This window comes from Herpailurus yagouaroundi, unplaced genomic scaffold, assembly GCF_014898765.1.
Source record: "Herpailurus yagouaroundi ecotype Mexico unplaced genomic scaffold, PumYag 100, whole genome shotgun sequence".
NCBI classification, from domain to species: Eukaryota; Metazoa; Chordata; class Mammalia; order Carnivora; family Felidae; genus Herpailurus; species Herpailurus yagouaroundi.
The window spans coordinates 81,962,769-82,032,772 of record NW_024412391.1 but is presented as its reverse complement, the minus strand read 5'-3'; the positions used below and the strand labels follow the sequence as shown (position 1 = coordinate 82,032,772).

General features: G+C 43.7%; 3 protein-coding genes, 1 long non-coding RNA gene and 1 other non-coding gene across 22 annotated transcripts in view; 4 read left to right on the top strand and 1 right to left on the bottom strand.

The window, feature by feature from the left end:
• Positions 1-11,114, top strand: part of ATXN7L1 (ataxin 7 like 1) — a 254,775-nt gene extending 243,661 nt beyond the window's left edge. For 10 of the 13 annotated variants that reach the window (XM_040472901.1, XM_040472899.1, XM_040472911.1 and 7 more), the window contains 4 exons: positions 1-94; positions 2,634-3,573; positions 6,781-6,855; positions 8,432-11,114. The exon at positions 1-94 is cut by the window's left edge and continues 212 nt beyond it. In XM_040472901.1, coding sequence (XP_040328835.1) covers positions 1-94; positions 2,634-3,573; positions 6,781-6,855; positions 8,432-8,473 — 1,151 coding nt within the window. In that variant the 3' untranslated portion in view covers positions 8,474-11,114. The remainder of the gene's footprint in view (positions 95-2,633; positions 3,574-6,780; positions 6,856-8,431) is intronic. The other 3 variants (XM_040472900.1, XM_040472903.1, XM_040472902.1) reach the window with 3 other exon arrangements.
• An 11,170-nt stretch (positions 11,115-22,284) lies between these two features.
• Positions 22,285-22,390, top strand: LOC121029062 (U6 spliceosomal RNA). Its single transcript, XR_005789568.1, has one exon. It is a non-coding gene; the product is annotated as a U6 spliceosomal RNA (small nuclear RNA).
• Positions 22,391-27,138: 4,748 nt separating this feature from the next.
• On the top strand, positions 27,139-40,525 carry EFCAB10 (EF-hand calcium binding domain 10). 3 transcript variants are annotated; one of them, XM_040472895.1, is made up of 4 exons: positions 27,139-27,296; positions 36,349-36,513; positions 36,626-36,713; positions 39,759-40,525. In XM_040472895.1, exons 1-4 carry the CDS (start codon positions 27,188-27,190, stop codon positions 39,796-39,798), a joined length of 402 nt encoding a protein of 133 aa, XP_040328829.1. In that variant the 5' UTR covers positions 27,139-27,187; the 3' UTR covers positions 39,799-40,525. The 3 variants fall into 3 exon arrangements, with proteins under 3 accessions (XP_040328829.1, XP_040328832.1, XP_040328831.1); XM_040472897.1 differs by lacking the exon at positions 39,759-40,525 and adding an exon at positions 38,532-38,611 and having other exon boundaries at positions 27,148-27,296; XM_040472898.1 differs by lacking the exons at positions 36,349-36,513; positions 39,759-40,525 and adding an exon at positions 38,532-38,611 and having other exon boundaries at positions 27,142-27,296.
• RINT1 (RAD50 interactor 1) lies at positions 38,325-68,794 on the bottom strand. 3 transcript variants are annotated; one of them, XM_040472894.1, is made up of 15 exons: positions 68,616-68,794; positions 68,122-68,167; positions 63,717-63,901; positions 59,354-59,595; positions 55,992-56,165; positions 55,743-55,892; positions 55,005-55,161; positions 52,336-52,446; positions 52,011-52,236; positions 51,349-51,486; positions 49,098-49,297; positions 43,956-44,170; positions 40,034-40,214; positions 39,841-39,959; positions 38,325-38,906 (listed from the first exon to the last, which is right to left on the bottom strand). In XM_040472894.1, exons 1-15 carry the CDS (start codon positions 68,655-68,657, stop codon positions 38,714-38,716), a joined length of 2,379 nt encoding a protein of 792 aa, XP_040328828.1. In that variant the 5' UTR covers positions 68,658-68,794; the 3' UTR covers positions 38,325-38,713. The 3 variants fall into 3 exon arrangements, with proteins under 3 accessions (XP_040328828.1, XP_040328826.1, XP_040328827.1); XM_040472892.1 differs by lacking the exon at positions 39,841-39,959 and having other exon boundaries at positions 39,992-40,214; positions 68,616-68,783; XM_040472893.1 differs by lacking the exons at positions 38,325-38,906; positions 39,841-39,959; positions 40,034-40,214 and adding an exon at positions 43,692-43,870 and having other exon boundaries at positions 68,616-68,783.
• LOC121028866 (uncharacterized) lies at positions 52,155-69,376 on the top strand. 2 transcript variants are annotated; one of them, XR_005789470.1, is made up of 4 exons: positions 52,155-52,260; positions 65,169-65,257; positions 67,589-67,662; positions 69,241-69,376. It is a non-coding gene; the product is annotated as an uncharacterized LOC121028866 (long non-coding RNA). The 2 variants fall into 2 exon arrangements; XR_005789471.1 differs by lacking the exons at positions 52,155-52,260; positions 65,169-65,257; positions 67,589-67,662 and adding an exon at positions 68,870-69,002 and having other exon boundaries at positions 69,194-69,327.
• Positions 69,377-70,004: the final 628 nt, after the last annotated feature.

Genomic DNA, 70,004 nt, shown 5'->3' with positions numbered 1-70,004 from the left:
TTAGGAAGAAAAGGAACGGCCAAGACTCTTTTTTCTTTAACAAGCATTTAACTCTGCATCAGGAGACGCCAACACAGTATTCTCTTTCAGCCAGGTCAGCATCTGGATCTCCATGCCAGCTGGCAGGGGAGGATGGGCACTGTCAGTAATTTATGCGCATCTGTGGGCTTTTGTACGGGACTTCCCTAGGCCGGCGTGCAAAGTTTAAACCAGGGCACAGTCCGCAAAGCTGAAATCCGCTGCCATTTGGCACCTAGAAAAACATATAAACTATTTAGCACGGGATGGGGGGGGGGGGGGGTGGGGCCCCCCGGGACAGTGAGCCTCCACATGCCCCTCACTCCCCTGCCCTCTCTCCCCTCTGCCTCTGCTATCCACTTATGATTAGTGCGGGAAAAGAAGGAAAGGGATAGAGAGTAGGCTAAAAAGTAGCATCCATCCCAGTCCTGAGTGCCAGCTGGGCAAGACTGGGGACTTCAGCCCTGCTTGTCCACACAAGTTGAAGCACACATTTATACTATTGAATGGGAAAGTTACAAATTGGGACGTTCAGAGTAGATCCCACTGAAGGGCACTGATTGGGGTCCTCTCTAAATGAGCCATCTGGTATTCAGAAAATAACATTTATTACAAGTAACTGCAAACCTCTGCCCACGTGTATTTCTATCCACATTTTAGCTAGTAAGAAACTTGAGTCAGGGAAAGATGGAGTGGATTGCCTGTGGCACCACAGCCAGGAACAGAGACAGCAGGGAGAGTGTGCTCATGCCACACGTTGCAAGGAATCGCCCCTAAAGCATCAGGAAGGGGTTGTGCAGTGCCAGACAGTTTTAAGGGCGTGTCTAGACCTTTCCGGTCTGATATCATGGGAGTCCTTGCCCAGCATGCTTAGTTATGTTGCTGCTGAGAATTCACCTGCCCACCCATCCAGCCACCCACCCACCTACCCACCCATCCATCCATCCATCCATCCATCCATTCACTCATTAGTTCATTGCAACAAGAACTAACGTAGCACTGATTTAGTGTGGACAGGATCTTTTACGTTCTTTAGGCCTAAGAAAAAGTAGATTTTCGAACGTCATCGTGGCCACAGTGGATTTGGCAACATTTTTCTCTTATATTTGATCTGTTTGATCTGATGTTTTCAAGGACACTGTGCTTCTGTATTCAAGGACTCCTCTGGATTCCACCCTAAAGATGGAAACCATAGGCTCCACCACATTGCAGGCAGGACACTGAATCTTCAGGGCAGCGCTAGGAGAGGCATTTCCTTCACAGTGGGGCCTCATCCTGCTGCTGCAGCCAAGAGAGTGGCCTCCAAGGACAGAAGGGCTTTCGAGAGGCCTCGTCTCACGTCTTGCTCGAAGCTATGGGGGTGCAGGCCCCAAGCCTGCCCACCTTGAAGTACCACTTTCAAAGAAAGAGAGCTAGTTCCTAACTGCTGGGGTGGGGGGCTCAGCTACACTGAAAATGATTTCCAGGCAAAAGCGGGGGGTGGGGGGCGGGCAGCAAGGGGAGAACTAGGAAAGAGCCCGTTTGAAAATACTCACCTGGCTCCTGAGGTCAGTATCCCTTCCTGCAGAATAAAATGAGGAACGAACGGTGACCCCCAAAGCCCCTATGCTCCTCCTCCTGGTTCCCAGAGTAGCAGCAATATTGACCCAGGCCATGGTTTGGACATGGGAGTCAAAAGACAGGGTTTATAGGCAGGCCCCAAGAGTGACCCGCCACTGGGTGCTGCCCTTGGTTCCACAGAGTACAGGAGACAGGGAGTTTGCTCCCAGGGACCCCCAACCTCCTGGAAGACCCTCCTCCCCCCGACCTTGTGTTCTCCTGTGCCCACATCCTGCATCTGTCTTCAGAACAAAGTGGAAAGTCCCGATCCCCTTGTCTGGATACATGCGGGTCCCTATCTTCTCACCTCACCCTGACACAGAGATGGGGAGGCCTGTGGGAGGGCAGCCACACCCCCACTGTAGCTCCCCAGAGTGAGAGCCAAGGTTGGGTGATGTGAATAGAAATAAATCGGCAACAGCAGCCCCAGGCCCACGTGGACACGCCTCTCTGGAGTAAACCGGAGCCTGCAGGCAGCAAAGGCCCGAGAATGCTGGCCTGGGAGCAGGGGGGGAGGCAGGGCACAGGAGGGGCTGGGAAGCCCTGAGCGGCAGTGTGCAGGGGTGACCCCGGGGTGCCGGTGGCAAAGCCCTGTCCTCACACCTCTTACTTCAAGCCAGGACCTAACTGTGAAATGACTACTGCTCATTAAAAACCACCTTCATCACTGCCAGAAAAAAAAAAAAAAAGAGCGAGAACACTGTTGGGGAAACTTCTATTCTAAATAACATTCGCCTTTATTCACGAAGCCAAATCAGCCATTATCCAGTAGCCAAGCGTGGAGACAAGGATGTGAAAACCTGAAAGCATTCAATATAGGTTGCTGGATGTTGCAATGGGGGGAGCCACAGGGAAGGGCCATAATTCAGAGTCCGCCATCCTCCAAGGCTTCATCCTCCATAGTCTGGTTCTACTGGGGTTCCTCTGTAGCCCTGAGGCTCATGCTTACTCGAGCCTCTGGAGCAGTGCCAAGCCTGTTTCTCACGGTTTCTCTCTCACTCTTCTCTCATGTTTAGGAAGATCCCTCCTGCGGCAGATAGCCCCATGCCCTCGCCAGCAGCCCACACCTCCACCCCCGTTCCAGCATCCGTTTTACAGCCTTTCAGCAACCCCAGTGCTGTGTATCTTCCTTCAGCCCCCATCAGCTCGAGACTCACCTCTTCTTACATAATGACATCAGCCATGCTCTCAAACGCAGCTTTTGTGGCGTCGCCGGACCCGAGCGCCCTCATGTCACACACCACAGCTTTCCCCCATGTGGCTGCAACCCTCAGCATCATGGACTCAACCTTCAAGGCCCCATCCGCCGTGTCCCCGATACCAGCCGCCATCCCTTCCCCATCCCACAAGCCATCCAAAACCAAAACCAGCAAATCCTCAAAAGTCAAAGACCTGTCCGCCCGTAGCGACGAGTCTCCAAGTAACAAAAAGAGGAAGCCGCAGCCTTCGACTTCCTCCTCCTCCTCCTCATTATCCTTGCAGACATCCCTCTCGTCTCCATTATCAGGGCCCCACAAAAAGAACTGTGTGTTGAATGCCAGTTCAGCTTTGAACTCCTATCAGGCGGCCCCTCCCTATAACAGTCTGTCTGTGCACAACTCCAACAATGGGGTGAGCCCACTCAGTGCCAAACTGGAGCCCTCAGGACGGACCTCGCTGCCCAGTGGCCCCGCGGACATAGTGAGACACGTGGGCTCGGTGGGCGGCAGCAGTGACTCCTGTCCCCTCTCTGTGCCCTCCCTTGCAGGGGACCTCTCTCTGGCCTCACACAATGCCGTGTCTTCGCTGCCCCTCTCTTTTGACAAATCAGAAGGAAAAAAGCGTAAGAACTCGAGTTCTAGTAGCAAAGCCTGTAAAATCACTAAAATGCCTGGTATGAATAGCGTTCACAAAAAGAACCCACCCGGCCTTCTCGCACCGGTGCCCGATCCCGTTAACAGCACCTCCTCTCGGCAGGTAAGGGACCCGTGTTTCCAGGGGCCTCCCGGCGCTGCCTTCACGGGCTCTGGGGGGGCAGAGGGAGCTGGGCAGCGCCCCTGCTCAGCCAGGTAGCTCAGGTAACAGAGCAGCCTCCGTTCCGAGAACCGAGTAGTTGAGTACTTTGCCGCTGCGTGCTAAGTAAGCTGTCGCGAGCGAGCGCTGCGCGCATGTCACTTACTTTAAACCTCACCACCCAGCGCAGTCGGTGCAGTTGTCAGCACCACTCTACAGATGGGGACGCTGAGGCACAGGGAGAGTCTGAGCTCCCCCTCCTCTTCTGTCGCTTTTGGATCTTGAGTTTTGAGCACAATTTCATTACATCTGGTCTATGGGAATCCCCTCCGTGAGAGCCCGAGGCCCAGGCAGGTCCAGTGATGACCCGGGCCACCTGGGCTATGGTAGGCGGTGCTACTGCCTCCCGGGGTGACTGACTGTCCCCACTCTTCCAGGCAACCTCGGCCCCACCTCCTCCTATGATAAAACTGCATCTCACACCTATAGGCACAGAAGGGTCCGATGCCACCTGCAAATAGGGTGTGTTGTGAGGAAGTCTGGGAAAGTGGGGCGTGGTCTGAGAAGAGCCCAAGACCAGCCGTCCTCAAATCTGATCTTTTCCCCCAGGCGGGGGAGCTACTTAGCAAATGCCCACCCCCTCCAGACTCTGCTAGGAGAGGGCAGAGGTGGTGGGAGGGCCCATCCCTAGCCTGAGCCCCACCGGGGCAGCAGGGCGAACAGGGGGCTACAGCTGCCCACGTTTAGAATGAAGTGGGCCGGACCCTAAGGCCAGCCCTGTCTAGGGAAGAGGACTATGGAGGGATGAGAGGCAGTTAAACAGATGTTTTAATTTTTATGTCATCTTTATATGAGACTTGTTACAACCTCACAAAGAGAACATCTGGGGGGGTTCACAAATCACAGGTAAACACCTGAGAAACCGCACGTTTGGCTCTCGGGGGCCAGACAGGCTGCACACTGAGGCCAAGGGGAGACAAGGGGAGATGTAGGTCCTCCCACTAGAGCCCTGTGGCTGCAGCAGATGCGCCACCATCTGATCCCCCCCGCCCCCAATTCCAGGGGTGCAGAGGAAAGGGGCTGGCACCCACAGACTAAGCTGCTGGTCCGGGCCACCTCCAGGCCTCAGGATGAAGGGTAGAACCAGGACTTTCTAAACTTGAACTTGCACAGGCAGCCCCTGGGGGTCTTATGAACCTGCAGACTCTTTGTCAACAGGTCTGGGGTGCCACTCTCTGGCTTACAGGCCACACCCTGAGCAACAAGGCTATAGTGTCACCCATTTTATTTTTAAAAGTTTTTATTTATTTATATATTTATTTTGAAAGAGAGAGAGAGCCGGGGAGGGTCAGTGAGAGAGGAAGAGAGAATCCCAAGGAGGCTCCGTGCTGTCAGCGCAACACCCAGTGTGGGACTCAAACTCATGAACCGTGAGATCACGACCCGAGCCAAAATCAAAAGTCAGGCACTTAACCGACTGAGCCACCCAGGTGCACCTAGTGTCACCCACTTTATATAAAGTTCTAGCCGCTAACACTTACTTCTGGGATGGGCTCCGTTCCAAGCACTTCAGATATATTAATTCCTTTCATTGTTACCTGTTATTACCCCCATTTTACAAATGAGTAAACCGAGGCACAGGAAGGTTAAACAATGTGCCCAAAGTCACACAGCAAGGAAATAGTAGGGCTGAGATTTAAACCTAGGCAATTTGACTCTGGAGTCTAGACGCTTAACCCCCATGCCTCTGTGTTAATGTTGCCCTGTTTGTTCTTGGGTCAGCAGGACTCTATGAAATATTTAGTAAACACAATGAATTAGTCAAAAATGAATGAATGAAAAAGTTTAGTAAACACAATGCATTAGTCCTGAAAGGAGCAGACGAGCCTCCAGCAGAGTATTTATCAGGAGGGAAATCAAAAAAGCAGATTACTTGAACAGCTGCCTTGGTCTAGCCAGCACTGGCTCCCTAATGCAGGCAATACTTGCCTGGGTGCTTGTCACCAGGCCATTAAGAAAAGGCTTTGTCCAGGGGCACCTGGGTGGCTCAGTCGATTAAGCATCTGACTTCAGCTCAGGTCATGATCCCACGTTTTGTGAGTTGAAGCCCCGCATCGGGCTCTGTCCTGACAGCTCAGAGCCTGGAGCCTGCTTCAAATTCTGTGTCTCCCTCTCTCTCTGCCCCTCCCCTGCTCATGGTTTGTCTCTCTGTCTCTCAAAATAAATAAATGTTAAAAAAAAAAAAATTTTTTTTTTTAAAGAAAGAAAGAAAAGGCTTTGTCCAGGGTCACCACTGGTGATTTCCAAGTGTTGGGGAAAGGCCTTTGCAATCGGTGTTGATCCCGTTAGGAGACTGGAGAAGCATAACATAGGTTGAGAAATTCAAGGTATGGGCTTTGGGAACCAAATAGGGCTCTCTTAAATTGTGTCTGGGAAGCATAAGACCAGAATTGCCACAGAGATATTAAATTGAACCAAAACCAGACTGCCAATGTAAGGCAAACATCTTTATGCAAAGGTGAGTTAACGTAGAGGACGATGCTCTCTATAGGTCTCTATAGGCTCCAGGAGGAGCTGCCTGCTAGAAGGGTAATCACCTGAGGAACCAGCTCCCCAGGTGCCCAGGACGGTCACAGAGAAAGGGAAGGAGCCCCATAGCCACACCCACCTGCCCCCAGCGCCGTTTGCCTTGTTTTCTGAAGAATAGCAAGGTGTCGGCTATGTCTTCTGGCCAAGAAAACTGACCCAGAAAAAGATGCAGGCTTTTATCCTGAGCTAGTCCAAGGGAATCTGAGCCGGAAACCAGATGGGTCTGGGACTGCTCTGCGAGGTCAGGGATGGAAAAGCTGGGGCCTCTGCAGGGTTAAATGCCCCCCCAGGAGGGGCCGGGCCTCTTGCCAGATGCCTTTATCCTCACCCCCTGAAACCCACGGTCTACATCTGGGAAGCAGAATGAAGAGTTCCCCTCCATTCTGCGTTCTCTCTGGGACGGGAAGGGTGTCAGCAAGATGCCCCCCAAGGCATTTTCATCTCCTCTGCCATCTGAGATGGAAACACTAGCCATGCACCGCTCGGAGGGAGGGATGGCGCTCTTGTACCCCGGGCGGCGCAGGGTCCCGGGGGTCTTTCACAGGCTGGCGGATCTGAGTGGGCCTCGCTGGTGTCTTTCAGGTTGGGAAAAATAGCAGCCTACCTTTGTCACAGTCCAGTCCTTCAAGCATATCCAGCCCAGGACACAGCCGACAGGTAAGGTACTGAGGGGGACGTGCACAGGGTCACCAACGCAGAGGCATGGGCAGTGGGGCAGACCCTAGCTCGAATCTCTGCTCCAGCTAAGAACAAAGCTTCCTGGCTTCCAAAGCTAGGCCTTCTGGTTAGTAGCTGTGTGCCCTTGGTCGAGTTACTTAACTTCTCTGTGCTTTAGTTTCCTCACCCATAAGGGGATCATAATGGCCCCCACCTCCTGTGGTTTTTGTGAAGATTAATCTATTCACCTAAAGCCTCTAGAAAATGCCTAACACATAGCACACTAGTATGAGCCCTGATTTTTATTAGCAGCTGTGTGATATTAGGTAGAGTAACTTCTCTGGGTCTCAGTGTTTCCATCTGTTAAATAGCAAAGGTGATGCCTACCTCCTAACGTTGTTGAGAAAATTAATGGTTTTGACTGCAGGGCCTCGCTAGGGACACCCATCAGTCAGTCCTGTCTCAAGGCCTCTGGTGAGCTGTAGCTACTGTTCAAGATGTGGTTTCCTGGTGGGAACATCCAGGGTAGATGCAGCAGTTTTTACAAATTCGAGGTGTGAGAGTAGTCAGTGTACAAATGATTTGCTACGAGGGACTGTGCGTGCCCCTGGGGGAAGCCAGGGTGGGTAGGGGATGGGGGTTTGTAGGTTACATGTGACTGTAAAAAATAAACGTATGGTGGTGTTATGTTGTCTTCAACGGGCTACAGGTTTTGTAGAGAACAAATTGCAATGTGTTTGTCTGCATTTCGGCCTTTGAGGTCTCCCCACAGATGTCAGGGTGGTGTGTGGGTGAAGATTATAGGAAAACCGTTTTTGTATCCCTAGATCAAGGAGCGCGTCTCCATCATTTTGGGTCACTTTGTGCCTGAGCACCTGAAGCCTATCCTCTGTGGGGGGGTAGGTGGGGGCAGGGGTCTGGGCCCTGGCAACCTGCCTCTGATCTTGACAAGCCTCCTGCACGGGTTGCTGGGTCCACCCAGAGGCCACACGGTCACCCTTAACAAATGTAATAATAATCAAATAGCCACATTTGTGGTGGCTTTTTCTGCAGGTGCCACGCTGAGCCCTTTACATATATATAGACCTGTTAGCAACCCTGTGAAGGACCAGTGATGAGCCTCATGTTACAGATTGGAGATACCCAGGGGAAGAGGCTAAGTAACTTGAACCCAAAGCCTCTATGTTAATCCAACACTACACTTCTTCCTTAGATAATTCTCCGTGTGGTGCACAGGTTAGATAGGAAAAGGTAAATGAACAGAGGCCAAAAAAAAAAAAAAAAAAAAGACTGGTTAATTATTGCACTTCTCTCTCTGGGAAGGGAACCACACCCCCACCCCACCATATGCATGTCCACGGGGTTTGCCCCTGTGTTTTCCCCCAAGCTAGGATCTTTGTGGCCACCTCACATGCCCCTCCTTTGCTCATTTGCCTCGTTTCTTTGCCCAAGGCAAGAGGTGGGACGGTTGCCTTAAGGGTCACGCCAGACGGAGAAAGCGGAGGCTCCGTTCTTGAGTTCTTGCGGGTAATCCCCAGTGTGTGGTTTCTACACAAGCTTTTCTTTTCTTTCCTAGAAGACCACCAACAGAACGGGCAGGATCAGGACTCTTCCGTAACAAGACTGTGAAGCCACTTCCAAACCAATGCCTGGCCACCCGGGGCTGAGGCGGGAGGAGGAGGGAGGGGTGTGCGCAGCCGGGGAGAGTTGTTTCCTGTGCCGGCGGGTGGCTCTGGCCTTTCTTCTTCCTTTTTTAATTGACCGGTTTTGAGTTCCGAAGAGAAAGCAAAAGGCAAAAGAACGTGAATTTAAGATTCACAGAAAACAGTACCAGTGTTTTGTGTCGGTTCCTTCATTTGCCACGTGTACGCGTTCTTCCAAGTTCGGGGTCGGCCCTCTATAGCTGCCGATGCTGCTGCCGCACCATCCTTTTGCTCCAGCCAGGAGAGCAGACGCTGCAAGTGTCAGTTCCTGGTTGGCGTTGTCTGAAACTCTTGAACTTGAGCACACGCCGTGCTCCTTCCGTCGACCTCTCCCACCTGTCCCTTTCATCCCCTCCCACCTGCCGCTCACGGGGTCCCCACTGGCCTTCGGGAAGGGGCTGGCTCTCACGAGCTCCCCTCTGGACAGCGTGCTGGGGGAGGGGCTTTGCTGGGAAACAGCCTGTGTCTCTGCCGAGAGCGGAGAGCTGCGGGGCCGGGCTGAGCGCCCCCAGCAGGTTCCTGCGCTGCACCAGCACCGTAGGAGCCCGACGCTGTGGGCAAGTTGGAGAAAAGTGGCCACTGAACTATGTCGTTTACCCAATACCACTGTCCAGCTGTGCAGCTCAGAGAGGATATACTGGGTCAGGAACAGGGGCTGGAATGGGCCTGGAAGGTGACAGGAAGCAGAGCGTAGGGGTAGGGGAAGATATCCCTCAAAAGACCGAGGAAACTGGGTGACTGATCATCGGAGCTTGTTAGGAATCCACGCTGCCAAATCCCTTCCCGGGTGCCGTGCACAAGGGCCCCAAAGCTGGGTGAGCCAGAGAGGGAGGAATCCCAGGGAAAAGGCACGAGACCCCAGTGCCCACAGCGATGGAGGTTCCTAAGCTGCCCTCCGGGGCCAGGCAAGAGGAGAAAACGCAAGGGTGGGGGTGCAGGAAGGGTCTGAGGGAAAGCTTCCGTGGAGGGTTAAGTATCCAACGCCTGGTGAGAATAAATACTAGCACTGCCCGCGCCCCTCCGTGCCCTGGGCCCCAGGGTCCCGTGCAATCAGCATTCCCATAGATCAGCTTATACTAGGTTATCACAAGCCCCGACTCACAGCACCCCCACCCCCAGAAAGGCATAGTAAGCCCAGCCACCGCCTAATGAGGAAGAGCCATTTGGAAGAGAGGGAAGAAAGAAGCCAGAGCCCTGCAGCTACAAAACTGTTCACACTGGAGTTTTGAAAGAAGTAGCAATACGATTAGCTCTAAGAGGGAATCATAATCAGGAATTCACAATATGACATAGGCATCCTGCGCTATTAATCATGAAACTTTGCGGACGAGATAATAGCAAGAGATCCTAGGAAGTTTTGCTTCATCCCTAAATCAGAAATGAATGCCAGTTTTACAGCTGGGCCCAAACCCTCATCCCGGCCCTCAAGTTCCCCTTTTCTGCCCCATCCCCTCAACCCAAAGATCAGACTACTGTTAAGTTTCACCACATTAGATTTTGGGAAGACGGGAAGCAAACGGAGTGATTTGTATCAATGGAATTGCACTGACAGTGTTTCTTATAGGATTCCTAAAATTTTTAATATAAAATGAAGATTTTTTTAAAAATCAGGAGTTGACATTAGGTACCAGGACATTAGTTCAGACGATTTCATTTTTATTTCTACAGTGTTAAAAGTGCACTTATATGCTGGTTTATTTACGTCTTGGGAAAAAGAGACTGCAAATTGAAGGAAGATGGTTACTCTTTCTTTTTAAAAAAAAAAAAAAGTTAAGGCAGATTTTAAGACTTATAAATGTTTAAGAAATTATAAACAGGTTAGACCCTTTGGAAAAAAGTTTAGAAGATATTCTTAAAGTAAATTTTTATAGTGTTAATTTTGTAATAATTTATGTTTTACTATATTACAGAGCTAACTGACCAGAATAGTTTCAGAAACAATATGAAACGTAGGAAAGTTTAAGCAATGTTTATATTTTTAAAATGTTCTTTGAATTATGTTTTTATTGTACATTTATTCCAACTGAAAAGTATGTACATATCTTTGTTATTTTTGCACAACTTTTGTCTTGTTCGGTTTTAAGAAGTCTGTTGGTTTTTTTTTGTTTTGTTTATAATTTATTTTAAGTTGTAAAAACTTGCAGGAGTAACAAAAAACAAAAAAAAAAATCTCAGCAACAAAATAACCCTCTGAGTTATAAACTCTTACACTCGAAGAGGGAAAACAAAGGTTGAGAGATTAAGTGGCTGCTTCTGAGAAATAATGTCTTGACAGGGACTAACGGAGCAATTCAATAGGTTTCCATGTGTGAGCTGTCTCCATCTGGAATTGCAAGCTGGAATAAAGAGGCCCCCCACCGATGCTGCTTACTTGGTGAAAGACTGGCTCTGACCAAGGTGAGGACATTGCTGGAAAACGGAGCAAAAAAGGGAAAACCCACGGTGTTTCTTCCTTCACAATCAACCACAGGTTTACTTTATAACGATGTATTAAAAACTCACAGCTTGAAAAGTGGAATGCAAATAAAAGGTTTTCTTTGGGTTTGTTTTAATGGAGTTCAACTGGACCAGCCTATTAAGCATTATTAGGGTGATCTCCTTTGGGTACTTCTGTTCATCCCCCCCAACCCCTCCCTTCCCAGCCCCTTGACTGCACACACACACACACACACACACACACATCACCACCACCTCCACCCCACCCCCCATCTACCTGAAGATCTCGTGACTTGTCGCCAGCCATAGAGGCTCGAAAGCTCTGGTTGTTAAGCATAACACAATGCATAGACCTGTCAGCCATAAAAAAAAAGCGACTTGGATAACTTGTATGCCTTCTTTTGTATCAATGTACCAATTGTAAATAATGCTGATCAACCTTTGTAGAGAATAGTTTCTACAGCATATTCTATTATTGCTGATTCTCAGTGAACTCTTGTTTTCAAAAAGGAAAAAAAGAAATTTTCTATTTACACCTTATATTTTGTTATGCCGTCGGCCCATGGCACTTTAACAAAACTCTGTGGGTTTCACGTAGCTGGTCAGTCATGGGGTATATTCAATAACTGTTGTTGCACAGACAAGGATTTGCACCTGCTCATTTGTCCTTTCCTACTACCGATTTTTAGAACCTTTTCCAGAAGAATTTTGGAGAAAGCATGTCCAAACATTCTAAACAAATGCCACACTTGTGGAGTGGGTTTCTTTTCTACGATCCATATTTTGTAACACTAAGTATTTTCCTTCTTTGTCCCATACCTTTACATATTAGCACTACCAGATAGAATTCATTCCATGCCTGTGATATTGTAAGCAGAATAAATGTCTAAAGTAGGTGTAAATAGTAAATTCTATGGCTTACAGTTTTAAAAGGAAAGAACAAACACGTATCTATTGATACTGCCATGGTTTCAGCACCAGGCCTGGAGACATTCTCCAGTGAGCGATTGTAATTTTTTTTTTTTTTGCTTTTTTTTTTTTTTGTAACATGGCTTTGTAAATAAAATAATTTATATGTTTGTAAAACAAAGTCTTCGGGTTTTCATAAAATTTAGATGTTTGTCATTTCTTTTTTCTTTTGGATGAAAGTGCTCCCACCTGATGAGCGTTCCTGCTAAAATACACATTTGCTAGAAGAGAGGGAATTCATTCAACACATGTTTATGGAGCATCTTGTCGTGGCTGCCCCTGAGCTAGGCGCTCTGTGTTCAGCGAAGAGAAACAGACACAGTCCCAGCTGCTTTCTGGAAGCAACCCAGTGGGGAAGACAGTAAATAAATAAACACATGATCAAATGTGTAATTACAGATTGTGGCAAATGCCATGGTGGAAAAGATCGAGTTCTGTGAGAGAAAAGAACAGGAGAAGCCAATGTAAAATTGGGGGGGGGGGGGGGTTGCTATCAGGGAGTCCTCCCTGAGGAAGTGAGCTGAAGGCACAGAGTGTGGGGGACAGAATCCCAGGCAGAGATGGTCCAAGGTTAGGAAAAACTTGCAAGTTCTTGAGGAATCTTAAGGAGCCTAAGGAAGATCCACTGTGGATGGAGCAGAGGGAGAAAGATGGACAGAAGGCAGGGCAAGGTCACACACAGTCTGGATTTCATGCTCAGTTCAATGGGAATCCTTTGAAGGACTTTAAGTAGAGGCACAGCAGAATCTGCTACGAGTACTGGCTGCTGTATGGAGAATCACTCAGAAGCTATTTCAAGAGACCAGGTAGATATGTCGTGTGGTCTCAGGATGGTGACTGTAGAGATAAAGAGAAGTGAATGGAATCGAGATATAGCTTGCATATTAAATTGACAAGATTTGCTTAGGAACTGGATCTGAGAGTAGGGAAAAATGACTCCCAGGTTGGTGGTAGAGCAATCGTGTTGGGTGGAGAGGGCTGCCATTTCTTCAGATGTGGAAACCAGAGGAGTTTTCTAGAGGGCAGGCAGGAGGAGTGTTTGGTGAAGCTCAGAAGTCCTGTTTTGTGCATGTGTGTTGGCTCATAAATGGTGTCACCGGAACACTGAGGCTGCTGTGTCAAGGAGGCATGGGATACACATGACTGAAACTCTCAGCAGCTCCACATTGGAGGCACCAGTTCGAGAACCTTCAGTATGTGGAGGATATTTAGAGCCACAGGTGTGAGTGGGATTTACTTGAGAGAATATAGAGCAGGGAGAGTACACATTTAGAGGTTAAGTGGAAGCAGAAAACTAGCAAAGAACCCTGAGATAAAGCATTCACAAAGAGAAGAGAGAACCCAACAAGAAGTGGTTCTCTGGAAGCCAGGACCATAAGATGCTCCAAGAAGGAACAGTCAGCTGAGTCAAATACTGCTGCAAAATGGAAGATGGAGATGGTATGGTGTTTGGAATTCTGCAACATGGAGTTCATTGGTCATTAGTTTCCTAGGGCCCCCATTACAAATTACCACCATGTGGTGGTTTAAGGCAGCATAAATTTATTCTCAGAGTTCTGGAGACCGGAAGTCCCAAATCAAGCAAAGGTGCCCTTCCTTTGAAAGCTCTAGAGGGGAATCTTTCCAGGCTTCTTCCAGATTCTGTTGACTGCTAGTAGTCTGTGGCATTCCTTGGCTTATAAACGCATCACTCTCCTCTCCACCTCCATTTTCACACGGCCTTATCTCCTAGGTCTCTCCCATGTCCCAAATCTCCCCCTGCCTTTCTCTTGTAAGGGCGTTTGTCATTGGACTTGGGGCCCACCCTAAGTCCTGGATGATCTCATCTCCAGATCTTAATTACATCTTTTTCCAAATAGGTTCACATTCACAGTTTCAGGGGTTAGGACTCAAATATCTTTTGGGGGGTTACCATTCAACCCAGTACAGTGACCTTAGCAAAGCAAGTGTGATGGGGGGGGTAGGGGCCACAGCCAGCCTGGAGTGGTTTGAAGGAAATTCAGATATGTAGGCAAATCTTAAGGAGATTTAGAAGGCTCAACAGAGTGTTTGGATTGTGTTTCTTTTTGTTCGTTTTGATTTTTAAAGGAGAAAAGACATGATTCATATGCTGGTAAGACTGGGACAGTAGGGGAGGGGAAAAGCTGAAGAAACAGGGGGTGATTAAAAAAGAGAGCAGGAGCACCTGGGTGGCTCAGACGGTTAATCATTTGACTCTTGACTTTGACTCAGATAATGATCTCAGGGTCATGAGATCGAGCCTAGCATTGGGCCCTATGCTGACATCGGGGAGCATGCTTGGGATTCTCTCTCTCTCTCTCTCTCTCTCTCTCTCTTCCTCCCCCTCTCCCCCTTCCTCCCCCTCTCCCCCACTTGTGTTCACACTCTCTCTCTCAAAATAAATAAACTTTAAAAAAATAAGTGGGGGTGGGAGATGCCTGGGAAGCTCAGTCATTTGAGCGGCTTAGGTCATGATCTCCGGTTTGTGAGTAGAAGCCCCACATCGGGCTCTCTCCTGTCAGTGCAAAGCCCACTTCAGATGCTCTTTCTCTCTCTCTGCCCCTCCCCCACTCTCTCGCTGTCTCAAAAATAAACATTTTTTTTAAGGGGGGGAAGCTTTGAGAAGGCAAGAGGGAAGTGAACCCAACACATGTGTTTGTAGTGTTAAAAGAGAAACTGAGACCTATTTAAAAACTTTAAGGGTTTAGGGGCACCTGGGTGGCTCAGTCTGTTAAGCATCCAACTTCGGCTCAGGTCATGGTCTCACAGTCTATGGGTTCGAGCCCTGCAGCAGGCTCTGTGCTGACAGCTCAGAGCCTGGAGCCTGCTTCAGATTCTGTGTCTCCCTCTTTCTGTGTCTGTCTCTGTCTCTCTCTCTCAAAAAAAAATGAATCAACATTAAGAAAAAAATTTTTTTTTAACTTGAAGAGTTTATATGAGCAAAAATGGATTTGAATGAGGCAGCACCAGACAGAAAGGAGCTGGGAGCACTCCACCAACAGGAGCTCAAGAAGAGACTTAACAGGGAAAAGGTGGAAGGGAAGGAAGTTTTGTGATTGGTTGTCCTTAGTGGCATTTACAGGCCCATATTTTGGGTTGCTTACTACCTAGGCCGCCAGGGCCTTAGAGCCACCTCAGTCTAATTGTTTAATTAACAGAACGTTAGGTAGAGGGGCACTCCCTCCAGGGCAGTAGGGAAGAAGTCACCTTGTAGATTGGCTGTTGGGAAGACAGGAAACATCTAATGGCTTCCATTTTCTCAGTGACCATGGGGCAAGGTGAGTGTGTCTGAGAGCTTGGGACACGTGTGAAGAAAGAATTAAGTAATGACTAGTGAAAGCAGAATGCCCCAGTGTTGAGAGCACATTTGAGATTCATTATCAAAGCAGAGTCCTGGCCTGGAGAAGACAGTCTTGGAGAGTGGTTTGAGCACACTAAGGGCAGGGCAGGGCCATTGGAGCTCCAAAGCAAACTAAGGCAAATTTCTTAGGATTCTGCCTCAGGCCCAAGTGAATGTTTTCACTGTTGTGCAGAGAAGAAAGCCAGGGAAGCAGATTTGAAACTTGGCACATAGTAAGCACCTTGCAAATCAATGTTTGTACAATTCGATTATCCACAGTTATAAAACCTCAGTGTGTGGCTTCACTAAGGACATCATATCTCCATTTGTTCTGAGCTCTGCCCATGACTGGCCACCCATCAATACATTGGCCTGGGTGACTTTTAATTCCTTTTTTTTTTTTCTTTAAGATTTTATTTTTAAGCCATCTCCACACCCAACATGGGGCTCTCAAACTCACAACCCCAAGATCAAGAGCCGCACGCTCCACTGATTGAGCCAGCCAAGTGCCCCTTTAACAACTCCATTTTGAAATGAGCCTATACATTCTGTGTTTTCCAAACCCAGACTTTTGAGAAGACTGCTTCAATACTAGTCACAGGCCTGGAGAATCAATATGGAAGCCAGAAGTGATCTTAAAGACCCTCTTCTACAGGTGAGGAATTGAGACACAGAGAGGTCAAAGGAGGTACAAAAACCACACAGCTGGTTGATGGGTAAGCCTGTTCTTTCTGCCTACTGTTCTTTCCATGGTATCTCACTGCTTCCTATAGAAATAAACCCCACGTACAGACTTTTCCAGAATGGTGTTTTAAAATTCTGTGTATCTCTTCATTGGCTTATTCAGGTCTCTGGAATTTATTTCACTAAAATATTTTCCTCCTTTTTGATTTTTCCCATTAGGCAATAACTACTTGCCCGATGGATTATTTCTTGTTTTCTGATCGGGTTGGGATTAGTCCCCAGCAGCAGGCTTTATATATTCATTACACATTCATGTTTCTGAGCGAAGTTCCCAGAAATGTATTTTAATAAGTGTGTTTTCTATTCATTACATCCTCATAAGCCATTCACCTAGAAAAGTAAATGGAGAAAGCACAAAGAAGCCGAATGCCTCAAAAACTAAATCAGTCCCACAAAAGTCTGAGTCAGTACGGAATCACTTGGGAAGCTTGCCAACAGCTCGGCAGTGTTGCATTTATTGTGACATTTCAAAACACAGATCTGATCTAAGGTCATTAATATAGGAAAAATTCTCTCAATTTAAGAAATTTTTGGAACTTTTCTGGAATTTACTTTCACCTTCAAATATTTCAGTAAATGTCTAATCCAAACAAACATCATCACAAAAGCATTTGCTTCCTCTGAGACCTGAGCAGGCACTGTGGAAGCTGCTAGAAAAATAGGAGCTTGTGCAGCCTGTATTAGGATTTTCAGCTTCTCTCAACTCCCTTCACTTCCTTATCTGATTTCCTAGCTGGTCTTATCACTCACCCCCCCCCCCCCACATACACATCTCCCCACTTGCCTGAATAATCCAGACCCCGAGTTGGGGGCTGACAGGGAGAAGATAGCAATTCTGGTACATTATTGGAATGGGGTAAAGGCAGAGCCCATACAGTGAAGGGAAGTAAATGGAAAGGAAACCATGATTCTGGAGCTTTTCTTTTGGAAAAAAATCAGATGCATGTTTTTGGGTTTACAATTTTTGCAAGTCTGTCCAACTCAATAAATCGAGAAAAATTTGACATGGGCTAGATGCACATTGAGTACAGAGAGGATGCCTCCAGAGGCACTCACCTTCAAGCACTTAGAGGATGTTCCCGCCAGGTCTACGCTGAGCCCAGCACTGTTCAACATTTTAATTAATGAATTGGCATTCAAAGTAACCTTGGTGAATTAAAGCCATGAATACCAACAGACGGATTTATAGAATAGCTGTTACCTTTGGGGGGCACAAGGGAGGTTTCCGGTGCAGGAAATGTTCTATATCTTGACCTGGGAACTTGTTAAATGAATATAATCATTGGCGAAATATTTATCAGGTTGTATGCTTAAGATTTGTTCATTTCACTGGGCACTTTGAAGTTTAAAAGTTTACACACAGACAAAAAAGTAAATGGCAGACTTGGAGGGATAATTGTGTCAGCAGAAAGAAGAAAGTTACAAAGTGATTTAAGGAGAATACTAATGAGAAGCCCATTTTCTCCCCAAATCCCCCAGGCCAGTAGGAGCCATAGAGGAGAGGGTGCAGCTATGGGGTGAAAATGGCAAAAAGGGTTTGAAGATCTCACAGGAGATTGCTGGGCTCCTGGAGCCCCCCTCACCTTCCAAATGCCACCAAGTGACTGCTCTTTCTCTGCCCCCCAACTGGAAACTGAAAGGTTATATTCTAGGAAAATGGAATGGGATACTGAGATTTGGGAATCAGGGTTACCAGGCTCAGCAGAGAAAGTTAGCTCGGGGTGGAATCGGGGCCAGGACAAAGCATGAGATCCTCTCTTCTCATCCTTAACTGTAGAATTTTAATTTGTTACATTTTGCCTGCATTGCTGTGCTGTGTGGTGTTGTTGTTGTTGTTGTTGTTTTATAAAGTTCATTTATTTTGAGAGAGCTGGCACAAGTGGGGATGGGGCAGAGAAGGAGGGCAAGAGAGAGAATCCGAAGCAGGCTCGAACCCATGAACCGTGCGATCATGACCTGAGCCAAAATCAAGAGTGGGACGCTTGACCGACCGAGCCACCCAGATGCCCCTGCTTTGCTATTTTTAAAATTTAGGTAAGTATAATATCAGAGACCTAAGCAATGATGAAATATATGGAAGCCATTAGGCAATCTCACATTTGTGTTGACCAGAGTGTGGTGTTTGGCTGTGGGCTTGGAAGCTTAAAAAGTCTGGAAATAGGACAAGCGAGAAACTAAAAGTGAGCATATATAATTAATTACGACTCCACTTTCTGGAGGTGGTTAAAAACGGAATGCTTGGGGTGGTTTTAAAGGCAATCCTCCCTCATAGGGGACTTCCCCATGGAGATTTTGTGTTGGTAATGCATGTGGGGTGCACCGGCACTCTGGGGCTTCTTCTTTCAAACCATGTAGGTTTCATGTTTGCTTGGACTTCAAGTTTACCTTAAGGGATCCCCTTACAGTCCCAAGGAGCTGTCTTGTTCAATGCCACATGGTTCCTAAAATAATGACAGGCATACAATAGATGTTGTATTAAAAAATTAAGCAGTCAAAGGGCGCCTGGGCGGCTCAGTCGGTTAAGTATCCAACATCTGCTCAGGTCATGATCCCACAGTTCACGAGTTCAAGCCCCAAGTCGGGCTCTGTGCTGACAGCTCAGATCGTGGAGCCTGCTTCAGGTTCTGTGTCTCCCTCTCTCTGCCCCTCCCCCTCCCGAAAATAAATGAAAACATTTTTTTTAATTTTAATAAAAAAATGAATTAAAAAAAAACTGCATGGGGTAAAATGGGTATCTCAATTTCAAAAATAACATACAAAGCAATTCTCTATCTTTGTTGTAAAAGCTAGCCCCAGTCTATGGGCTGTGCTCCAAATGCTTCATTCGGAACCTAAAAAATTCTTCCATTTAAATGTAATATCAAGGGTGAATAGGTTGCAGGACAACCTACAAAAGCCCATAGATCCACAGATGTACTTGAAGCCTGACATCAGTGCGGTAGGATTATTTGGGGAAATGCTCTCGCAGTTTCAGCCAGGGAAGACAGGACTGTAGGCCACCTGAGCCTGTCGCAGCCATGAGAGACCACACCCTTTGTTTGACCCCACTAGCTACCAGCTGCCAGGAGAGTAAAGACTTTCAGCCTGCACCCGAGCAGACTCCCAGCTCTAGGCCATACCTCTGTCACTCTAGCAAAAAGAAAGTGGCTAAAAGAACAGGGATGCCCAGGGTGCCTGGGTGGCTCAGTTGGTTAAGCATCTGACCCTTGGTTTCGGCTCAGGTCACAATCTCACAGTTTCATGGGTTTGAGCCCCACATCAGGCTCTGTGCTGGCAGCATGGGGCCTGCTTGGGATTCTCTCTCTCCCTCTCTCTGCCTCAAAAAAATAAATTAATTAACTTAAAAAAATTTTTTTTTTTAAATTTTTTTTTCAACGTTTTTATTTATTTTTGGGACAGAGAGAGACAGAGCATGAACGGGGGAGGGGCAGAGAGAGAGGGAGACACAGAATCGGAAACAGGCTCCAGGCTCTGAGCCATCAGCCCAGAGCCCGACACGGGGCTCGAACTCACAGACCACGAGATCGTGACCTGGCTGAAGTCGGACACTTAACCAACTGCGCCACCCAGGCGCCCCCAAAAAATTTTTTTAATATAAAAGAACAGGGATCCCCCTGGTGGTGGTAGCAATGACCCTGGTGGTGATGGTGGTAGTAATAGGCGTAAACTATAACATGATTATCTGTTTCCCATCTTTTCTCATTTCATCTTTGTGATAATCCTATCAGATAGGTGAGATTATTCCCCCCATTTTACAGATGAGGAAACCAAACTTTATGGAGGTCAAGAAATTTGGCGAAGATCACACAGCCAGTGAGCAGGCAGCCTTTGAGAGTTTCTACACTTGCATGTTTTGTAAAATCGATTTAAATATGTGCTGGAAAAATGTTTTCAAACATTCCTTAGCATTTTAGCTTTTTTAGGTCAATGAAGAGTGAGGAAGGGCTGGATATGGCCTCTGAGTAGATGGAGCACTGTCTCAGATGACTGAATGTCACCATTTGACAAAGACTGACCTGTAACTTCTGAGACCTGAGCTCCACAGCACCCCGTGTCCCTGCTAAATGACAGGTGCACAGTTAAAACGGGCTCCCGGGCTAGCCCTCCCTAACACAAAGACTAATACGGTGTCACTTTTAGACTGTGTTCTGTTTTTAAAAAAAAAAAAAAAATCGAAGGGCAGCTGGGTGGCTCAGTTAAGCACCCACATTTTGATTTCGGCTCAGGTCATGATCTCATGGTTAGTGAGTTCAAAGCCTGCATCAGTCTCTGTGCTGACAGTGAGGAGCCTGCTTTTGGAGTCTCTCTCTCTCCCTCTCTCTCTTCCCCTCACCTGCTCATACTCTCTCTCTCTCTCACTCGAAATAAACTTAAAAAAAAAACCCTCTTAAGATGCATCATCTCACCAGTGAAACAACCTGGTGAAAATAAACTCATCAGGTTCCAAAACTTACATCTGTCTTAGGATTTGCACAAGAACTTTAAGTGTATAGTAAATACACTTTTAGCTCCTCCTACCTTGCCACACAGAACCAAGAGGCTATAGTTTCTTAAAGCTGCAATACAAAATCTGAAATGTTACCCCAAAAAATCCTCCAATAGGAAACTAGGAGGACAGCCGGGGGACATACGTTATGGGACTACTGTGCTTGGTCAAGATTTCCCCCTTCTTCTTTTTTTTCTTAATTTTTAAATATTTATTTTTGAGAGAGAGAGAGAGCATGAGAGAGGGAGGGGCTGAGAGAGTGAGAGAGAGAGAGAGGATCTGAAGGAGGCTCCTCACTAACAGCAGAGAGCACAATGTGCAGCTCGAACCCACAAACCATAAGATCATGACCTGAGCCGAAGTCATACACTTAACCGACTAAGCCACCCAGGCGCCCCATAATTTCCCTTTCTCGTTTTAAAAAGGCTGTTAAGATAATAATAGTAAATACTTATGTAGCACTTAGTACATACCATGTTTAGTACAGGCACCACGTTTTTATTTTATTTTTTTAATTTTAGAGAGAAAGAGGGGCACCTGGGTGGCTCAGTCGGTTTAAGAGACCGACTTCGGCTCAGGTCATGATCTCACGGTTTGTGAGTTCAAGCCCCGCGTCAGACTCTGTGCTGACAGCTCAGAGCCTGGAGCCTGCTTTGGATTCTGTGTCCCCTAATCTCTCTGCCCCTCCCCTGCTCACACTCTGTCTGTCAGTACTGAATAAAAGTCAATAAATTTTTTTTTAGAGAGAGAAAGAAAGCATGATCAGGGGAGGGGGGGGAGAGAGAGAGAGAGAGAGAGAGAGAGAGAGAGAGAGAGAATCCCAAGCAGGCTCCACAGTCAGCCGAGAGCCTGAACCCAGGCTCAATCTCATGACCCTGGGATGATGACCTGAGCCGAAGTCGCTCAACCGACTGAGCCACCCAGGTGTCCCCAGGCACCACTTTTTATTTTATTTTATTTAAAAAAAAAATTTTTTTTAACATTTATTTATTTTTGAGAGACAGAGTGAGACAAAGTGAGAATGGGGGAGAGGCAGAGAGGGAGGGAGACACAGGATCGGAAGCAGGCTCCAGGCTCTGAGCTGTCAGCACAGAGCCTGACGCGGAGCTCGAACCCACAGACCATGAGATCATGACCTGAGTCGAAGTCGGACGCTCAACTGACTGAGCCACCCAGGCGCCCCCAGGCACCACTTTTTAAAATAGCTTTACATAAGTGACTCATTTGGTCCTCAAGACTTCCCCTGTAAGATAGATTAATTATCCCCATTATATCCATGAAAGAAGCTGAGGCAGAGAATTTAGGTGTTTTGCCCAAGATCACGTAGTTATTAATGGTCAGTGGTAACAATGGATTTTAAAGAGAGGTGGTCTGGCTGTAGAGGCCATTACAGTACACTGCCTCACCTATATTTTCTCAGAACAATTACGCTTTATATATTTCCCCCTCTTTTTAACAGCAAGCAAAACTTCCAGCTGAGGCATCTCTGACTTATCCCTGTCTGAAACAGAAAACAGAGAGGGTACCACCCCACAGTCTCTTCTGGCCACTCCTGTCCCCTCCACTTCCCTTTTATACATGCTTCCCAAACATGCACACTACCCTGAGCTATGAATCCCGGGGGGACAGGAGGACTGGGGAGTCTGACGCCAAAGCAGGGCTCCTTATGCTAGCGGTCCACAAATAGGGTGACCAAGTGTTAAGCTGACCTGGGACTTTCCTAGTTTTAGCATTGAAAGTTTCCTAGAATTGTGCTCCCTTCGGCAGCACATCTACTTAAATTGGAAGGATACAGAAAGGTTAGGATGGCCCCTGCGCAAGGATGACATACAAATTCATGAAGCTTCCCATATTGGAGGGGGAGGGGGAGGAGGAGGAGGAAGGGGAGGGAGAGGAGGGGGAGGAGGAGGGGGAAAAAGAGGGGGAGGGGGAGAAGGAGTGGGGAAAGGAGGAGAAGGAGAAAGCTTCCCAGAACTGGATCCCTAGCAGTCCTGGGCAAACAAGGAAAGTTGGTCACTCTGAGCTCTAGAACCACCCAGGAAGCTGTTAAAAAGTTGTGCTGCCCTCGACCTCCCTCCACCCCGCCCCATCCCCAGAGCAATTATATCAGACTTCCTGTGGGTAAAAGGACCAACACTGTGTTTGTAAAAGGCTCTCCAGGAGATTCCAGTGTGTGTCCTGGGTTGAGTGTTGTGGAACCGTACCAAACAGGAGCTGGGAGCTCCAAGACTCTCGGGCCTCCTGAACAACGTTTCTCAGACTTTCAGCTCCAGCCTCACAGGCTGCCCTAAGGCAGGGTCTCAGTCCTGGCTGTCCACCAGGATCACCTGGGAGGCCTTTAACAGCTACCCATTCAGGAATGTAAAATGGTACAGCCACTTTGGAAAAGAGTTTGGCAGTTTCTCCAAAAATTGCACTTACCGTATGATACAGACAATTCCACGGCCCTCGCTATTTACCTAAGAGAAATGAAATCACATGTCCACCCAGAGATCTATACCCCAGTGTTCACAGCAGTTCTATTTGCAATAGCTCCAACCTGATAATAACCCAAATGTCTTTCCACGGGTGAATGGATAAACAAATTGGGGTACATCCATCCTCGGAATCTTTCTCAGCATTTCATTACCTAGCAAGGAATGAAATATTGATGATGGTGATTAATTAAGCCCAAAACGGTCTGAGATGGCATCAGCAGAGAATAGCTGACTCCACTAGGTGGCATCTGGACACTTCTCTTTAGCATGACTTCCGCAGGAATTGTAGATCCCAGGCCTTGGCTGCCAGAGGTGTGTTGTGAGAGGGAGCATGGTGCCCATAAAGGTAGTCAGGCTTGTTGGCACAGAAAACAATCAGTGAGACCGGAAGACGTCAGCGCGGTCCCATGAGCTCCCAGCCTGACGCCATAGGCAACTGGGAATCAGATCGCTGCATTTCAATGTCAAGGTGCTGGTATCATCTGAGGTTCAAAGAGCAGAGCTAGTTATTCAGGGACTGAGTAACCTGTGGAAAGTAAATGAAGTTCCTAAGGAGAAGACCAAATGTCTGGAGCTTAGAGCAATAAGCAGAAATCACGGTCTCCAGTGGACCACCACACAATCTTCTCTCCCTCCATTAAGGAACGTTAATGGAGGCCCCTCCCCGCAACGGGGCCTTTGGCCAGTCAGTCAAAAGATACCATGACCAGCCCCCTCTGTCTTCTGCTTTCCATAACCCTTATCCCCTCCCACAGGAGACCCTCTCTGTTTTAGTCCCCAGCCATTGTCTGGCCTCTGTTGTTCTGAGCCAGAGTCACTCTCTTAAGTGACCACACATCTTTTGGTCAACCCTGAAGGGTCAAGCACTTAGGTGGTCATTATTTTGGGGGGGGGTGCATAAATTGGGCTTTGCCATTTGTGCCTCACTGTCACCTCCAACAAGGAACATAAAGCAAGTCCCCAAAGGAAGGATCAAAACGTACTGAAGAATAAGAGAGACCACATCAGTAGTTTCTTTTTTTTTTTTTTTTAACGTTTATTTATTTTTTTTTGGGACAGAGAGAGACAGAGCATGAACGGGGGAGGGGCAGAGAGAGAGGGAGACACAGAATCAGAAACAGGCTCCAGGCTCTGAGCCATCAGCCCAGAGCCCAACGCGGGGCTCGAACTCACGGACCGTGAGATCGTGACCTGGCTGAAGTCGGACGCTTAACCGACTGCGCCACCCAGGCGCCCCACATCAGTAGTTTCAAATTCTCCCCAGAATCCATCAAGAACCAGGGGTCCCAGGCAGCCCTCGGGTCCACAGGCTCCAGAGTAATGCATCTGCTCTGTCAGCTTAGTTCTGTAAGGGCTCCCCAGGCTCCAGTGCATTCCGCCACCGGGATCACTCAGGCTGCCAGCCATGTCTCTGTGAGAAAAATACAACTAAGGGAGCTTAGATAATGGAGCCCTGTCATGTGTGTGAATCCCAATGTGGTGCTCGCCTGAATCTGTTCTACATGTGGGGATTCCACGCACGATGTCTTCAAAGGATTCTGCTGCTAAAGAGTTAGAAAAGCACTCGCCTACATCATCCTGAAATATTCTCCTTCTTAGAGACCAAAGCTGTGTTGCAGATTAGGGCACACAGTTTTCAAGCCATTTCAGAGAAATGACTCCTCCTCCTTCTTGGAACTCCTCCTCCAGACCTTGAAGACAAAGAGCATTGTCCTTCCACTTTGCTCAAGGTTGTGCCAATCTCCCAACCACTGGCTATAAAGTCTCTTTCCCTAGTCCTCCCAGATGCTCAGGGCACAGAATTCTCAAGGTAGGCCCGACCTCGGAAGATTCAATCTCCCACATCCCCAGCACCTTGGCTACCTTCTGTTTCAGACTTGGTTCAGTCTCCTGGCATTGACTTTCTGGTTCCTTGTTCTACTCTCTGTTTTTCAACTGCTTAAAAATTATTGTTATTAAATGCTGATTTAAAATTTTTTGATGTTTATTATTTTTGAGAGAGAGAGGCAGAATGAAAGCAGGGGAGGGGCAGAGAAGGAGGGAGACAGAATCCAAAGCAGGTTCCAGGCTCTGAGCTGTCAGCACAGAGACTGATGCAGGGCTCAAACCCACAAACCATGAGATCATGACCTGAGCTGAAGTCAGACGCTTAACCGACTGAGCCACCCAGGAGCCCCTAAATGCTGAGTAGATTTTATAACCTATAAAATACATATTAAGTATAAAGAAGCTTAGTCCATTCAGGCAAAGAAAAATCACTTTACCATTACCCCTGAAATCCCCAGGATATTCCTCCAAAAACCCATTCCCTTTCCTCTCCCCTCCAAGTCAAACACTATGCTGAATTTTGTGTACAATTCCCTTGCATTTCTTAATAGATTTCCTACATATGTTATAACCTGTAAACAATGTATTGTTTAGTTCTGTATGCTTTTTTAACTTTATATAAATTGATTTTTATACTACATATTCTGAGACAGTAGACAATAAGACACTTTTGAGATCCACCCATATGTTTGCAAGTAGCTACAATGCATTGTTGCAATGCTTTATAGCATTCCATTGTGTAATATACCACAGCTTTTTTAAATCCCATTGTATTCTCTTTTTTTAATGTTTATTTATTTTGTAGAAAGAGAAAGAGAGAGATCATGAGCGAGGAAGGTGCAGAGAAGGGGATAGAGGATCTGAAGCAGGCTCTGCTCTGACAGCAGAGAGCCTAATGCAGGTCTTGAACTTCTCGAACCATGGGATCATGACCTGAGCAGAAGTTACCTCCTCAACCAACTGAGCCAGCCAGGCGACAAAATCAGTTGTATTGTTGGTGAACTTTGGGGCTGCTCTCAGTGCTTGCTATTATGAACAGTGCTATGAACATTCTTGTACATATATCCTGATATACCTGGACAAGAGTTGCTCTTGGAGTGGAATTTCTAGGTCATAGTGCAGAAACATGTCTCTATTACCAAGGTAATTGCAAATCATTTTTCCAACATGGATGTTCCAATTTACGCTCCCATCATCACTGTTTTGTGGTACTGTATCCTTGCCAGCCCTCGATATGGTCCAACTTCCTAATTTTTACTAGTCTGGTAAATGTAAATGGCATTTTCTTGTAGTTTGAATTTGTTTACAGGATTGCTGAAGAGGCTAAGAGCATTTTCATACGTTTATTGGCCATTTGTCTTTTCTCTCCTTGAAGTACCTGCAATGGGCTCTCTGTTGAAGGGTAAGGGCACAGGCTTCAGAGCCCGGCCCTCAAGGACCAATGTCCCAGCCTAGAGTTCAGTTTCGAAGGTACAGTGATGATTGAGTTGAGGACCTCCTAGGTACCTGCATCCCATCTTACTCAGTGACCCTCCCTCAAAACTAGTCAGATGGTCTCAGATAAGACCAACTCCACGCAGCCTAGTTAAGCAGCAAAGATGTTGGAGCTCAGGATCCCAGCATGTGTCCTGACCGACGATCCAGTGGAGAAAATGGACTACCTTCCTGCCCCATTGCCAACGCTGTGCTACAAGCTGCTCACACCAAAGATGGTACTTAGAACTCTCCACGGGTGGGGGGCGGGTGCGCTTCGTGGGGTTCAGTGGGTTAAGCCTCAGACTGTCAGACTTGGGCTCATCGAGATCTCCCTGTTTGTGAGTTCTGGCTGCTGGAGGAGCTCTACGCTGGTCGTGTGGTGGTGCGGAGCCTGCTTGGGATTCTCGATCATTCTCTCTCTGCCCCTCCCCCACTTGCATGCACTGTCTCAAAATAATAAACTTAAAAAAAACAAACAAACAACTCCACCGTAGCCTCCAGAATCGCACAAGTTCCTTCCGTTATTAGTTCATCCTCTGTTAATTACCACGTGAGGTCTCATTCATTGGATCAACAAGTACTGAGCATCAGACAAAAACAGGAAAAGACAGTCAGGCCCGCCCTCAGCCCCGGGGGAGGGAGGGGTGGGAGAAGCGGACCATCGGCCCGCAAGGGGCTGTGCACGGGTCACCCTCAGCCTCCGCATAGGCCCCACCCCATCGGTGCCCCCAGCTTCCTCCTGGTGGTGAAGTGTAGAACTCCCTGTCCAGGTCGCCTTCAAGAGAGGCGCGTCACGTGACCGCGTCGGGCGCAGGGGGCGGGGCCGAACGGCCAGGCGCTGCCGGGTCGCCTAGCAACGGCGCCACGCAGAGCCATGCAGGCCCGCGGCAACAGAGAGCAGGAGGCCAGGGATTATTTGGAAAAACATCGGATTATGGAGTTGCTGAACTATCTCACCAGCACCTTGCTCTTTTTCCGGCCAGGTAAGAGTCTTTCCCACCGCTCGGCTTTCTGTCCCACCGCCTCCGCCTCCCGGCGCGGAGCGGTTGCCAGAAATTCCCAGTATAGCCATCCCTCCGCGCCCGCGCGGCCGCCGGCCGGCTCCCCTCTCCAGTACCCCCACCTCCACGCGCACACTCTCCCCTATATCTCGGCGACTTGAGCCGTTCTGCCAACTAACGCTGTGGTCCTCAAACAAGTACTTTCTGAACGGCTTCTGTGTGCCCACCACTAGCCAGGTGCGCGGGGCTCACACAGGTGGAGGCTCGTGGCCGGTGGGAGAGAGGCTTCAAGGAGGGGCCTGTTTAGTACTACATGCGTGTGGGCGCAAGCCTGCCCTTGAGTCTCTTCTTCTGGAAAATGGGAATAATATTACCCATCTTATGGACACGTGGGGGAGATTAAATGAGTAGTATACAAATTAGCCCTATGCCTGGCAACCAACAGATGTTTCATTTTGGTTTTTATAAAAGTATACGTATGGGGTTTAAAAATCAAAAGCCACTCCAAGGCTTATCATGAATAACGGCATTTCCCTCCATGTCCCAGATTCCCACTCTACAGACGAAATGATTTCCCATTCGTTTAGCTATTTACCTTGATATTTCTAACTCACAGACTTGCACTGCTACTTACTAGTGCCCCCCGCACCCTAGGTTTAGGCTTAGCTTTATACTATGGAAGATGAAACTTTTTTTTTTAATTTTTTTTCAACGTTTATTTATTTTGGGACAGAGAGAGACAGAGCATGAACGGGGGAGGGGCAGAGAGAGAGGGAGACACAGAATCGGAAACAGGCTCCAGGCTCCGAGCCATCAGCCCAGAGCCTGATGCGGGGCTCGAACTCACGGACCGCGAGATCGTGGCCTGGCTGAAGTCGGACGCTTAACCGACTGCGCCACCCAGGCGCCCCTGAAGATGAAACTTTTAACTCTCTTACACACCTGCACCCACGTGTGCACGCTCGCGCGCACACACACGCACTCACACCTGTTCCCACTCATCTCCAATTTCCCAAGAAAGTTAGAATTCAATTTTGGTGTGACCAGTATCACATTATCAGGCAAATATCCACAGCTAATCCACGTAGTATGCTATGATTGTATTTCCTTTGTTCTCCCTGATATTAATAATACTACATTTTAAATGTTTACTTAAATTTTCTTTGCAATTGTCGCCAATTCATCGATATCCCCCTGCTGTCACAAGCATAGATGTCCTCCCAGTACATTTACTTTCATCCAGCAGTCCACACCCCCAGGGCCTCCCCCAGCTCTCTGCCTGCTCTAGTCTGGATGATCGCTCAACTGCCCTGCAGTTCAGCTGTGATTCAGGGTTGTCCCTCACTCTGATCCTAATCCACTTCACCTGTCTCCTGCACTTAAAGCCCGCTTTCTTTCTTTTTTTTTTTTATTTAAAAAAATATATTTTTTTTTATTTTTGAGAGAGAGCGAGCGCCAGCAGGGGAGGGGCAGAGAGAGAGAAGGAGACACAGAATCCAAAGCAGGCGTCAGGCTCTGAGCTGTCAGAACAGAGCCCACATGGGGCTCTAACCCATGAACTGTGAGATCATGACGTGAGCCAAAGTCTGATGCTTAGTCGACTGAGCCACCCAGGTGCCCCTAAAGGCTGTTTTGTGGTGCTTGGGCCTCCTCCTTTTTTTTTTTTTTTTTTTGCTTTTTTCCCCTTTCTCTAGGGGAACATCCTCTAGTGAGCGGCTCCCTGAGAGGCTGTGCGTTGTTGGAGCATATATGAAAATGTCTCATCCTATTCTCAAACATGATGATAACCAGGGTGGATACGATTCTTGGTTAGAAAATACTGCCCTCAGAACTTGGAGGGCGTTGTTCCATTGTCTTCTAATTGCCACTGTTGCTCTGAAGAGTCTGATATCATGATGTCATCAGATTCTTGATCTCTTTAATATAAGGCATGTTTTCTTCATCTGGAAGTCTTTAGGTTTGTCTTTTTACTTTATCCCTGGTGTTCTAAATGTTTATATGCCTTAAAGGGGGGTTGTTTTCAGTGTTTATTTATTTTTGGGACAGAGAGAGACAGAGCATGAACGGGGGAGGGGCAGAGAGAGAGGGAGACACAGAATCGGAAACAGGCTCCAGGCTCCGAGCCATCAGCCCAGAGCCTGACGCGGGGCTCAAACTCACAGACCGCGAGATCGTGACCTGGCTGAAGTCGGACGCTTAACCGACTGCGCCACCCAGGCGCCCCAAGGGGGGTTGTTTTGTTTGTTTGTTTCTAATTCACTGTACTAGGTGCTTTGTGGTCTTTTTTAATTTGTAGATTTTTTCTGTCTTCTCCTTCTTTCCTGTCCTTTTTCTCTCTAGCTCTTTATTGTGTCAACCAGTAGAGTATCTCAAGGATTGATTTTTCTCCTTTAATTTAAAAGGCTTTGAACCCATCTGGCAAAAACAGAATTCTGTGGAAGGCAGGGTGGGGGGAAGAGAATCTCAGATAAAGACAAATTCTCTTAGCAGCAGAGGATAAGGAAGGGGGAGTCTGGGAGTAGTTACACATTAATACCATAATCCCCATTACAATCACAATTTAAATTTTTTTAATGTTTATTTATTTATTAGAGACAGAGAAAGAGCGTGAGCTGGGGAGCGGAGAGGAAGAGGGGGACACAGAATCTGAAGCAGGCTCCAGGCTCTGAGCTGTCAGCACAGAGCTCGATGTGGGCCTGGAACCCACGGACTGAGAGATCATGACCTTAGTCGAAGTCAGACGCTTAAACCGACTGAGCCACTCAGGTGCCCCATATAATCATAATTTAAATAATGATCAGTGAAAGAAACTGAGATGCTGTTATCCACTGTAACAATATGAACTTCTTGAAACATCTCTACAAATGCCAAAGGGGGTGAGGCAGGGCGGAGAAAAGGACAGGTGAAGAAACACTGAGGAAAAGCTAAGGAGGGTTTGGCTGGCGTTCAGAATGCATATCAGTGCCCTTCAAAGTTCCCTGCGCAAGGCCCCCTAATGGCAGAGGAGAGGGGACTTGTACCTTTGGTGTCTGAGACCTTAGCCTGATGCTGAATAACACATTTCTTTGGAGTCAGTTGTTTTACCCTAAAAATGTCCAAGTTTCATTTTTCTACAGATATATTTGTTTCTTTTTATTATTATTATTTTTTTTTTTTAATGTTTATTTTTGAGAGACAGGGAGAGACTGTGAGTGGGGGAGGGGCAGAGAGAGAGAGAGAGAGAGAGAGAGAAAGACACAGAATCTGAAAAGGCCCCAGGCTCTGAGCTGTCAGCACAGAGCCCGACCGTGGGGCTTGAACTCACAAGCGGTGAGATCATGACCTGAGCTGAAGTCAGATGCCCAGCCGACTGAGCCACCCAGGTGCCCCAAGACATATCTGTTTCTTAATGTAAATATTTCATATTATCAGAGTAGGATTGATTCTCAGGAAGAAATACTGTATTTGTCTCGGGTCCTTATGAAGCCTCTGGCACAATGACCGGTATCCCAGTGTCAAAACCCTGGATTGTAAGGGATTTATGGAAAATAAGACTAGACAGTTTGATTGGGTTGTTATATCGAGGGAGCAGGTCCACAATCCCACATCCTCAACTCCAAAATTCTAAAAGCCCTGGAAACCTGCAGATTTTCATAACTCATTTAACGCCAAAACCTAGCATAACCTGAAGTCATGTGGTAGGAAAACGTGGCCTCACCTAGACTGTAATGGGAAACAGAGCCCCTGGCTGCACAGCCACTTTGCAGTGACCATTCTGTACTATGGAAGGAGCGAGTATACGTGCTTAGGGGGTGCCTTTAATAAAATTAGAATTTCATTTTTAGAGAGGAGGCAGTTGTAGTAACCCAGATGAGAGATGCTGCTGTGGAATCGTAAGTGAGGATAAGATATATCTGAGAGTGATGGAGAAGAAAAGTTCAGTAGAAACCGTCATGGTGGACTTGGTTTGGGCGTTCCAGATGCTTCGTATATTTAAGTCAGTGGAGCGCGGTAAAGCCCACAGCTTTGGGAGGCACATTGCCTGGATTCATCCTAGCTCTGGGCCTTGGCAAGGGACTGTTATGAGGAACACTAGGCACGTAGAGAGGGCTCGATAAACGTTAGCTGCGATTATTAAGATGTGGAACTTGAGGTTTGTCCCCCTTGAAGAACTGATTGTTATTATCAGCTGACATTGATGTAACTTAGGTGGTTAGTAACCTTTGGATCTTCCCTTCATGTTTTAAAGTTATTTCTTTAGGGCCGCCTGCCTGGCTGAGTTGGTGGAGCCTGTGACACTTGATCTTGGGGGTGTGAGTTCAAGCCCCATGTTGGGTGGAGAGATTACTTAAAAATAAAATCTTTAGGGGTGCTTTGGGTGGCTCAGTTGGTTAAGCATCCGAGTCTTGATTTGGGCTCAGGTCATGATTTTATGGTTCGTGGGGTCAAAACCCCTTGTCAGGCTCTGTACTGACAGTGCCGAGACTGCTTGGGATTCTTTCTGCCCGCCCCGCCCCCTGCCCCTCCCCTGATTGTGCATGAGCTCGCTCTCTCAAAATAAATAAATAAACCATTTAAAAAATAAAAATAATAAAAATCTTTTAAAAAGTTATATCTATTATTTCTGTTGCAAGCACTTTCAAACATTTTTTTTTAATTTTTAGAAAATATTTATTTTTGAGAGAGAGAGAGAGAGAGAGAGAGAGAGAAAGACACAGTGCTAGCAGGGGAGGAACAGAGAGGGAGGGAGACACAGAATCCAGAGCAGGCTCCGGGCTCCAAGCTTCCAGCACAGAGCCTGACACAGGGCTCGAACCCACAAACCGCGAGATCATGACCTGAGCCACCCAGGCGACCCCAAAACATTTGTAGAAGCAGGCAGAGTATAAATTATAGACTCCAGACCTGAACATTATAGCATCTTGTGGAGTCTAAGGGATATACGGTAATAACACACCTAGTTCCCTTAGAATTATTTACTTAACTCTATCCTTAGAAAGAAATGCAGTGAATTGAAATTTGAAATTGGCCTTTTTTTCTCTTTCTGAATTTGATAGACAGCTGAGGGAGAAGCAACCAAAGACTACATACATGATGTGATTGCCTTTAGTGACCCATTTGTTTCTGTAGTCTACTAAAATTTGTACGAAAAGGCACAAGAGAGATTTAAAAACATAATCACAATATGTGAATACTATTTGAATAAAAGTGTTTTTACTTTTACTTAAAAAAAATTTTTTTTTGTTTAACGTTTATTTATTTTTGAGACACAGAGAGACAGAGCATGAACAGGGGAGGGGCAGAGAGAGAGGGAGACACAGAATCTGAAACAGGCTCCAGGCTCTGAGTGGTCAGCACAGAGCCCGACGCGGGGCTCGAACTCACGGACCGCGAGATCGTGACCTGAGCCGAAGTCGGACGCTTAACCGACCAAGCCACCCAGGCACCCCTACTTTTACTTTTTAAAATGTTTTAAAAGATTTATTTATTTATTTATTTATTTATTTATTTATTTATTTATTCATGTATTTTGAGAGAGAGAGCATGTGCAGGGGAGGGGCAGAGAGAGAGAGAGAGAGAATCCCAAGCAGGCTCTACACTGTTAGTGCAGAGCCTGATGCAGGCTTGATCCCGGAACCATGAGATCATGACCTGAGCTGAGATCAAGAGTTGGAGGCTTAACCAAATGAGCCAGTGCTATTTTTTTTTTTTTTTTAAGAAGTGTTCACAATTCGGGGTGCCTGGGTGGCGCAGTCGGTTGAGCGTCCGACTTCAGCCAGGTCACGATCTCGCGGTCCGTGAGTTCGAGCCCCGCGTCAGGCTCTGGGCTGATGGCTCGGAGCCTGGAGCCTGTTTCCGATTCTGTGTCTCCCTCTCTCTCTGCCCCTCCCCCGTTCATGCTCTGTCTCTCTCTGTCCCAAAAATAAATAAAAAACGTTGAAAAACAAAAATTAAAAAAAAAAAAAAGAAGTGTTCACAATTCATAAAATTTGTGAGACTACTGGAAATATTACTGCCTGGCTATATGGAGGTATTAAAAAATTTTTTTTAATGTATGGATGGTATTGTGGTAATGGCATTACGGTAATGGAAAAAGAAAAAAGTTCCCTCTTCAACAAAGGATATTGGGAAAACTGGGTAACCACATGCAGAAAAATAAAATTGGATCCCTATCTTATACCACCCACAAAAACGAACTCAAAATGGATCAAAGACTTAAACATAAAACCTGATACCGTAAAACTCCTAGAAGAAAACCTAGGGAGAAGCTCCTTGACACAAGTCTTGGCAATTATTTTTTGGATATGACAGCAAAAGCACAAACAGCAAGATGAAAAATCAACAACTGGGACCACATCAAACTTACAAGCTTCTGCACCACAAAGAAAGAATCAACAAAATGAAAACGCAGCCTACAGAATGGGAGAAAGTATTTGCAAACTATGTGTCAGATAATATCTGAAATATAGAAAGAACTCCTACAACTCAATAACAAAGAAAAATCTTATTTAAAAATGGGCAGTGGGAGCTGCCTGGCTCAGTCAGAAAAGCATCCTGCTCCTGATCTCAGGGTTATGAGTTTGAGCCCCACATTGGGTGTAGCCATTACTAAAATAAATAAATAAACGTTTTTAACAATGGGCAGAGGAACTAGACATTTTCCCAAGGAAGACACACAAAAGGCCAGCAGGTACATAAAATGATGCTTAACATCACTAATCATCAGGGAAATGCAAATAAATATCACCTCACACCTGTTAGAATGGCTATTATCCAAGAGGCAAAGATAACAAGTGAGAATGTGGAGAAAAAGGAACTCTTGTGCACTGTTGCTAGGAATATAAATTGGTATAGCTACTGTGGAAAACATGGGGGTTCCTCAAAAAAAATGAAAACAGAACTACCATATGCTCCAGCAATTCCACTTCTGGGTATATATCCAAAGACAATGAAAACAGGATCTCAAAGAGATACCTGCACTCTCATGTTTATGTAGCATTATTCACAGGAGCCAAGATATGGAAACAGCCTAAGTATCTGTCTACAGATGGATGGATGATGAAGATGTGCTATGTTTATACAATGGAGTATTATTCAGCCGTGAGAAAGAAAGAAATCCTGCCATGTGCAACATGGACGGCCCTTGAGGATATGCTAAGTGAGCTAAGTCAGACAAACACTGCATGCTATCACTTGTATGTGGAATCTGAAAAAGCCAAAGTTGTAAAAACAGAGTAGAACAATGAGTGGGGGTGGGAGTAGGAGAGATGTTGTGGAAGGGTACAGACTTGCAGCTGTAAAGAAGTCTTGGAAACCTAATGCACAGCATAGTGCTGACAGACAATATTACTGTATCATAAATATCAAACTTGCCAAGAGACTCTATCTTAATTATTCCCACCCCTAAAAAGAAATAATAATTATGTGATGTGATGAAGGTGTTAGCTAATGCTGCAATGGCAATCATATTACGAAATATAAATGTATCAAATCAACATGTTATATAAACTTACACAATGTTACATGTCAGTTGTATCTCAAAAGAAGTCCTTCTCTTTCAGAGATGTACGCTCAAATATTTATTAATGAAATATGATCACTGTGATTTACTGCAGAATAATACAGGAAAAGGGGACCTGGATGAGATGATGGTGAAATAAGACTGGCCACAATTTTTTAAAATTTATTTTAAGTTTGTTTATTTTGTGAGAGAGAGAGAGACAAGGAGGGTCAGAGAGAGAGGGAGAGAGAGAATCCCAAGCAGGCTCCACACTGTCCGTGCAGAGCCAAATGCAGGGCTCCAACTCCTGAACCGCGAGATCATGACCTGAGCTGAAATCAAGAGTCTGACACTCAACTGACTGAGCCACCCAGGTGCCCCTAGACTGGCCACAAATTTTAACAGTTAAAAGTTGGTGACAGGTTCATTTTACTTTCCTGCTTTTGTATATTTATGAAATTCTCAATGAGAAAAACAAATTTAAAGAATTTTGTATGTACACACGTTTATATATGTACAAACATACATATACACACACTACTGTGTGTGTGGTGTGTGTGCATAGTGTGTGTAGTGAGTGGCACTCACCTAAGCTGCTGCACCTTCTTTTGGCTTCTTTTCATCATAACTGACCTCCATTATTTCTGTAAAGTGGATCTTCATTTTTTTATCTTTCATATTGCTTAAATGAAAGATGGCCTGCTAATCCAAAATACTGCTTTTATGTTAGAAATGAACATTCATGGGTGCCTGGCTGGCTCAGCCGGTTAAGCATCTGACTTCACCTTGGGTCATGATCTCACGGTTCGTGAGTTCAAGTCCTGTTTTGGGTGAGCCACTTCTGTGCGCCTCTCTCTCTCTCGCGCTCTCTCTCTTTCTCTCTCTCTGCCCCTTGCTTGCTTGCACCCTCTTTCTCTATCTCAAAAAAAAAAAAAAAGATGGGGCACCTGGGTGGCTCAGTCGGTTAAGCGTCCGACTTCAGCTCAGGTCATGATCTCAGAGCTCATGAGTTCGAGCCCCGCATCAGGCTCTGTGCTGACAGCTCAGATCCTGGAGCCTGCTTCGGAGACTGTCTCTCCCTCTCTCTCTGCCCCTCCCTTGCTCATGCTCTATCTCCTTCTCTCTCTCTCTTAAAAATAAATAAACATTAAAAAAACAGTTTAAAATGAAAAAAAAGAACATTCATGCTTCCTAATTGGAGGAGGGTATTAATTAATCCAAGAGTCCCTGTTTTTATTTATATTTTATCGCTTCTTTTAGCTGGCTGCCTTCTTCCCTGCATCATGCTCTTCCTTTTTGTTGCTTTTCCACTCTTATCTGCAAATTAGAATCACCTGAGGAGTTGGGAAAAAAAAGCCCAGGTCCCATCTCTGCAGAACACTTACATACATAATTAATTGTTCGATGTCTTGCTTTTCTTGTAAGCAAGGCCTGTGTCCCCAGTGCCTATTACAATACCTTGAACATAGTTATTTAATAATTGTTAAATGACTGTTTCTACTTGTGATATATCTTAATTTTATATTGGAAAGAATTGGAACTATTCTTTTGCAGAAAAACCAAGAGAGTATTTAATATCTGTATTGGAACAACTGAGAATTGCCAAAATGACAGGCTTGGCTTTTCCTTTCTTTATGGATCATTCTAACATTGTGTCTATGTTTGAAATGATGGACACTTCGAATAAAGGCACCATATCGTTCGTGCAATACAGAGAAGGTCAGTTATCATCTCAATTAAAGCAATAGTTTGTGGCCATTCCATAACTTTCCCTAGCTGAAAATAATTCTCGCTTCATAAATTTTCCTTTCTCCTCATTCTGATTTTACAGCCTTAAAAACCCTGGGTCTGTTGACTGCAGATGAAGTTTTAAAAGATGATGGACATGCAGTAACTCTGGATAAATTCAGACGTGAAGTGTAAGTTTATTTTTACGTGACTGATGTTTAAATAATACGGCATGACTTAAAGTACAATGAAAACAATTTAAAACATAAGTTCCTACCTTTTGACAGAAACATTTCAGTCCCTTGAAACTTTCAGCTGTCTAGAAAGCGAGGAGTGACAGCAAAATGTTAAGCCTGGGGGCAGGCGGCAGAGGGAGAAGGTGCTGGAATTAGGAAGTTTCTGGGGCACTTCCATTCTTTTCTCAGTGGGAAAGCCCAGCAGTTCTCAGAAAATGAAGTGGAGAAGCCCCAGTGTTCTGGAACTAACAGAAAAGTTCTGAGCCCAAATCCCTAGTTGGGAAATTTCTGTATAAAATATGGAGTAATAGAATTTCTCTCAAAGCATTTCCTCAAAATTATTTATCACCAGGTTAAGTATTTACCATCAGTATATGTTGTGAGGCCCCTGGCTGACTCAGTCAGTAGAGCATGTGACTCTTGATCTTGGGATCAGGAGTCCAAGCCCCCGTTGGGTGTAGAGCTTATTTAAAAACAAACAAACAAAAAACAGTACGGGAGAGTACGTGGCTCAGTCAGTTGAGCGTCCGACTCTTGATTTCAGCTCATGTCACGGATCTTGCAGTTCATAGGATCGAGCCCCACATCCGCGCCATGCCAAAAGAGTGGAGTCTGCTTGGGATTCTCTCCCTCCCTCCCTCTCTGCCATTCCTCCCCACATAAGTAAAAAAATAATAATAAAGAAATAGGATAGGTTGCATGCCAGCCTGACAGTTTTATTTATTTACTTACTTATTTAAGCAGGCCCCATGCCCAGTATGGGGCTCAAACCCACCACCCTGAGATCAAGAGTTGCATGCTCTACCACCTGAGCCATCCAGGGGCCCTAGGACAATTTTAGATGCAAGTTATATTACAGCTTTAAAAGTACTAACTAACTGGGTGGCGCAGTCGGTTAAGCGTCCGACTTCAGCCAGGTCACGATCTCGCGGTCTGGGAGTTCGAGCCCCGCGTCAGGCTCTGGGCTGATGGCTTGGAGCCTGGAGCCTGTTTCCGATTCTGTGTCTCCCTCTCTCTCTGCCCCTCCCCCGTTCATGCTCTGTCTCTCTCTCTGTCGCAAAAATAAATAAATGTTGAAAAAAAAAAATTAAAAAAAAAAAAAAGTACTAACTAAATGCTGAATCAGAAAACAAAAAAATTGGAATAACATTTGATAGTTGTAGAAGGCCTCTAACCAATGTAATTCAATTTGTTTAAATGTTTTGTTCTCTAAGGATTTATTAATCAAGAAATTGGTATGTAACATAGTCCAAAAAGCCAAGGAAAAGTCAAAGAAAAAAGAAAGTTTAAGATTCCCGTCTCATTATCAGTTACATAAATATTAAACAAAAACTGTTTAATTCCCATCCTTGCCCCGGGGAGAGACTGAAACACAGTGCCCTGGCCTGAAATGTTTCATCCAAAAGAAAAGGCTGCCTGCCCACTGTCCTGGAATGGAATTAGGAAGGATCATTTGTGGAATATGAGAGCAATTCTATTTTGGTCACCACCTCATAATGTTTTCTTAGAGGAAAGACAGTGAATTTCCAAACCAGATACGGGAACTTCAATTATGAACATATATTCTAAAGTGATTTTTTTTTTTAATGTATTTGCTGTGTTTGATTATCTACAACAGTCTCCCTTAATTAGCACAGGAAATTGAAAATTGCTTGTAATTTATTATTCTCTGCTCTTGTATCTTGTTCAACAGACATACTTAGCATTTACATTTGTAAATGGAATTACTCGGAGTTTTCATGACTTCTGAGTTTTCTGGTTTTGTTTTCTTAGGAACAAGAGGATGGAGGAAATATGGGCAGTGTTTTAATAATGCCATCAGTCCAAGATAATAAATGATTCCATAAAGTTTTCAACTGTCCAGTTTCATTAACTCAGAACTTCGTCACATAACTTGACATCCAGTTGGCCTCCTCTTTGTTAAACACCAAAACTCCAAAACAGGAAAAGATGCTTTATTTTCCCGTGTTAGGCCAGTTTGTCCTCAAATTAAGTAGAATCTCAACATCTTGTTGAGCCAGTTTGTAAATTCCAACTTCGTTTAAGGCCTCGGTGGCAGGAGGCTGCCCTGAGGCTGACTGCAGGACGTCTTTCAGAAGGAGGGCAGAGCCAATGTTCAGATTCAAAACAATACACGCTTCTTTGACACTGTTTAAGAAAAAAAAAGGCAGGTGGGAAATGAGATATCCATCATCTGTATCATCACGTTGTTCCATATAATATTTTCATTTTCAGAAACTAAACAGCTTCCATGCACTGCTAATCCACATGCCTCTCTAGAAAGTATTTATGGATTTATTATTTGGCTCTTTTAACATGTAAGGACAATGTATGCATATAGTGTTTCTATTTCATTAGATTACTATAATGTGATAGGATCATTGTTTTCCATATGTGTGTGTTACTCCAAAAGGTAATATTGACACTAACATAATAGTCTATTAAATGTGGCTAAGACTTTAGGTAGATTACAATATGGGAAGAGAAACTAATAAAAAAGAAAAAAAAATTCAGATCTCTTACTAAAATAAATATCATTTTTTCATTTTATAATAACTTTAAAGGGACTACTTTATAATCTCAAACTCCTCTCCCAATAATTTAAATTTCAAACCAATAATTCTAAAAATGGTTTGAAGAATTTTTCTGACACTCATTTATAGTTACGCTTAGAACCAAAATCAACATAAATATGTAAGAAAACCACTTTCTTCATGCCTGGCCTACTATTAGGTACCAGGCATATTTTTAATTTCTTCTATTTATTGACTGTGGTACAACTGCACTTGCCTTTATTTTCTATTTGTCTCTCCAGTAACAGGCAAATAGAAGCATGAAACCAATGCTGGGAACAAAGCCCAGCCCATAACTCAGATCCAGTTCTGATAAATTTGGGGGGGGGGGGGTGGGGGTCATGGGTCACACCTTAGAGTAGCTGGGTACATGATGAATGTTTTCAATTTTTAGCTGATGCTGTATTTATGCCACCACACATCACAGGGCCCCTAGGGCTGTGAAAAGAGGAATCAACATCCTGTAAAGCTTGATGCCATCAACAGTCATTGTTAAGTTCTGAGCTTACTGTTTGAAGTAATTTTCTGGCCTCTTGCAATAGCGGGAGAACAGGGGGAACAGGTTCCGAGTCATATCAAACTGGAGCTGAGCTGCCCCTCCCTCGTTGAAATGATTGGCAAGAACAATCTGAAACAAAGAGCAGTTTGTGTCACACGTGCCTTTGCCATCAGGGCCCCGGAACGCCGCCCGCTCTTGCTTACTTCTTGGTAGATGTACACATCCAGCTTCTCCACAAGCACCTGCCAGAAGACTGTGAACAAGGAGAAGCAAAGCTGCTCCTCCAGCTGGAGTAAGCGGTCTCTCACGGTGAGCAGCAGCGGGCAGGCCGAGCTGGACAGGGACATCACCGCCTGCTCCGACTGCGACGGCAGCGACAGCCACCTGCGAGGGACCAAGACCGCACCGCCTGCAGCGCGTTACATTTTACTACGGAATCTTCAAAACCTTGTACTTTGAGAGATGTGACCAATCATTTTACATGTGGGGAAGTGCACTGTCCTGGGGCATCTTGGTTGGATAAGAGCAAAATGTACAGCCCAACATTAAAAGCCGTCTCAGAAAATAAATATAACTATATTGATACACTGATTCTCCATTAAATACTCCCTTATTTAATGAGGATGACACATCATTTCCTTAATGTGACTTACTGAAATAATTACAAAGTGGTTAAAATGTAACATGTATTAGCATCTAAGACAGGTAATTTTATGCTCTGGTTTTCCGCAGAATAACAGGGACTAAGCACACTTGCAAACGGATTACAAATGCTCGGCGTGACGGGGGGACTGTGCTGGAGAAGACAGACCCTGCCTGTTCTCAGAGTACGCAGTGTGGGGAAAGGGACAGAGACCACAGAATCACGACAGTGGATACAGAGTACCCTGCAGGCACGCATGCAGAGTACTGTTGGGGCACCAGGCCACTCAGCCCCACATCCCAGACCAGTTGTGACTATCTCTGTAGTCACAACTACATCTGAGGGTTAAATTAGGATCAGTTTATTCTGATTAAGAATGTCTGAACAGGGCCCCCTGCGTGGCTCAGTTGGTGGTCTCTGACTCTTGATTTCAGCTCAGGTCGTGATCTCCCAGTTCATGGCTTTGAGTCCCATGTCAGGCTCTGTGCTGACAGTGCAGAGCCTGCTTGGGATTCTCTCTCTCTCTCTCTCTCTCTCTCTCTCTCTCAGGATGAATAAATAAACTGAATAAATGTCTGAATATATTTTAGAAAGCTTTCTATCAAAAATGGTTAAAAGTCTGTAGAGCAAAAGGCCAAACTCTGCTATCTAGACACCTTGGAAATTTGCATATATCATCTTTCAATCTTTTTTAAAGTTTTTATTTTAATCACTGATATTCATCACCAAGTGGGCGCCTTAATCCCCATCACCTATTTTACCCATCCCTCCACCCACCTCCCCTCTGGTAACCATCATTTGGTTCTCTGTAGTTAAGAGTCTGTTTCTTGGTTTGCCTCCCTCTTTTTTTCCTTTGTTCATTTGTTATGTCTCTTAAATTCCACATATGAGTGACATCATATGGTATTTGTCTTTCTCTGACTTATTTTGCTTAGCATAATACTCTCTAGCTCCATCCCTGTTGTTGCAAATAGCAAGGTTTCAAAATTTTTTTATGGCCAAATAATATTCCATTGTAGATATACACCACATTTTTTTTTTTATTCATTCATCTATCAGTGGACACTTGGGCTGCTTCCATATCTTGGCTCTTGTAAATAATGCTGCCATAAACATAGGAATGCATGTATTCCTTTGAATTAGTGTTTTCATATTCTTTGAGTAAATACACAGTAGTGTGATTCCTGAATCGTGGGGTAACTTTTTGAGGAAACTCCATACTGCTTTCTAGAGTGGCTGCACCAGTTTGCATTCCCACCAACAGTGCACAAGGGTTCCTTTTACTCCACATGCTCACCAACACCTGTTGTTTCTTGTGTGTGTTTTGTTTATTTATTTTGAGAGAGCGAGCAGGAGGGGCAGAAATAGAGGGAGAGAGGGAATCCCAAGCAGGCCCCACACCGTCAGTGTAGAGCCCGACACGGGGCCTGAACTCATGAAACCGTGATACCAGGACCTGAGCTGAAACCAAGAGTCAGACGCTTAACCGACTGAGCCACCAGGTGCCACGTGTTTCTCATGGTTTTGATTTTTAGCCATTTGGACAACTATGAGGTGATAGCTCACTGTGGTTCTGATTTGCATTTTCCTGGTGTTAAGTGATGATCAGCATCTTTTCATGTGTCTGTTGGCCATCTGGATGTCTTCTTTGCAGAAATGTCTGTTCGTGTCTTCTCATTTTTGAGTGGATTGTTTTGGGGGTGTTGTACCAGTTCTTGATCTATTTTGGATACTAACCCTTCATCAAATATGTCATTTGCAAACATCTTGTCCCATTCAGTAGTTGCCTTTTAGTTTTGTTGATTGTTTTCTTTGCTGTGCAGAAGCTTTTTATTTAATGTAGTCCCAATAGTTTTTGTTTTTTGTTGTTGTTTTGTTTGCTTTTTTTCCCTTGCCTCAGGGGACCTATCTAGAAAAAAGTTGCTATGATCAATGTCAGAAAAATTACTGCCTATATTCTTTTCTAAGATTTTTATGGTTTCGGGTCTCACATTTAGGTCCTTAATCTATTATGAATTTATTTTTGTGTATGGTGTATGAAAGTGGCCCAGTTTCATTCTTTTGCATGCAGCTGTCCGGTTTTCCCAGCACCATTTGTTGAAGAGACAGTCCTTTTCCCTTTAGATATTCTTTCCTGCTTTGTCAGAGATTAATTGACCAAATAGTTGTAGGTTTATTCTGGGTTTTCTATTCTGTTCTTTTGATCTATGTGTCTATTTTTGTGCCAGTACCATACTGTTTTGATCCTACAGACTTGTAATAGAACTTGGAAGTCCAGAATTGTGATGCCTCAGCTTGCTTTTCTTTTTCAAGATCGCTTTGGCTATTTGGGATCTTTTGTAGTTTCATCCACGTTTGATAACTGTTCTACTTCTGTGAAACATGTTGCTGGTATTTTGATAGGGATTGCATTAAATGTGTAGGTTGCTTTGGGTAGTGTAGGCATATTAACAATATTTTTTCTCCCAGTCCATGAGCATGGAATGTCTTCCCATTTCTCTGTGTCGTCTTCAGTTTCTTTCATCAGTGTTTTGTAGTTTTCTGAGTATAGTTCTTTCACTTCTTTGGTTAGTTTTATTCCTGGGTATCTTACTGTTTTTGGTGCAGTTGTAATGGGACTGTTTTCTTAATTTCTCTTTCGGCTGAGATGTAACAGGTTTCTGTACATTGTGTACACTGTGACTTTGCTGAATTCATTCATCAGTTCTAGCAGTTTTTTGGTGGAGTCTTTTGGATTTTCTATATATGGTATCATGTCATCTGCAAACAGTGAAAGTTTGACTTCCTCCTTACCCATCTGGATGCCTTTTCTTTCTTTTTGTTATCTGATTGCTGTAGTTAGGACTTCAGTACTGGGTTGAATGTGATGGTGAGAGTGGACAACCTTGTCCTGTTCCTGACCTTAAGGGACAGGCACTCAGCTTTTCCCACTGAGGACGCTATCAGCTTTTCACACATGGCCAGGCCAGTTTTTCACACATGGCCTTTATTATGTTGAGATATGTTCCCTTTAAACCTACTTTGTCGAGGATTTGTTGTCATGAATGAATGTTGTACTTTGTCAAATGCTTTTTCTGCCATCTACTGAAATAATCACATTATCCTTCTCCTTTCTCTTATGTTGATGTGATGTATCATACTGATTGATTTGTGATACTGAACCACCCTTGCAATCCAGGAATAAATCTCACTTGATCATGGTGAATGATTCTTTTAATGTATTGTTGGATTTGGTTTGCTAGTATCTTGTTGAGGATTTCTGTACCCATGTTCATCAGGGATACTGGCCTGCAGTTCTCTTTTGTTGTGGAGTCTTGGTCTAGTTTTGAAATCAGGGTCATGCTGGCCTCAGAATGAATTTGGAAGTTTTCCTTCCTCTTCTATGTTTTGGAATAGTCTGAGAAATATAGGTATTTATCATCTTTCAACTTTTAGCAAACTGGATTTGAGAGTTGAGTAATAAGAAAATATGAAGGACTTACCTTTCTTTTTTATACAATTTTGCAGCATCTTTAACTTCTCTAAAAACATGGTCTACTTGGCGGGTCAACATGTCATGCTTTAAACGCTCCAGTAGGTTAATCATGTCATCAAAGACAGAACTCTCCATAGAGGCCAGCTGTCCCAGCTGCAATTTACTGAGGGTGTTATTCTCTGCAAAGACCTCCAGTGCTGCCTGCTGAAGTTGCAGGAAGAACTGAAAGCAAAAATGTATTAACATGGTCATTAAGATGCTTCCTTTTTAACAGCATGAAATAGAATTCATGTACTACAACTCACTTGTTTAAAGTGTACAATATATTGGCTTTTAGTGTATATTCAGAATTGTGCATCTAACGCCAGTGTCAATTTTAGAAATGTTTTCTTTACTCCAAAAAGATACCCCACACTTAACCATCATCTCCCAATCCTCTCCGTGCACCCTCCCACCCTAGGCAAACCACTCATCTTTCTGTCTCTATCGATTTGCCTCTTCTGGATGTTTCACATAAATGGAATCCTGTAATTTCTGGCTCTTTCTGACTGGCTTCTTTCACTTAGTATGTTTTCAAGGTTCATCTATGTTGTAAGATGTATCAGTACTTAATTTCTTTTAATTGCTTAATAATATTCCATTATATGGCCGTACCACATTGTATTTAGCTATTCATCAGATGACAGACAGCTGGGTTCTTTTTCGTCTATTATGAACAATACTGCAGTGAACATTTGTGTGTATGGTTTTGTGTGGACAAATATCTCCAATTCTCTTGGGTATACTGGGAGTAGAACTGCTGGGTCATACGGTAATTCTGTGTTTAGCTATTTGAGGACCTGCAGACTCTCTTCCACAGTGGCTGTACCATCTTACATTCCTACCAGCTGTGTGTGAGGGTTCCAACTTCTCTACCTCTGCACTAGCAATTGTTATTATGTCTTTTTTATTATAGCCATCTTAGTTTATATTTAGTGATGTCTCACTATGATTTTAATTTGCATTTCCCTGATGGCTGATTTCTTTAAGTACTCATTTTCTCCGAACACAGACTGAGAGTTGTAGTAAGCAGATTTATGAGAGTTAAGAGAATTAAAATGTCATTTTTACAGTGGCATTTTAGGTAGAATATGTATTATTTTTTTCTGCCCTACAGAAAAATAACGCTGTGGATATTTAGCAAGAGATTAAAGGCAACCTAAATGCCCATTAATAGGGAACAGGATATGGCCACAATAAGTGACTGTTCAGGGATGGACATGTGAGAGGCCACACTGGTATTTTCTGCTGAACCTATCAGAGAAGAGGCACTGGTCCTCTCAGTGCCTGGACAGTGGGAGCCTGGAGCCACCTGTTTCCACACTCCCAGAGCCTGCCTGACAATGAAGCCAGAAGGGAACAAGTCCAGGGCAGCCATGCCTACTGCTTCCAGTTACACAGATTCCTCACCGACTCACCCCACTCCCCCTCCCTACACAGGCCAGCATCAATCCAGCTTCTGTCACCTACAACTGAAAAATTCCTGACTCTGAACGGCTGGGTATGTCTGGCTTGGCACAATCTGGCAATGGACAGACAGCTATTAGTACAGAATCGAAATTAATGGAGGGTGAGCTCTGTCCACTCTTCCTTTTTTCTATCTAGGCAATACAAGAGCATTAATGATTTTTATTTTAAGCATTCACAGGCTGAAAGACCATGAAAATGGGTAAATAACTTCTTATATTAAACAGAATTTGTAAAATCAGAACACACGAGGACAAAAAATTCATTCATGATTTGAGGAGCTACTCTAAATTTGGTTATTCTTCTGTTGACAGAAGGACCCAGTTAATTCAGCAGCGCATTACAAATTTCCTAAGGACAGGGATGATGGCCAATTCATCTTCGTTAACAGACTATGGCACCAAGTAAAAGTAGTTAATGATGTTCCACAAATAATTCGTTGAAGCTAAAAATCTGGCTTCGAATGAGTCTCTTATTAGATCATCTGGCACAAGAATCAGGAATGACAATTTGTTTTATGACAAAGCTTAGCAGAAAATGGAGCAGTGTGGGGGCTGAGTGAAAAAAGTACTTACTAAAATGAGGAAAACAACACATAAAAGTACACAATGAGAATCGTGTAGCATACGCAATAGAATACAGCCCATGTGTTCTAATTAGGTGACTTTATAAACAAATGCATTAGTCAGTACACTCTATATTCATTTTATGAAATAATTATTTTGTGTCTTATCTTCCTTGCTTAGCAGAATGATACTATGAATGTGGATCTCAGTTAACATTTTTGTTGAAAAAGGCTTTTAAGTCCCAGCCAGAGTCTAGAATATAAACTATGTTTATCAGGTTTTTATCTTATTTATGTCTGTTATTACATTTATTTTTGTTTCCTATTTTTTTAATTACCCTGTATGTAATTAAGATAAAGACTTTTTTGTTTATTCTTTCACAGAAAAGGAATACATTTTCTATATAATGCGTTAGCAGTATATACTTTTTGTTAGAAATTCATAATTTAAAATATATTATTTTTACTTTTTTTTTTTTTTCAACGTTTATTTATTTTTGGGACAGAGAGAGACAGAGCATGAACGGGGGAGGGGCAGAGAGAGAGAGGGAGACACAGAATCGGAAGCCAGCTCCAGGCTCTGAGCCATCAGCCCAGAGCCCGACCCGGGGCTCGAACTCACGGACCGCGAGATCGTGACCTGGCTGAAGTCGGACGCTTAACCGACTGCGCCACCCAGGCGCCCCTAAAATATATTATTTTTAATAAAAACTTAAAAAAACATATATCTATTCTTATTATGTTTTCAAGACTCTGTCCTTAACCTGGACGTTGAGTATTTTTAAATGCCTATGTTTGATTATATTTCATTTCTGCTTTTTTTTATTACATTAAGACTTGACAAGGGCGCCTGGGTGGCGCAGTCGGTTAAGCGTCCGACTTCAGCCAGGTCACGATCTCGCGGTCTGTGAGTTCGAGCCCCGCGTCAGGCTCTGGGCTGATGCTCGGAGCCTGGAGCCTGTTTCCGATTCTGTGTCTCCCTCTCTCTCTGCCCCTCCCCCGTTCATGCTCTGTCTCTCTCTGTCCCAAAAATAAATAAAAACGTTGAAAAAAAAATTAAAAAAAAAAAGACTTGACAATATACAGACATTTTAATTTACCTTGTCCACCTCTGTGACTCATGTGAACGCACTCAAAAATTATGTTTTCTAGTATACTATGAACTTATCACCAATCCTCAGTTAATCAAGCTTTCGAATTATTCTACCCTGGAATTTTTCAATTCCCACTTTATCTACCACATTTATTTTTTTTTTTAATTTTTTTTTTCAACGTTTATTTATTTTTGGGACAGAGAGAGACAGAGCATGAACGGGGGAGGGGCAGAGAGAGAGGGAGACACAGAATCGGAAACAGGCTCCAGGCTCTGAGCCATCAGCCCAGAGCCCGACGCGGGGCTCGAACTCACGGACCGCGAGATCGTGACCTGGCTGAAGTCGGACGCTTAACCGACTGCGCCACCCAGGCGCCCCTATCTACCACATTTAAAAAGTGGTATTATTAAGTCTTTAGTTAACATTATAGTTGTTTTGTTGTTTTACTTTCCTATTTTCATTTCATGACACAATCATATAATACTTTACATTTACAATGTACCTTAGTACAGTTTGGTTTTTTTTTCCCATTTAATGTATACTTCACTGTTTTATGGTCATGCAAATTCTCTGTTAATACTTTCTGTCATGAAACCTACTTCATGGGGCACAGTGGTGAAAACCCAAGCTGATTTCTGTATCTATACACATGATCAGGGAATAGTGATTCCAAACCCAAGAGCACCCTGTCCAAGAAGTTCCTGGAGCTCCTCTGAGGTCATTCTAATACCTAAACAACATCAAAGGAATTAATCTATGTTAAAGTTTTAAAGGCTAATTAAGTTTCTTCATTTTTGGCTAGAAATACATATTGGAAAATCTGGTTAGCAAAAGCCTTGAAAACCAGTATAGTCTTGGATTAATAAAAAGAATAAACAGAAATTATTTAATAATTGTATTTAGGCAGACCAAATGAATGTGTGTGGAGAAAGGAAGAATAAATAAAATTCTTGGAGGCAAAAGGCCTTACAGTACTTGCTAACTGGACCCAAGGTTTTGATTTTTAGATTTATTTAAGACACCTCCCACTATAAGAAATTAACTTTCTTGGATGATGTGATAATGGTATTGTGGTTATGGGTGTTTTTTTTTTTTTAAGGAATTATTTTAGAGGTACATTTTGAAATATTTATCATGAAATATACCTTAAGATCTTCAAAATAATCAAGTGTGGGATGTGGAGAAGAGGCTTAAATAAAACAAAATTGGTACAAGAAGCTGGATGACAGGAACATAGGAGTTCATTTTATTGTTCTACTTACTCATGTTTTAAAGGCATTCAAAGGGTATCAAATGTTATTTTTATTACTTTTATTTTACTTTGTTATGTAATCTTTACCCCAATGTGGGCTTGAACTCACGATCCTGAGACCAACAGGCGCAGGCTCTACCGACTGAGCGAGCCAGGTGCCCCTCAGATGGTGTTATTTTATCTTCCTTAAAGTCCTGGATTTTATGGATTTTGACACCATTTCTCAATCCTAGCTTTTTCTGAGATGGCAATTACCATACATGAATATTTCCCAAGATAAAGTCTAATTAAGAGGAAAAAGGTTCATTCTATAGACCACTATTTTATGAGACGTTGGCTTTCTTTTCCAATGATTAAACTATTGGGATTATGTAACTATTTGCGAATTGAGAAAAAAATGTAATTTAATCACACCCCCTAGGTTTGGCCTAATTGTTATTCTACTAATGTGTAATTTCTGCTTGCTGTAAATTCAAAGTTTCAAAAGGTAAAACTGTTAATACTACTAACAAAAAACTGTTTAACTAAAACTGAAAAATCTACGATTTAATATAAAAAGCACATTAGCGGGCACCTGGCCGGCTCAGTCGGAAGAGCATGCGACTCTTGATCTCCAGTTGTGAGTTCAAGCCTCACATTGTGTGTAGAGATTAATTTTAAAAAATAGTAAATAAACTAAAAAATATATATGTTAAAATAAATAAGTAAATAAATAAAAGCACATTAACTTACAACATTGTCAGCCCAGTCTGCTAGTACTGTTGAGATATAGTTCACAGCATTGAGAATTGCACAGTATCGAAAGCCAAGGGAAGCTCTAGTCTCTTCTTTCATCACCTGAGTTAACCGTATCCTGAAATCATCTACTAAGTCCTTCTGTAACTCCAGGAACTGTAGCTTTCTGGAAGCTGTGGGAAGATTTTTATATCTGTCTGTGGAGAAAGTTAACAAGACATGTGAAAGTTTTGCTTCTGCCCAGGACACAGTTACAGGTTTTCCCTATTGACATGCTTTGGTACCTTTGTCAAATAATCAATCGACCATCCAAGCACGGATCTATTTCTAAACTTTACAAGGTTGCAGGTTTCACAAGTATATGTACTTGTCAAAACTCACTGAACTGTATACTTCAGATTTATGTTCTCCATTGTATATAAATTACAGCTCAATTTTTTTAAATGTTTATTTTTGAGGGGGGGGGAGAGAGAGACACAGAGAGAGAGAGAGAGAGAGAGAGAGAGAGAGAGAGAGAGAGATACAGCTCAAGCAGGGAAGGGGCAGAGAGAGAGAGGGAGACACAGAATCTGAAGCAGGCTCCAGGCTTCACGCAGTCAGTACAGAGCCAGATGCGGGGCTTAAATCCACGAACCGTGACCTGAGCCAAAGTCAGATGCTTAACCAGCTGAGCTGCCCAGGCGCCCCACAGTTTAATTTTTTAAAGGCATAAGGAAATTATAGATGGGCCCTGATTTATTATGGTTCAACTTAAGATTTTTCAAGTTTACAATGGTACAAAAGCTATACACATTTATAGGAATTATTTGAATATTTTATATGGATCTCTTCCCAGGCTGGCAATATGGGATACAACCCTCTCATGATCCTGGGCAGCGGGAGAGCGGCATATCTCCATCAGCCATGGGATCATGAGGGTCAACAACCAATGCACTTACAGCCATTTTGTCCTCATACAACCATTCTGTTTTTCACTATCAGTACAGTATTTAATAAATTACAGGAGATATTCAACATTTTATTATAAAGTAGGTTAGGTGTATGAAACGCATTTTTGACTTAAAATGTTTAACTTAGGATACCTTCATCAGGATGTAGCTCCACTGTAAGTCACAGAGCTGTATGATAAGATTTTGGGGTAATGGTGGGGTTTGGAGGTGGGTCCTGCCCCCATGCTTTAATAAAATCACCTTTTTGCACCAAAGACATCTTCAAGAATTCTTTCTTGGCCGTCAGCTCCGAACCCCACCATCACCCCAAAACCTCATCATGTACATATAAAAACCACCCCATTTCAGGGCACCTGGGTGGCTCAGTTGGTTGTGTCCACCTGACTCTTGATTTCAGCTCAGGTCATGATATCACAGCTTATAAGATGGAGCCCCGTGTTAGGCTCTGTGCTGATGGTGCGGAGCCTGCTTGGGATTTCTCTCTCTCTCCCTCTCTCTCTCTCTCTCTGCCCCTCCCCCGCCAAATAAATAAAAATAAAACTTTTTAAAAAATCACCCCATTTCTTCAACAAAAAAATGACTTCTTTTTTTTTTTTTTTATAAATTTCTTTTTTTTTTTCAACGTTTATTTATTTTTGGGACAGAGAGAGACAGAGCATGAACGGGGGAGGGGCAGAGAGAGAGGGAGACACAGAATCGTTAACAGGCTCCAGGCTCTGAGCCATCAGCCCAGAGCCTGACGCGGGGCTCGAACTCCCGGACCGCAAGATCGTGACCTGGCTGAAGTTGGACGCTTAACCGACTGCGCCACCCAGGCGCCCCAGAAAAATGACTTCTTTTTTAAAGGAAGGAGAAACTATGACAGGTTAGAAGACTTATACACTTAAGAATTTACAGGTGAAATAAGATGCCTGAAATGTTCTTTAAAATACTCTAGGAGAAAAAAATATAGAAGTGATCATTGTTTTAAACTTTCATAACAGATACTTGAGGCTTCATGGTATCACAATCACTTTTGTGTATGTTTGAAAATTTCCCAAATAGAAAATGTTTTAAAAAGCACGAGTTCTTCAGGGCGCCTGAGTGGCACATTCAGTTGAACGTCTGACCTCAGCTCAGGTCATGATCTCACAGTTTGTGAGTTCGAGCCCTGGACTTTGGATCCTCTGTCCCTATCTGTCTCTGCTCCTCCCCCACTTGTGTGCACGCATGCGCTCGCTCTCTCTTTCGTTCTCTCTCTCAAAAAAAAAAAAAAGCTTACCTAAAAGAAAGTTGTATCTTGAAAGACTTATACTTACCAGTTATAACCAAGAGTAGCGTCATAAAAGTTTCTGCACAGTCTGGAACTTTCATCTCGTCCACATCAGTGATATCCTTATATTGGGATATCCAAGCAGCTTCTGATGAAAGCATTGAGTCCATTTTTTGAAGAGCAACTGATATGCAGAAAAAGGGAACAGGTCAATTAAGTAGTTACAGTCATTCTTAATTTTCAGCACAAGTTTTTAGGAGTAATGGTTTTTCTGTAAAAAACAAACAAACAAAAAACCAAATCTACAACCTCCCACCGGTTGCACTATATTTAACACGCTCTGTGTTAGGGTTGAACAAGATTCCCTACTTCTCCCCGCCACCCCTACCCAAAATCTTCAAAATAGTTAAACTGATGAGACAAGCTACATCCAACAGACACTACAAAGAACAGGAAGTACTATGGTACAATCTATAAAACAGTTAGCTGTATCCTATACTGGCTTGACTCTTCCATTCTAGAAACGTGGATGGTGCAAGTACAAGAAAAACTGGTCTGATGGGAAGAAAAGGCAACTTGGTAAACCTTAACCAAGAAAAATCCAGATGACTCTAGTTTCTACCCAGAGCGGGTGGAGAAAAACACCAAAAGTTAATATACACAAAAGGAGATAATATGCTCTCCACTTGATGGCTACTGAACACTTACATTTTCTCTCCACAGTCAACCACCTCTGAAAACAAGTGTCCTCTGACAGAATATGCATACAGTTGGCAAAAGTGCTGGGATAGGCATAAAGACTGTGCAGCTCCCTTTCGAACAAAAGCACCTCATCCACCAGATGACAGAAGAGATTGTCATCATAGAGCAGACATGGGATGTCTGCAGCTAACTTCTCAAGAACGAGCATCATGAGGCCCCGGGAAAATTCAAGCTGAAAGAAACATGTAAGCAGGAGGTAAGGTAAATGACAGATTATTCGCGGACACACACAACTCTAAAACTGGAACAATTTAAGAACACAGTTTCTTACCCTTGCATTTACCGAAGGGCCTACTTTGTCTAATATTGGCTGAATCTTCTCATCCAGAAACTGAGTGTGATTCCCAATCCACATAAGTACCTGAGCCAAGTACCATTCAGGCTAAGGAAGGAAGTTAAAATAGTCTGAATTCTTAAGTCATTCTGACCAGAAAGTTACAATTAAATGGTTCTAGTTAATTGTATACACATAGCACTTACACAAATTAGGTGAAGATTCTTATAAAAGAACACAATTTCTGCTCTGAACTTTAATCAGATGTTTCCCAATGTACTCCCAACAAATTCCCAAAGGTGGCATAAGTCAGTAAACTCATAAATTTACAATACTGTATGTGTTGAAAACATAGCACTTTGGAGATATGTAAAATGATGAGCATTACAAAGAACTGATGGCCTTTAATTTTGTTTTGTGTTTGGTTTTTTTGTAAATTACATTCCAAAATAACTTTTAAACCTGATTTTCTTCTGGTTTGTCTTTTCAAAAGGTAAAGTAAGAAAAAAATATGCCTTAAAACAGGTAAAATCATAGAAAAGTAAATGTAAATAGGCAGCTTTTTAAATTGTCCCTAGAGATGATTCTACAAACCTTCCAAGTTTTGTTGGACAGGCATTCAAAAACATTTACTGAGGGTAAATCCCTGTTATGTGCTAGATGCTAGAAATACAAAAGTGAGTAAGGGGCATCCCTAATCTCAGGGGCTGTGTAGTTTAGGCTTGATGACAGAGTGGAAATGTACTTTAGAAAGGAATCAACATGGGGTGCCTGGGTGGCTCAGTTAGTTAAGTGTCCAACTTCGGCTCAGGTCATGATCTTGGGGTTCGTAGGTTTGAGCCCCATGTCAGGCTCTGTGCTGACAGCTTGGAGCCTGGATCCTGCTTCAGATTCTGTGTCTCCCTCTCTCTCTGCCCCTCCCTCACTCACTCTGTCTCTCCTTCCCTCTCTCTCTTTCTCAAATATAAATATTTTTTAAAAAGTTAAGAAAATAATTTTAAAAAAAGAAAGGAATCAACATAACTCACAATTTTCTAACCTCAAATTCTTACTGCCTCTCTACAGCTGTAGGTTTATTGCCTTATCTCACTACTTACTAATTGGTTCTATTCTTCTTTCCACCAGCACCTCATCCAAAAAAGGAGGAGATCCATAAAGTACAATAGAATAAACTGAATTTAAGACCCAGAAATGCAATTGCCACTCAACTCCTTCCCGTGCAAACATAACTCCCTATCCCTTGACCTCTTTAAAATTCTATAAAGCCCATAAACTCATTTATAAATGCCACATACAACGCCTGGGGTAAGCCTGGTGCAATAACATATAATTCAAAACACTGAAATGAACCACTCTGCTACTTGCACTGCATTAAATGTAGCAAACTTAAGGATAAATAAGGTAGTCTCCACACCCTGGCAACAGAGTTCTAATTCTCAATGAATTCAATCAAATTTCATTAAAAACAAATGCCTGATTGTTTTTCTGGTCAAGTTAAAGAAAAATCTCAAGAATATCTCCAATATAGGGGCACCTGGTGGCTCAGTCATTTGAGCGTCCGACTCTTGATTTTGGGTCAGGTCATTCAGAGTCCTGGGATCAAGCCCCGCATTGGGCTCCGCACTGAGCATGGAGCCGCTTAAGATTCTTTCTCTTTCTTTCTTTCTTTTTCTTTCTTTCTTTCTTTCTTTCTCTCTTTCTCTCTTCCTTCCTTCCTTCCTTCCTTCCTTCCTTCCTTCCTTCTTTCCTCCTTCCTTCCTTCCTTCTTCCTTCCTTCCTTTCTCTCTCTCTCTCTCTCTCTCCCCTGCCCCCCTGTCCCTCTGTTCCTCCTCACTCACTCACCTCTTTCTCTAAAAAAAAAAAAAAAAAAAAAGAAATAAACAAAAAACAGAGTATCTCCAACATATATGGCTGTAATCCCTCAGCTAAAATGCTGGTGAGATGGTGAGAATTTCCTCAAAGCCATCCCCATCATTCCTTACTTTCTTGTACATACACAAATCATTTAATGTTTTAAAATTTTTTAAAGCTTTTCACTTATTTTTTAAATGGTTATCCATTTTTGAGAGAGAGAGAGGGAGGGAGGGAGGGAGGAGGGGAGGCAGAGAGAGAGAGAGAGAGAGAGAGAGAGAGAGAGAACGAGTGGGGAAGGGGCAGAGAGGGAGACAGAGAATCCCAAGCAGGCTCCACACCATTAGCACAGAGCCTGATGCGGGGCTTGAACTGTGAGAGCGTGATCTGAGCCACCCAGGCACCTCAGCCATAAATCATGGTAGCATCAGCACTCTGTTCAAAAGCGAATACTTGACTATCTGTGGACTTTCACATCTCTCTCTGATATATATATAAGACTGAAGGAGCAATTCGCACAGTGAAACACGTGGAGCCAGTTGTCACAAGTGCCCCCAACAAATGTCACAGCACACCCAAGGGGCAACTTGAGACACTGGTGAGATGACATGCTAATGAGTGAGCGGAGTCCCATGGCATATCAACACAAGTCCCAAAATAGATCTATTAAGGCAAGGACAAAACAGGAATTTAGCTCTTCAGAGAAAAAACAGAAATGTGAATGGGATCGGATTTTAACTTAAACCAGAAAGAGGATCGGGATGCTTAACAACTGCTATTAATAACAACGAAGGACAAGAGTTGGCAAAGCACACCTTGCTTATAACATTAGTCTGTCGGTTCCCTCGGAAGTGATACCTGAACCTTTTCTGAAGGGGAGTCAGCATAATCTGGATGGGCAGGATGACAGACGGGGATGCAGGAAGACAGTATTTTTCTGGAAGTTGTTTTGGCTCAGTAAGTAATTCATCTCTGAGATAGTCAAGTCAAGGAAAAAGAAAAGGAAAAACAATATATATGCATGGATATATGGATATATACACATATATACACACACACGTGTATGTATGTACAGATACACAATATATTTTTCTAACAAATATATAAGATACTAAGTAAAATTAACTATAAGACATAATTTTACATTGCATATGATTTCATAAAAAGTGCATGAAATATGTTATTAGAATTACCCTGTCTTTCCTAACATAAAAAACAGTAGTGAGGAAGGAAACACAATCAAGAATTCCTTTATTAACACTAGATTACTAAACTTTCCTCCCTATTGCCCATTTTTTTTTTCTGTCGTCCCAAGAGACCTACATGTGATATAAACCTGGGTCAGTCATATATTTCAGACTGACCCTGCTCCCCCCAACGCTATTCACTCTGAAGGGCACAATCCATCACTCTGCGGGTATATACAGATCAAGTCCAAACCTAGTACTACTGTTTGGCTTCTTGGTCCCTTTCAAAAAGTTTTACTCTCTAGCCACAAATCCACTCTCGAAAAAAAAAGCAATTTTAGTAAGTTTTATCTCCAACAAAGATACGAGGTTTGCAGTTTCAGAAGCTGGCAAAACAGTGTCTCCAGGTTACTGTATATCTCAGGGGCACCTGCTGGGCGACTCAAGCCAACAGTCTGAGACTGGGGGGGTGTGATGAATGGCCAGTGAAGCTGGGCTAAAACTTCCTCAAAATCACTGTAACAGAAAAAGCAACACACGTATTTCAGTAAAATACAATGGTCACCGAATATCCATGTGAAAGCACTACCATGAAATAACAGGTGAATTCCTTACCTTGTAAGTTTGTCCTTGAGGATCTTATGCCAGAATTTAACAGTGGCTCTCGTGAAAGCAAGAAGATGAGCACAAGATGATTCCTGAAGCTTGATGTCAAGTTCCGCCATAGACACCAGAGTAGAGGCTGCCTCTGGGACGTTATTGGTCATCAGATATTGCTGAATGTTATCACTGCAAAATGAGGCAAAGCAAACTTCAAAGATAGTCTGTCAAAATTCCAAGTGCAGCAAAAATGACATCTCCCTCCTGTGGTGTATAAGGTTCCGTGCAAGGAAGAAGGAGGCAGCCAGAAGTGGCTTTCTTTTTACCAATGTGGCCAAAGCTTAACATTTTTTCTAGGAAAGCCAGAAATCAAGACTTTCATGCAAAATCAATTAATCAAATCCTTTGAAACAAGCCAAATAAAAGATGTCTTCAGGACAAATTTATCCCGTGAGCCACCATTTTGGCTTATTTGACTTCATAGAGCAAAACATTTTATTTAAAAATGAGATGTTGTGTGTCAACTATACTTGAATAAAAAATTAAAGGGGAGCCTGGGGGGCTCAGTCGGTTAGGTGACTGACTTTGGCCCAGGTCACGATCTCACGGTTCATGAGTTTGAGCCCTGCATCGGGCTCTGTGCTGACAGCTCAGAGCCTGGACTCTGCTTCTGATTCTGTGTCTCCCTCTCTCTGCACCTCCCCTGCTCATGCTCTCTCTCTGTCTCTCAAAAAATAAATAAATGTTGAAAAAAATAATTTAAAAAAATAAAAAAAATTAAAATGAGGAAAAATGAAAATGAGATGTTTCTTTGGATAAAAATAACATCTCATAGCTTAAACAGCTAAGAATAAAGAATAAAATGTGACCTTGTCAATAACTGACCTTGGTTCAGGAGCCGCCCCCTGTAGGAAACCTGAGGCGGGAGTGTACCTCCAGGCATCCTCTACTGGCCACCAAAGTGCTGGGACTCCAGTCCCCCGTTTGGTGTATGTTCCTGGGGCACACACGGCGTCCTCCTTAGGAACAGGAATGTGTATCTCCACCCTGCAGAGCTCCACTATGCACAAGCATTTTTTCCTCTCCTCTGAGAGCTGCTTGTGTTTTTCATGGTCACTGCTTCAGGCCTCAGCAAGAATACTTAGCTCGTGTTTTTGTATTATTCTATTTATTCCTGTCAGCTCTTGTGGCCATCCCTGACTCCCATTCTCTCATTTTTCTTTCTTCTCTTTCTCTAATCATTTTTATTAAGATTTCCAACCAGTTTTGTCTTTTATAGCTACTACCAGAATTGAAAGCACTCTTTTGTCCCATTGGGTGTCAAGAAACCCATCATTTCTGCATTTAAAGCACGAGTAGTTTTGTTTTGGTTTTTTTTTTTTATGGACTTGTTCTTTTCTTGTTGTTTTTTAAGTTTATTTATTTATTTTGAGAGAGTGCATGTGTGTGAGGGAGGTGGAAGGGCAGAGAGTGAGGGAGAGAGAGAATCCTAAGCAGGCTCCACGCTGTCAGCTCAGAGCCCGACACAGGATTGGAACCCACGAACTGTGAGCTCATGACCTGAGCTGAAATCAAGAGTCGGACGCTCCAGTGACTGAGCCACCAGGATCCCTGTTTATGGGCTTGTTCTGATGGTCAGCATGCACAGAGCCTGCTCCCCTGTAAGGTTCTTCCCTGTGCATCATGGCAAATTAAAACCTTCTTGCTGATTTTCCACTTCAAAGAAACATAAATCCAAAGTAAGTGTTACATTATGTTAAAAGGAAGACTGCTGTGTTTAAGAAATGTACAGATGTTACAAAACAATGTAAAATGTACACAAAAGCACAGAGTAAGGGAGGACTCCTTTCCAGGACACAGTGAAGTAGCTCTCCACACAACACAGCATCATGAATGGCATTCAGAGCACAGAAAAAGCTAGGGAAACGGGGTTTGTGCATAATGATACTGCGATACTGTGGTATTCAAGAAGCAGAGCTAATAAAAGATGCTAGTTCTAAGGAAAAAACTAATTTTTTAAAAAAGAGAAAGTGCTACAGAATAAAAAGCAGGTTAATGTTAGAGAGAAATTAGATGAGGAAAATCTTAAAAACCCAAAGGAAGACAGAAATAGAGATTTATCACATTGAGAGCAAAGAACATGTTATTAAGGAGAAATAGCTATGCTCTATTTGATTATGAACTTGATTCCTATTTCTAATACGATGCCCAGGGCAAACTTATCTTAAACAATCCCAACACCAGAAAAAGGCTATCCATAACCATAGTCCTATGTTAATTAACCTATTGCTTTGGCTACTACAAGAGTGAGGCTTTTAAACAACTTACTCTACTTAATAATAAGGTTATTAACATTGCTCCTTATTGGTGTTTTCCTCCAGAGGGGCAAAGAAAAATGAAGTAAAAAGTAGCAAGATTTAAAATCTGTTCACCCCAAATAATTTATCCCAACAAGGAGATGATCTAAAAAGTTTAAATTGATTTCTGGAATCACTGGTAACACTACAATCTTAGGTGTATCATTTTTTCTGTAAATGTTAAACTTATATATGCAAAACAAAGACTTCACACCATGCTGAGAGGTAAAATTCTTTAAAATCTCGGGAAATACACAGGACAAAGTGATACTGCATTACTCTTTGGAAGACGTAACATAAAATATATTAACTCCGATACACAATGGGACATTAAAACTCTTGGATGACTTTTCTTCTTCAAGTCTTCCAGACAATATTAATGGTTGCTGACAGCTTTGAGCAAGAGTAGCTAAAACAAAGCACGATGGAACCATGCAGTATGGAGGGGCTGGGGGACTATATCAAAAACCAAATAATTTTGCCAATCTAGGCAGAAATGTTAATTTAGCTTGTTTGAAAGACAATACCAGACACACTCAGTTAACACTAGTGATTCAATTCAGAATTCAATTCAGAAAGAAGTGTGTACTTTTTTTCCCTCTACCCACAGGTAGCAAAACTGTACTTATGAGGATTCCCATTGAAAGAAATTCAAATTTTAGAGAAAGCAATCCATTTTATTAAGTGATCGTGTGTAAAGAGTAATATTACCACGTTGAAGAGTTGTTTATTAATTTGGTATTATAAATAATAGTTTTTATTTTGTGTTCACAATACAACTACAGGACTTAAAATTTTTACTTAGATCACTTTCTTTCAAATGCAAATTAAGCTCCCTGAAAAGTTTATGTTCATTCACAAAAAAGGAAAAGAATCATTATAATACTATTTTCATAACAACCAGGAAAATTACATTATTATAATCTTTAATTAACTCAATTATTTAATGGCATGCATGCACTGCTAAGACAGAGCCTCAAAGGAAAATAATAATTATGAGAACAAAGAAGCCCTTTTTACCTTAGTTCTTCAATTTGTGAAATCCATTTAAGGTAAGCAAGATGGCGCTCAATCTCTTCAATTTGGTTAATCATGGCCCCCAGATCTTCCATCCAGGGCTGTGCGGTCAGCAAATGGCTGTTAATGGAACTGAAGAGATGAGTTTCTTGCTCCAGAAACTGATTAAGAAATTGCTTTGATTCTTCTGCATTTTTTAAGGCACTCTGAATTCTTTTAGGGATTTCTGATGAAATTGTAAGTACCTGATTGTAACAAAAACAAAAAACAGCAGCAATCAGATAAAATTTTCACTTTTTTTTTCATGTTTATTTTTGAGAGAGAAAAAGCACCACTGGGGGAGGGATAGAGAGAAAGGGAGACAGAGGATCAGAAATTTGGTTCTGAGCACAGAGCCCGATGCAGGGCTCAAACTCAAGACCCACGAGATCATGACCTGAGCAGAAGTCGGACGCTTAACTGACTGAGCCACCCAGGAGTCCCCTTGTAATGTTTTAATTAGATTATCATCTTCAAAATACATGTTTGTTCTAAAAGAATTGAAAATTGTCAATTATAAGCTTCAAAAGAAAGGTGCGATTTCTGCCTCCTGCACCAACCAAACCTAAACACAAAATGCCGTACGTGGGGATGTGTGGGCAGCAGCAGATGCCCCTGTAAGCACCTCTGCATCTTTCATGAAGCTCAGCACTTTCAGAGGGTCCAGAAAGAGAATTTTCTTATGCTTTATCTACCAAACACTTTCCTTCAAAAACAAATGAAGTTCTATTCTAAAAGTCTGAGTACATGTTTGTTGCAAAAGTGACCCTGGTGATTCTGATTGAAGTCTACGGCAAGAACCATTGACTTGGGAAGATAATATACAGGTAACGCCTTTAGATGTGGTATTTACTAATTCTTCTTCTCGCACATGGAAAAACATATACAAGTATTAGGTATCAATACAACATAAAGACTATTCTAGAGGAATTTCAATTGAATCAAGACTGATTAGACACTTTGTGCGAAGCACTGTGCTAGGAACAGATAAGTAAGAAATGGTGTCTGCCCTTAAGCTCAGTTCATATGGAAGAGAAATGGAAGCAAATAACTACTGTATTATGGGACTGATGCAATAAAAGATAGATGCTAGGTACAGTGGTGTCCGAAGGTAGTGCCTCCCAAACCTGAATGTACACAGGAATTGCCTAGACAGCTGGTGTAATGCAAATGTGAGTTGTTAAGTCTGAAGTAGGGACTGACATTCTGCATTTCCAACAAGCTCCCACGCTTTGGATAATGAGGTGTTGAGATGCAAGGCAACTGGGCTTACATGGCTCCTGCAAAGACCTCTACAGGGCTGGTGGGAATTTTCTGGGGAACTTTGGAAGGAAAGGACATTCCAGACAAAAGGAACGGCTCAGTCATGATGAGAGACCAGCAAAGCTGAGTAAGGCATAGAATACAGTTCAAGAACACATAGAAAGAAGAGACGACCCTAGGGGCACCTGGGTGGCTCAGTCGGGTCGGACTGCAGCTCAGGTCATATCTTGAGGTTCATGGGTTCGAGCCCCACATCTGTGATGTCAGCTCAGAGCCTGGAGCCTGCTTTGGATTCTGTGTCTCCTTGTCTCTATGCCCCTCCCCTGCTCATCCTCTGTCTCTCTCTGTCTCTCAAAAATAAATAAATAATGTTAAAAGAAAAAAAAAAAAAAAGAAGAGACAAACCTAGATTGGTAGGGAGAGGCGAGATCAGAGAAGCATCTTGTGCCTTAGAAGGATGTGGGCTTTTTCCAACAGGCAATGGGAAGCCATTAAGAGTTTAAAAAAAAATTTTGTTAACGTTTATTCATTTTTTGAGAGACTGAGCATGAGCAAGGGAGAGGCAGAGAGAGAGAGGGAGTCACAGAATCTGAAGCAGGCTCCAAGCTCTGAGCTGTCAGCACAGAGCCTGACATAGGGCTCGAACTCACTCACAAGGCGGTAGGATCATGACCTGAGCTGAAGTCAGAGGCTCAACCGACTGAGCCACCCAGGCGCCCCACCATTAAGAGTTTTTAATAAGGGAATCATTCAGTTAGATTTATGATTTGGAAAGTCAGGGACGGCTGGCTGGCATAGTTGGGGGAGCACGAGACTCCTGATGTAGGGGTTGTAAGTTCGAGCCCTGTGTTGGGTATAGAGATTACTTAAAATAAAAAATCTAGAAAAAAAAAAGGTAACGTGATAAACAATTATGTTTATTCTCATATTATTTGTAGTACTAAAAAGTGGAAACAGCAAAAATGTCCACTAGTAAGGGCCTAGTTAAATTATGTACAACCATAGTTGAATACCATAAAACCATTCCAAAAGAGAGATCTATATACATTGATAGGAAAGCAAGCCATGTATTACATTAATTATAAAAAGTTAAGCCATGCATATTTTAAGTATACACACGCTTACACAATACAGAAAAGACTGTAACTATATATATATTTGCTTATTCACACGAGATCATTTCTGTAATGGATAAAAATGAGCGATGGTTACTGCGGGATGGGAAGGAAGCAGAAGACGGGCAAACTGCCATCCAGTGTGTGAGAGGCTGCAGCCCTAAACTGGGTGAACTGGGTGGCGGGCAGAGACAGGAAGGGGGCAAAGGTCAGATGATCTGGAGATGGGATAGAGGAGGCGGGATGACCGGCGATCTTAGTAAGGTTCCCAGGCTTCAGGCCCGGGTGACAGGCAGATAGTGGCGCCATTTTCCAAGAAAGGGAAGCATGTGAAGACACAGAGCAGTACAGTTTGGGACATGCTGAATTTAAGGTTCAGTTAGGGGCTTTGGCAGCAGCTTCCGGGGTCATCGGAGAAACAAGCCTGGTTGGGAAGTGGAGACAGACACAAAGAAAGGGGACTTCTTGAGGAAGCCTAACAACAAAAGGGAGGGACTAGCACTGGCTAAGAGATGACGGGGGAGTGTTCTGTTTTCAGGAAGAGCCGTGGGCATGTCCCTACGCTGAGGGGACAGGACTGGCTGAGGAGCAGAGGAGGAAACTATAAAACCACGAAGCAACATCACTCCGGTGGCAGGTAGAATCTGAGGCACGAGGACAGCCGTAGACTGATCTTCGGCTGAATTAAGAAGTAGACATGGCTGCAAAGAAGTTTGTGGAATGTGGGGTAGACTGTTCAATAGAGTCATGCTAAGCGGCCTTCATCTTTTCTATTTGGGAAGACAGAATGGCCAGATGGGGCAGGTATCCTGGGGAGAATTTGTAAGAACAAATGAGGGGAGTGGCAGAGGAGCCGACCTTCCCAAGGAAGGAGCCCTGGAGACCACATATCAGAGCTGGCATCCATCCGCTCAGCCTGTGACTTCCTCAGAGAGCCCACTACAGCTTGGCTGCAGGTGTGGATGGAGGGGGTGGGGCTGGGCCATGCTTAGGAGAATAGGGCAGACATGGTGGAAAAACCGGAAAGGTGAGGGCTGAGGGGGTGGGGATGGGGGAACACAGGATGGCTATCAACCCAGGGCTAACACACGAACATACCACACACTTAACCCAATGTAGCAGTTACATGATATGAATCTTTTATCCTTGACACACTGTTGCAAGTAAATGGATCCACTTATTTTTTTAAGATTACATTCACTGGGTTTTTTAAACACCATTTTAAGTAATAATTTCACTGTAAAAAGAAAACACCTGAAAATACAGAAAGATGTAAAGAAAATGAATCACCTATTAACCAACCACTCAGAAATAACCATTATTATGTCATACTTATTTTCAGGTTTTCTCCTCATGAGCGCACATATAAAAAGTTTGGAATGATGGTGTTATGACATTTTTGTACACCATGAATTACTTCCTTGACTTTAAAAGTCACTGTACGAAAAACTCCTTAAAATGTTAGCTGTCGGGGTGCCTGGGTGGCTCAGTTGGTTAAGTGGCCAACTTCAGCTCAGGTCATGATCTCACGGTTTGTGAGTTCAAGCCCCAAGTTGGGCTCTGTGCTGACAGCTCAGAGCCTGGAGCCTGCTTTGAATTCTGTCTCTAGCTCTCTGCCCCTCCCCCGCATGCGCTCGCTCTCTCTCTCTCTCTCTCTCTCTCTCTCTCTCTCTCTTAAACATTAAAAAACATTTTTTTTCATGTTAGCTGTCATTATGTTTTTAAGACCTAAATCAGACCAGCAGGAACTTTGTCTTTTACATAATTTGTAAAGTACCTAGCACATTGTAGGTCCTTAAAACCTATTAAACAGTTTTAAATGACTAGACTATTTGTCATAATCTGTATCTTCAAAATTCCCTAGAACAACAGTGATATATAATAATGGTGATGTCTATATTATGTCATTGAACAATTCTGGTATTATTTCAATGAGTTTTAATACTTGCCTGTTCTTCTAACTGCATTTTATTTTCTGTCATCTGTTCTATGAGTTTATCAAGTTTCTTTAAAGATTTAAGGTCATTTCCAACTTCTTTTTCTATAAATGCAGACACGTAGGAAGTGAGATCACCATTATCTGTATCTTCACTGACTTGTTCATTTCCAAAAAGAGCTGCAATATTTATGTCATCTAAAATGAAAGAATAACAATTATTTAACATTACCAAGCACCACAGGATTAAAGGAAATACAAAAGATATACAAAGGGGGGCACCTGAGTGGCTCAGTCAGTTCAGTGTCCGACTTCAGCTCAAGTCATGATCTCAGAGTGTGAGTTCGAGACCCACATCAGGTTCTCTGCTGTCAGCATAGAGCCTGCTTCAGATCCTCTGTCCCTCTCTCTCTCTGCTTGCATGCTCTCTTTCTCTCAAAAATAAACATTTTTTTAAAAAGGAATTCTTTTTAAAAAATGCCTTAAAAAAAGAAAAAAATAGTATTGAAAGATTTTGAGTCTATGAAAAAAATTGAAAAGGTGACCGAGTAAAAACTCTTCCTTATGTAAGAGTAAAAAAGTTGGGTTTTAAAAAATGTTTATTCATTTATTTTGAGAGAGAGTGAGAGAGAGCATGCATGGAGGAGGAGTAGAGAGAGAGAGGGAGAGAGAATCCCAAGCAGGCTCATGCTATCAATGCAGAGCCTGATGTGGAGATCGATTTCACAAACCGTGAATCATGACCTCAGCTGACATCAAAGTCAGACGCCTAACCGACTGAGCCACCCAGGAGCCCCGAGTAAAAAAGTTTCAAAAGCTTCAAATACCATTATACAAAACTTTCCATGTCAGAAAAAGGAAAAAAGGGAGCTTGAGAGAAAACACAAATTACTAAGGAAAATTCAAAATGACTGATGGAACCACTAAATTGCACAGTCCGACATGAGGATCCTTCTGTGGCAAATAAACTAGACTCACACCAATCCACAGTGTACTTATTAAATGTGACAAAAACAGGTGATTTGGAGCCCTGAGCCATTTCTCGGGAAGAGTGGGAGCAGAGGCAACATGGACGGTGGCTGAGCAAACAATGTGCAGTGAAACCAGGAGCTCCTGGGTAGCTTTGCTCCCATCCCATTTAGCATGTGGGCAGATTTCCCTAAGAGCCCGTTCCTTACTCTCCGCCTGAAACCTAGCATTGCCTATCGTTTCCACGTCAGTTTTTCACTCTGCAAGCGTCTATACCTTCTTCCAGTATCCACAATGTTTAAGGCAAAATTAAGCAATTTAAGCTGCCTCTAATTCTTTGTGGAAAGAGGCAAGATTCAGATACATAAATAAAAAATGTTCAATTTTTATTTAAAGAAACAAACTTCTAGTAAATGCTTGATTCACTTCAAAGGCAATTAAGTGATCTTCCACTGTCCTAAATTTCTGGACCGACAGCACTGCTCCTCTCTTCCAGAGTATCTCCAGCTCTATATCTATTCCAGGGTGGACGTGCCCTAAGCGCCAGAGAAAGTGGAAGGCCACAGCAGCTTCCTGACAAAGAAGGTAAGAGTGACAAGATTCGCAATGGCTGCCGCGTCTCTTTCCACACCACCCTGGTGTGCTGAGGTACACTGTTTCCTCTGTAGTATCTGTTTCCATGTGCAGGCTATTCCCTTTTAGTAACTCATGGAATCCTTCCAGCAGAAGGTTAGGAAACTCGGTATAATGGTAGCTGCGAGCGTGCCACTGTGGGGTCCCTAGGCTCCCTGCTGCCCAACATGCTTGACTCCACTCAGTGCACGGTGTGAATTATTTTGCAGACGGGGCTTAATCTCCCTAGATTTGAGTAGCACCTACAAATTAAAAAAAAAAAAAAAAGATAACGTAGAAGTGTAAGAGGAACAGCAATTGATTTCCAGATGAAAGTAAGTGCTATAAAATAAGGCCCCAGAGAAAAAGCAGACTTCCTGGAAACCAAACCTTAGAATAAACCTGAACATGCAGTGCATTTCTCTACCTCAGGTTTAACTAAAGGATGTGGTCCTCCCTAAACAAACCATTCACGGTGTTTGTAAACAAATGAAAAGCTTGATTGTACTAGTTTATGGTTAGTTACAAAGACTACAGCAATTTCTAAAAAGAACAAAAGAAAAAAGAAAAACAAAAAAAAGTGTGTGTGTGAGAGAGAAAGCTGGGGAAACAATACGGAGCCTCCTGGGGAGCAATACTGGTTGAACTTTGCCTCTGTTCTTCCTGGAGCTGCCCTTGTAGAAGTTGGCTCTTCACCAAAAATGAAGTTTTAAGAAAGCAGCAATGAGAGAAGGCAAGAGGTTAGACAAGAGATTATAATCAGCCTCATTACGAAACAACTGTTACTTCTGATCAAATGAAAAATGAAAAGAGAGAGAGAGAGAGATGCCTAAATGCAAAATATAACTGTCAGATTTTGCTCATTTAGGATTAAGAGAATACATACCAATGTGTTTAGTACTAGGTTATGTTCCTCCCCCAGCCCCCAAACCCAAATTTTCCTTTGTTCTATTCAACTTATGAGTATTCAAAGTGCGTCCATGTGCTATGAGAAGCAGTAGCCCACCAGTAACTAGGAGCAAAACTAGCATAAATCTATGCCTTGACTTCCCAACTATAAATTGTACCATTTGCCCAGCTGACACCTAAAGGTTATACACGGCATTAAAATCCATGTTTCCTGACCCTCAACCCAAGTTTCTTACTTTTTTTTCTCCTTCAAATATGAGAATAGGCTGGTTTGCATCAAACTTCATTAATGCAGAATCCATCTACGGTTATGGACAAGAGTCACAGTGTCCTCTTTTTCTAGTTTAATCTTGAATAAAACAAGTATGTTGTACATTCCATCTGCAGACACCTAGAGGCAGGGCTTTGTGGAGGGAATGTTTTCCTGTAGCTTAGGGAGCAAATTCTATCTTCATTTACTTTTACTTACTGTTTTTTTTAATAAAAAATTTTTTTTGTGGGGGGCACCTGCGTGGCTCAGTCAGTTGAGCCTTGGACTCTTCATTTCACCTCAGGTCCTGATCTCATGGTTTGTGGGATCGAGCCCCACATCGGCTGTCTTGTGGAGCCTGCTTGAAATACTTTCTCTCTTTCTCTCTCAAAATAAATACATAAACATTAAAAAATATATATATATTTTTTGCACCTACTTTTAAATTCTATTCTTTTGACATCACCATTTAAATGCAGTAAGTATATTCTTGGTCAAATGACGTTCTTTAAGATGACACACTGGTGATTTGGGAGGTTTTTATGACTCTCCTTTTCTGTTTCTTGTAATAAGCACCCCTAATTGCAAACAAGTTGACCAAGCCACCAGAGGGATAAGGACGAAGTCTATAGTCTGTGTCTATCATTCTACTAAATGACATCTCAGTAGGCATCAACTTCTCACGCATCTGAATAGGCAAAGGTGGGAAAGGGAAGGTTTAACTAAAAGACAGAGGGTACTCTCCAATCTTTTAAAAAAGGAGCTGAGCTATGACCGTCAAGTGCTATGGGCTACTTAGAGCTTTCCTTCCAAGGCAGAATGTATCCGCAGGCATGGTAAGGGCAAGCCTAATTCCTGAAGACATTATGGTAATGTGGACACCCTTCCTCCTACCACTACTCATTCCTAGACTATTTGCCATGGTCAGAAGAACCAAAAACCCTCTGATGGAAAAGCTGTTACATGCCTTTCCCCTTCCTCCCCCAATAAACTTCACTTCAAAAGCCACTGAAGATTCCCTGATTTCCAGAAGCCTGCCATGCTTAGCTCATTACAGTAAAATGACAAATGTCCACATCCCTGACATGTGCTCCTGTCCTCGATAGGAAATGGAGATGCTGACCTTTTCCCTCTTCCTTGTCCAGACCAAGATTCAGGAAACAAGTTATCCCTTGTATTTTTCTTCCCAGATCAACTTTTACTGGCAAATTCACTGAAGGTAAAGTACCACTAGACAGTTACCATTTTGACTCTAATTAAGGCGGTGGTCATCTCTCCTAGATCATTAATTAGCCCCTCCAAATTCCTGATGCTTGATAAGTTGTTGTTTCATTAAGATAACAGGCAGGCCCCAATTATTCTGAATTGGTGCAGGGGGCAGACTCCAGTGAAACTACACCAGTCCCTGCACTAAGTCTGGGTCAGGAAGTATAGCTTATCTTCAAATTATCCCACATTTTACAATTTTAGAAAGAAAGATAGGTGCATGATGATAACCAGTACTTAATACAATGCAAGTATATTGTAGCAAAAAAAAAAAAAAAAAAAAAAATGGAGAGATTCATCTTAAAGACAACAGGCTACGACTCTTCTGCTCTTCTGCTCCGCAGACCCTGGAGGGCTGAGTTTAGGAGAGATGGCTGGGTAAAGAATGGTAAGGTGTTTCGAGTCTGCTTACTTTTCTCCTCGACGTCCTTCCTTTCGTTACCACTTTCAGAGCAGCACTAGAAGAACAGGTGTAACAAACACATTAAGACTGGAGTGATAGGTGGAACTCCTCAGGATTCCCAGAGGGCGCGAGGTCCCAGACTCCCTCCCCTGGGGTCTTCCTGAGGGGTCAGGGCCATCTAACGCAGGTGGCCCTGAGGACCACCACTGCCACCTCCCCAGAACCGCTGGAGTTACCTTGCCCAGCCTCAGGGCATGTCTCTACGTCCCTAGAGACAACTATCTGTGTCATCTCATCAGGGTCGCCAGAGCCACCGCCCTGGGACCACCTTCTCTGGGAGGTCCGTGTCACCTCGCCAGATTGGAAGGCCTGTCTCCCCGGGCCACGGAAACCACGTCCCCAGGCCGCCAGGGCCACCTCACCGACGCAATCTCCTTTGGCAGATTTGTGCCACCTCCCCGGGCTACCAGCGTCCCCTCCCCGGGCCACCAGGGCCGCCTCACCGGGGCTGCCGGCGCCTTGCCTATCTCGGCGGCCGGGAGCATCCCGTCTCCGCGCGAGTCCTCGGCTCCATGAGCAGCCAGCGTGGCTTGTAGAGTTCCGCTGAGGCCAGCGGCCAGACACCGGCTCTCCCTGGGAGACCGTGGGGCTGGGCGCCACCTCCACTTCCCCTCGCCGTCTCTCTGATTTCTTCCTCTCCTCCCAGAGAGGCCCTGCCCGCGCAGCCTGGGCCAGCCATGCGCGGTGGCGCCCTCTGCTGGCAGGGGGCCAGCACGGCCGTTCAGGAAGCGGGCGCCAGCCCCCCAGGCTCTCGGGAGAAAGGGGGGCGGGCCTTCTCAACCTCCGCCACACCTCCACCTCGCGGGGGTCCTTGCGGATGGAGCTTGAAGGTACCCCACCCTCTACACCATAAGTTCCTTGTGAACTTGTGTAAATTCCTTGTGTTCAGCTTATCCTTTAGATGAGACCCCAGATGTTCTCAGAGTGTGAGGGGGCTTGTTGGCTAACTTTAATGTAATTTGGTCGGCCTGTTTAGTTGGGGGAAATTCCAATGTCATTATCTTGGGATCTTTCTTTTAAGGCTGATCAGACCCAGCTAGAGATGACCCTCCACTTTTCTGCCTGTAGGGTGCAGATCTGGTTGTAAACGACTGGGAGCTGAATGGCAGAAGAGGACTCAGCATCAAATATGCACTTTACCCCGTGCAGAGGCCCCAAAAACGTGGCCTTTGACAAGAAGGAGGAACATGAGGGATCTGGAAGCAAGAGGCAGGTAGAGGACCCAGGGATTCGACTTCAAAAACAAACATGGGAGGTGGTATCAAAAAGACTAAAACAAAGGAGGGTGGGAGGGAACAACCCATAGAGGAAACAGAAACCATTTAGTGAGAAGAAAATTTTAAAATATATATATCCTGTATACATTGTCTATATACATTGTACATAGAATATATATAATCAATATCTTGAGATGTGAGGTACCACTGCAACCATAAAACAATAAATAACAGGATACTGTTTTTAAAAGAGTATTTAGAGGGGTGCCTGGGTGGCTTAGCCGGTTGAGTGTTGGACTTGATCTCGGCACAGGTCATGAGTTCACCATTCATGAGTTTGAGCCCTGGCTGGGGCTCAGCACAGAGCCTGCTTGGGATTATCCCCTTCTCTCTCTGCCCCTCACCTGCTCACTTGCTCTCGTTCTCTCTCTCTCAAAAGAAATAAACATTAAAATAAATAAATAAAAAGAGTATTCAGAGACAAATATGATTGCAGAAATGGAAAGTTCAATAAAAGAGTTGGAAGATAAATGTTGGGAAATATCTGAGGCGGGGGGGGGGCAAGCAAAAGGACAAAGAAATGAAAAATAAGAAAGAAAGAAAAAAAAAGAAATT

Coding starts and splice junctions, on each gene's coding strand:
- EFCAB10 (XM_040472895.1), top strand. CDS start 27,188: ATGCAGGCCCGCGGCAACAGAGAGCAGGAGGCCAGGGATTATTTGGAA. Junction 36,514..36,625: donor GTTCGTGCAATACAGAGAAG/GTCAGTTATCAT, acceptor CTGATTTTACAG/CCTTAAAAACCCTGGGTCTG. Junction 36,714..39,758: donor GATAAATTCAGACGTGAAGT/GTAAGTTTATTT, acceptor CACACATCACAG/GGCCCCTAGGGCTGTGAAAA.
- RINT1 (XM_040472894.1), bottom strand. CDS start 68,657: ATGCTCCCGGCCGCCGAGATAGGCAAGGCGCCGGCAGCCCCG. Junction 55,162..55,742: donor CTTCTGAAACTGCAAACCTC/GTATCTTTGTTG, acceptor TGACTATCTCAG/AGATGAATTACTTACTGAGC. Junction 39,960..40,033: donor ATGTGTACATCTACCAAGAA/GTAAGCAAGAGC, acceptor TCTTTGTTTCAG/ATTGTTCTTGCCAATCATTT.